The 60,948-nt window shown below is 41.3% G+C and overlaps 1 protein-coding gene across 6 annotated transcripts; it reads left to right on the top strand.

Annotated features, from left to right (window-relative positions):
• The first annotated feature begins 303 nt into the window (after positions 1-303).
• Positions 304-59,893, top strand: ttc33 (tetratricopeptide repeat domain 33). 6 transcript variants are annotated; one of them, XM_052521319.1, is made up of 6 exons: positions 304-462; positions 808-1,011; positions 30,515-30,596; positions 42,198-42,329; positions 52,315-52,611; positions 57,294-59,893. In XM_052521319.1, exons 3-6 carry the CDS (start codon positions 30,555-30,557, stop codon positions 57,567-57,569), a joined length of 747 nt encoding a protein of 248 aa, XP_052377279.1. In that variant the 5' UTR covers positions 304-462; positions 808-1,011; positions 30,515-30,554; the 3' UTR covers positions 57,570-59,893. The 6 variants fall into 6 exon arrangements, with proteins under 6 accessions (XP_052377279.1, XP_052377278.1, XP_035628416.1 ...); XM_052521321.1 differs by lacking the exon at positions 304-462 and adding an exon at positions 41,430-41,573 and having other exon boundaries at positions 944-1,011; XM_052521322.1 differs by lacking the exons at positions 304-462; positions 808-1,011 and adding exons at positions 23,158-23,320; positions 41,430-41,573.
• Positions 59,894-60,948: the final 1,055 nt, after the last annotated feature.

The following is a 60,948-nucleotide window of genomic DNA, read 5'->3' as shown; positions in this document are numbered from 1 at the left end:
TGTGGGTGTAGAGAAATGCTTTGTTGGCGCTAGAAGCAGAGCTGCTATATCTGTTGTCGCCATCTTTCAACCACAAATGCAGGGGTTTAGCTGTTCAACTTCAGTACTTGTCAATGAATCACTGATTGACTTTGAACTCAGAAGTAAGACAACAGGGGCAAAGATGGATGTTCTGGAACATGTTAATGTGGGAAAATTGAAAACATGTGGCAACAACGACTCTTGTTACAATGTAACTACAATCAGCTGTCAGCACATTTTCCTGATAATTACACGTGAGCTGATAAGAGGAAGACTGACCCACACAGATAGCTGGAGACTTTTCAAAATAGTTGTGCTGTTCCTTTCGTGCACCAACAAATTACTTCAAAATATCTGTACTGTCTTTTTAAATATTGTGGTTAAATAAACAGGAGCTTCCGGGTTAAATAGAAAGCAGCACAGCATCGGTAACCGCGTTTTGTGAGTGTTGAAAACTCAATATATCCGGCCACATATTAAACCAAAAGCAATTGATGAAGAATGAATAACAGTTGAGGTTAACGGTTAAACGTTAACTATATGCTAGCCAGTTACTATCTAGCAAACATTAGCTTGCTAGTTAGCTATAGTAACTCACTTTCCACGCTAGCCAATTGAATGTGAACAAACCTGCCTTTTTTGACATTCCAAACATAAGGTTAGAAGTCTCAAGTGTCTGTCAGCAGTAGCGAGCTATTTGCAAGCAGAGAGGTTTCACAATTCTACAGTAACGTTACAGATAATTGACTCATTTCTGTAAAATATGGCTTCGTTCGGCTGGAAAAGGAAAGTGGGCGAGCGGGTGTCCAAGGCAGCGGTGCAGCAGTTTGAAGCCGCAGCGGAGAAGCCGGAGGAAGATGGAGTAGGCAAAGAGGACGAGGTGGACTGGCTTTATGCTATCAAGCGGCGCCGGGAGGTCCTGCTGGAGGACTGCGCTGCCAAAAGCAAGAGACTAAAGGAGGAAGGGGTGGTGCTGGCACAAGAGGGCAGGTGAGGGTGACAGCCTTGTTCATGTTCCTGATGTTCTTACATGTTGGCAGGAGTGCAAACTCAGGCTAGGTAGCTATAAGAGCAAACTTTGTGACAATGTCAAATTGAATACAGTTGTCTGTCACCCTTGGGCTGCATGTCATCCTAACTGTACAACAAAACCTAGGGAGGGACCATATAATAGGACCCAGAGAGGGATGGACAGATTGTGTGTGTGTGTGTGTCCAGGAAACGATCCATGTGGCCCGGCCACTTATTAATCCGTTTTTTTGACACGCAGTATTCCTCAGCATGCAGACCACACACACAGTCACTCAGACTCCACTGATATCCCCTATGGCTGTGTACCATTTTGGAACCGCCACAAAATGCTGCAGAAGTGCCTGTAAGTGACAGACTGGTAAGAATGAATGTGTTCTTAACTGACTTGCCTGGTTAAATAAAGGTAAAATAAAAAAATAAAAATAAAATAAACTGGTGCCAGGGCCTGTGGAAAATGTCTCTCTGCCTTCAAGTTAAGTTGTATTGTCACGTGCAGTGAAATGCTCTTCTTGCAAGCTCTTTCCCAACAATGCAGTAATCAATATCTGTATTACTCTTTAAAAAATTAGGAACAAAAACACATGAGAAATATAAATAAGAAGAACATGATTAAGTAAGCTATATACAGGGTCAGTGCCAATACCATATTTACAATGTGCAAGGATACTAGAGTGGTAGGGCTGTTGCGGTGACCATATTACTGCAACTCCGGCAGCCATTAGTCATGACCACAGTCAAATTCCACAGAGTCACGGTAATCTCCTTTTATGCGCTCTGGACATGTGTGTTGGTAGTACCCATCTCGCTAACAAGCATCAGGACACTAATGGCCTGCTCCTCAGTGCTCTATTGTCCCTCTATCCACTCTGACATCATTGCAAATGCAATCTAAAATCGTATCATGCTTTGAAAACTCAACCATTAGGCTACTTTTTTTTTTTTTTTTACATCACTGTGGTGATCAATTTGAAGAAAGAAGTTAAACAACAGGTTGAAACTGAGTGGGAAACAGTTGTTGTGGATGTTGTTATGAAGCCAAACACAATGAAATGGACAGTGCTTTCTAAGGGGACTATTAATTCAAAGCATTTAAGACATTGCATGTAGAACACCCATACACTTATGCATACAGGTCTAAAGAAACATATGATAATATAATAATAATATATGCCATTTAGCAGACGCTTTTATCCAAAGCGACTTACAGTCATGTGTGCATACATTCTACGTATGGGTGGCCCCGGGAATCGAACCCACTACCCTGGCGTTACAAGCGCCATGCTCTACCAACTGATGATGTTTCATATATGTTTTAATTTGTAAGACATTAAAGTTTATCATTCACAACTAAATTTGCCAAATAATTATAAATCTACCATATAGGACCTGTTTGAAATGATCACTTTTGCGCTCAACATAGCCTCTTCATATATGCGCACTCGCTCCGGAATGGGGGAAAAAAATCCTTTCTATTTCATTCAGCTAAGTTCAATGATATTAATACATAAAATCATGTAATAGAAAATAATGACATGGGACTTATAAGCACATCTTATCAGCTAAATGAACTAGCCTACAGCCTATGGCATGGCACATAGCCAGATAACATACAGTAGCCCGACTCATAGCCTATTCGGTTCTTCTGAAATACTTTTTCTTCATATCATAATGGTTCTTCATAACTGCCTAAAATAAATGATGGATTTATTGTGATGGTGTATATAAAATTGATTGATTTAAGTGGATGTTCCAAATGTCTTCTATGTGTGGAGGCCTGAAGATGCTAAACATGGTTATGTTAATTAATGGTTCCAGGCTGTGTTCCATTCCTACGATTTAGTATTGACATTTTCCACCGGAAACACTCGCTGCTTCTACATTTTAGTGGCTGCAAAAAGTAGAGACCCTGTAGCATGGGCTCAGTTTTGCTGCCGATGGTTGGGGGGAAAAAAACCAATTGGAATCTACGGCTAAGCACTGTCAATGTACTGCTTGAAGCCAATGAGGGTTTTTTCCCAACCATTGGTGGCGGCACAGAGCCCATTTTACGAGGCCTCTGCTTTTTGTATCCACGAGATCAGGGCTCTCCAACCCTGTTCCTGGAGAGCTACCCTCCTGTAGGTTTTCGCTCCAACCCCAGTTGTAACTGACCTGATTCAGCTTATCAAGCAGGTAATTATTAGTCAGGTGCGCTTGATTAGGGTTAAAGTGAAAACTTACAGGACGCTAGTTCTCCAGGAACAGGGTTGTGGAGCCCTTCACTAGATGGAGAAGAAGCGATGGACTAGGCTGCGATGTAGTGATGTACTAGGCTGTCCGCACCATCCTCTATAGAAGCATGCGATCGAGGGTGGTGCAGTTGACATACCAAGCAGTGATGTAGCCAGTCAAGATGCTCTCAATTGTGCAGCTTCAGAACATTGAGGATTTAAGGGCTCATGCCCATAGAGAATGATACAGGCCTCTAGAGGCCAAAAGGCTGGATTAGAATTGGCAGCGCCACTGAGGACTTCCACCATTTTATTGTAGTCAACTGCCTTGATGACAGCTTTGCACACTCTTGGCATTCTCTCAACCAGCTTCAGCTGGAATGCTTTTTCAACCGTCTTGAAGGACTTCCCGCATATGCTGAGCGGTCCTACTCATCCCAAACCATCTCAATTGGGTTGAGGTCGGGTGATTGTGGGGGCCAGGTCATCTGATGCAGCACTCCATCACTCTCCTTATTGTTCAAATAGCCCATACACAGTTTGGAGGTGTGTCGGGTTATTGTCCTGTTGAAAAACAAATGATGGGATGTTGTATTGCTGCAAAATTCTTTAGTAGCCATTCTGGTTAAGTGTGCCTTGAATTCTAAATAAATCATAGACCGTGTCACCAGCAAAGCACCATCACACCACCACCTCCATGCTTCACGGTGGGAACCACACATGCGGAGATTATCTATTCACCTACTCGTCTCACACTCGTCTCTGCGTCTCACACAGACACGGTGGTTGGAACCAAAAATCTCAAATTTGAACTCATCAGACCAAAGGACAGATTTCCACTGGTCTAATGTCCATTGTTTGTGTTTCTTGGCCCAAGCAAGTCTCTTCTTATTGGTGTCCTTTAGTAGTGGGTTCTTTACAGCAATTCGACCATGAAGGCTTGATTCGCGCAGTCTCCTCTGAACAGTTGATGTTGAGATGTGTCTGTTACTTGAACTCTGTGAAGCATTTATTTGGGCTGCAATTTCTGAGGCTGGTAACCGCAGATCAATGTATCCTCTGCAGCAGAGTTAACTCTAGCAGTCCTCATAAGAGCCATTTTCATCATGGCGCGTAATGGTTTTTGCGACTGCACTTGAAGAAACTTTCAAAGTTAGACATTTTCCGTATTGACTGACCATCATGTCTTAAAGTTATGGCTTCAATGTATGGGTTCAATGCCATACAACACTCCTTCCGTGGCCTCCAACTTCTTTTAAATGCCAGTAAAACTAACTGCATGCTCTTCAACCGATCGCTGCCACACCCGCCCGCCCGACTAGCATCACTGTGTCTCACTGAAGTTCGAGATATATCCCTCACTAACTTTAAACATCAGCCGTCAGATCAGCTTACCGATTGCTGCAGCTGTACACAGCCCATCTGTAAATAGCCCATCCAACCAACTACCTACCTCATCCCCGTATTTGTTTTTGTTTTTCTGCTCTTTTGCACACCATATTTCTACTTGTGCAGATGAGGATGTGCATCTATCACTCCAGAGTTAATTGCTAAATTGTAATTACTTCGCCACTATGGCCTTTTTATTTCCTTACCTTCTTACTTCATTTGCACACACTGTATACAGATTTTTCTATTGTTTTATTGACTGTACGTTTGTTTATCCCATGTGTAACTCTGTTGTTTTGTCGCACTGCTTTGCTTTATCTTGGCCAGGTCTCAGTTAGAAATTAGAACTTGTTCTCAACTGGCCTACCTGGTTAAATAAAGGTGAAATAAAAAATGATGGACTGTCCTTTCTCTTTGCTTATTTGAGCTGATCTTGTCATAATATGGACTTGGTCTTTTACCAAATAGGGCCATCTTCCGTATACCACCCCTACCTTGAAATGGATTTATGTTGACTGCCTCATGAAGCTGGTTGAGTGAATGCCAAGAGTGCAAAACTATCATCAAGGCAAAGGGTGCCTACTTTGAAGAATCTCACATTTAAAATATATTTAGATTTGTTTTAACACTTTTTTGGGGTTACTACGTGATTCCAAATGTGTTATTTCATAGTTTTGTGGTCTACACTATTATTCTACAATGTAGAAAATAGTAAAAATAAAGAAAAACCCTTGAATGAGTAGGTGTCCAAACTTTTGACTGGTCCTGTATATTTTGATAGACCAAAGTATCAGCTGTCATACCATAAATAAAAACACCTCCTAATTATACTTTTTCTCTCATAAAGTGCAACTTTCTGGACTTATGTAAACTCCATCAGACACCATAAAAGGCATTTCATTTTTACAATTATTGTCCAACAAGTGTTTAAAGGCCTTGATTAATTCTAGCATCAACACAAGTCTCCAAATGTATTTTGTTTGTTTTGTTTTATAGCACTTGTATGCGCCAGGGATCGTCTAAGACCAGTCACCCAGACAGGTGATGAAACTGAGGAGTATTTCTGTCTGTAATAAAACATCTTTGTGGGGGGAAAACTCATTCTGATTGGCTGGGCCTGGCTCCCCATGGCTGTGCCCCTGCCGATTTATGTGAAATCCATAGATTAGGGCCTAATGAATGAATTTCAATTGATTATCCTTATATGAACTGTAACTCAGTAAAATTGTTAATTGTTACATGTTGTGTTTTATATATTTTTTTCAGTAAAATTTGATCCCCTTGCCTTCTGTTTACATGACAGGATTTTACTCAGAATTAACAGAGAGCAGCAGCTTCTGGAAATAATCAATGCTGGCCTTCTGGAAGTCTATTCTGGAAGTAATCAATTCTAATAAATATACAGTGAGTGTACAAAACAATAGGAACACCTGCTCTTTCCATGACTAAAGCACTATTCTCATGGTACTAGTATTACTATAGAACGTTGATTGATTATTAGGAAAGTTGAAATAACCAAACGGATGATTCATCTGTAGGCTGCGTGCATAGCACGTTGTATTAAGCCTCTATTTGTTCCCATGTCCTTACCCAATCTGGGTGCAGCGCCTGTGAAACTGTAATATCCCTCAACACAGGGATGACTATTCGCATGGGATAAGCATTATCAGAGGACCTTGGAGTTTGCCGACCCTATCCGAATAGGGCTGTACAAAACAATAGGAACACCTGCTCTTTCCATGACTAAAGCACTATTCTCATGGTACTAGTATTACTATAGAACGTTGATTATGCAATTATTACCCCAGCATGTCCGTTTTTCCAGTGGAAGATTCGTACGGGATTTGTTTTACCAAACTGCCCCTGGAATTTAAAAAATGTTTCCTAATTCACAATTGACCGTTATGACGGAAGCCTGGAGGCTCTTCGAGGTGTGAAGATATTTAAAATGTCTAAGGATAGGCTGATATTGACCTGATGACCTTCAGTTTGGAGAAAGTCCAAATAATAGTGTTTATCAATAAGAACCATGAACTGTAACCTATGCGGACATTTAATTACCTGACGGATTTGAAAATTAATAAATTAATTGGCACAATATCATCCACTTCATCTTTCAAAAGAGAAGTATGGCATGAGGAAAGTTGAAATAACCAAACGGATGATTCATCTGTAGGCTGCGTGCATAGCACGTTGTTTTAAGCCTCTATTTGTTCCCATGTCCTTACCCAATCTGGGTGCAGCGCCTGTGAAACTGTAATATCCCTCAAAACACAGGGATGACTATTCGCATGGGATAAGCATTATCAGAGGACCTTGGAGTTTGCCGACCCTATCCGAATAGGGCTGTAGGCTGACCAGATTAATCCAGGTGATATCTATGGTCCTTTAGGATTGCGTTGTCAAATGTGGCCAGAAGAGGGAGCCATTGAATTGGGAAGGCTCTGTATCAGCTAGGCTACTTTGTAGTGCAGCATTTCCCAAACATAGAACCAACTGGTACACTGCTCAAACACCCATGCATATGCCACATGAGGTCTCTTCACAGTCCCCAAATCCAGAACAGACTATGGGAGGCACACAGTACTACATGGAACTCTATTCCACATCAAGTAACTGACGCAAGCAGTAACATTTGATTTGAAAAAACACCTTATGGAACAGCGTGGACTGTGAAGCAACACAAACATTGGCGCACACACGGTAACATACGCACTATACATACACATGGATTTAGTACTGTAGTGGTGGAGTAGGGGCCTGAGGGCACACAGTGTGTTGTGAATCTGTGAATGTATTGTAATGTTTTAAAATTGTATAAACTGCCTTAATTTTGCTGGATCCCAGGAAGAGTAGCTGCTGCTTTGGCAGCAGCTAATAGAGCCAGATATGTATTTATTTTGAATCCCTATCTTTTGAACTGTTTAATCTACACAATAATATATATGGCGGATATATATATATAGTCTTATGTTTCCCTCTACAAGCCACGTATGATTCATTAGAAAAGAGTGGACAAGACTAAATTGGACTGGGGAAAAAATAACTTCACCAATGATGATACCTTTCTGATGCATTTCAATGTTTGATTACTTCTAATGAGCGCCGGGGGAGCTGGAGCTAATGGTGTTATGTCTGTCTGCTGTTGACTGCCCAACGTGGAGCAGAAGATTATCAGCCCTGTTTTCTCTGCTCGGTGGCAGGCAGATGTTGTACTAGTCAGTGCATTATATTTCTCATTTGTTGTGGTTATTCCCTATCAATTCTCAAAAAAGCATATTTGCAGACATTCTGAATATTCCAGTAAAACTATAACAAAGAAAATGATGAAATGACTAGGGGAATATAATGTTCATCATATATGTAGGCTACAGATGAATCTCAACTGTAAAGAATGATGTGAAAAAGTTCCTAGATGAGATAATGAGATGACTCGAGTTTTACTTCCTATTTTTTTCCCAACAGCAGTCTATACTTCCTTCAGATTGAAAGACTGTCAAAAGTACTGTCAGACTGATTTGTAATAGGCTGTCAAGTAAACATTGGAGTAAACTGTTGAACCAGAAGCTATTCTTCCTGGGGTACACACAAAACATAGAACATGACAAAATACAGAACACTAATGGACAAGAACACCAACTCAAATTAACTAAGAACACTACGAGTAAAGAACAAGATTACTAGAGGTGAGTTTCCAAAGGTGACACATCTGTGATTATATTTTTAAAAAGAATAGAAAATAAATAAATAAATAATACTAATCTCAAACATTCAAATGCTTTGTCAAGTAGACACTGATTGCGTGTCTTGTGGGGTATGTCTGGGTTTGTGAGCTGTGTGTTAACTGACGGAACAGACGATTCGGTTCTTTCAGCATGTCCATACTTCTTACAAAGACCAGTAGTGATGCACTCACCAATTAAATGGTTGAGGTAAGCCCTTTTGTCTGTAATCCCTTTGCCCTTTGGGACAGGTGTTTATGAGTGGGATATTAATCCCACCTAGGGACACTTAGCCGATTTTACTGTCAATAGCGGCAATGACGTCTTTTCTGACCCCTTGAATGAAGTAATTTAACGCTAGTAATGCATTATTTGAAACCAGGATATTTGATAAGGTATAAACCAATTAACTATGCCTCTCGAGTGGCGCAGCGCTCTATGGCGCTGCATCAGAGTGTTGAGGTCACAGCCGGCCATGACCAGGAGTCCTATAGGGCGGTGCACAATTGGGCCAGGGGGCTTTCCTTGGCTCATTGCGCTCTAGCGACTCCTTGTGGTGGGCCGGCCGCCTGCAAGCTAACCATGGTCAGTTGACTGGTGTTTCCTCTGACACATTGGTGCAGATGGCTTCCGAGTTAAGCAAGCAAGTGTTAAGAAGCAGCGCGGCTTGGAGGGGTCATGCTTCAGAGGACGCTTGACTCGACCTTCGCCTCTCCCGAGACCGATGGGGTGTTGCAGCAATGAGACAAGATCGCTATTGGATATAACGAAAATGGCAGATAAAAAAAAAAACAATTCTGCTCATTACACTGAGTGTACAAAACATTCGGAACGCCATGATAGACTGACCAGGCCTTATTGATGTCTCCTCTTAAATCCACTTCAATCAAGTGTAGATGAAGAGTAGACAGGTTAAATATTTTTAAGTCTTGAGACATGGATTGTGTTTTTGTGCCAATCAGAGGGTGAATGGGCAAGACAAAGATTTGCGTGTCTTTGCATTTACATTACATTTAAGTCATTTAGCAGACGCTCTTATCCAGAGCGACTTACAAATTTGTGCATTCACCTTATCCAGTTCCACATCCAGTGGAACAGCCACTTTACAATAGTGCATCTAAATCTTTTAAGGGGGGGGGGGAGAGAAGGATTACTTTATCCTATCCTAGGTATTCCTTAAAGAGGTGGGGTTTCAGGTGTCTCTGGAAGGTGGTTATTGACTCCGCTGTCCTGGCGTCGTGAGGGAGTTTGTTCCACCATTGGGGGGCCAGAGCAGCGAACAGTTTTGACTGGGCTGAGCGGGAACTGTACTTCCTCAGTGGTAGGGAGGCGAGCAGGCCAGAGGTGGATGAACGCAGTGCCCTTGTTTGGGTGTAGGGCCTGATCAGAGCCTGGAGGTACTGAGGTGCTGTTCCCCTCACAGCTCCGTAGGCAAGCACCATGGTCTTGTAGCGGATGCGAGCTTCAACTGGAAGCCAGTGGAGAGAGCGGAGGAGCGGGGTGACGTGAGAGAACTTGGGATATAGTAGGTTCCAGGGGCACCGGTTTGAGTGTGTCAAGAACTGCAAAGCTGCCGGGGTTTTCACGCTCAACAGTTTCCCATGTGTATCAAGAATGGTCCACCACCCAAAGGACATCCAGCCAATTTGACAACTGTGGGAAGCATTGTCAATATGGGCCGTCATCCCATGGAACACTTTCAACACCTTGTAGATGCCATGCCCCAACAAGGGCAAAAGGGGATGCAATTCAATATTAGGAAGCTGTTCGTAAATGTTTTGTACACAAAGTGTATTTTGAGTTTTTGAAGGTTGTCAGTAGCCTAATCCATAATATTCAGTTATATATTGAAGACTCTTCATATCAACAATCCAGTCCTGCCCAAGGCCCAGCTACTCAGTCATATTAAACTCTCCAACCCTCCCTTCTCTCTCTCTCGTCTTTCATCAAGACGTTCATTATATTTTTATCCCTACCAGTAGAATGAATATGATCAATCATTCTTTGTCATTAACCACAAGTGTTTAGCTTGAAGGAGCTGACGGTCATGTGTCCCAAATGGCAACATATTCCCTATATAGTGCACCTACTTTTGACCAGGGCCCATAGGGTGCCGTCACCTGCCATGTCAGCGTGATCGTTCGTTTCTCTGTTCCACATTTGTCCTTAGGTGGGATGACGCTATTGAAAAATGCAGCTTTTCCCAAAGTTGTTTGACTGAATTTTAATAAAAAATTGAAAAGATGTTGGTATATGCCATGCTGAGTCAGCGCTATAATCAACCTCCGTCATCTTGTGTTCATCTGGTGAAGGACAGCATGCATAATTACCCTGTATTGTAGTCATGCAGCCATGTGTACGTCATGTTTTTGTGCATTAAAAATGTTTAATGAGGGGCAATTCTAGGGTAACGGTATTATGCTGAGACGTTTTTCACTTTAAAATGTATGCCAAACAAAGATCAATTTTTTCAAAGTTAAAGGCCCAGTGCAGCCATTTTATATCAATATCGAATAATTTCTGGAATTTTGCTAGGACTGTCTGGAAGTGGTCTGAGTGAGGAGGGGGAAAGTAGCTGTTATTGGCAGAGGTTTGGAACCCTCTTTTATTGGCTTATTTAGTAATTTACCGCATGGTGTTGTCACCATGGAAATTCGAAACGCCTGCCCATAATGCAAAGGTCCTGTGTAGATTGTATTTTCAACCAGCAACTATCAGGAAATAGCACATTTCTTTAGTGTGTTTCATCAGCTGTTGTACAATATGATATAAAACACAGGCAGTGTTTCCCCTAAGATGTTTTTCAGCAGTGGTGGCAAAGTTTGCCAGAGGTTTCAAAGCTAATTCCCTGCAATTGTACACATTTTACCATGGCTTATGCCTTTTTCTTATGCTATCTGAGTGACTCAAACATTATCAATTATCAACAAAATCAATGACATTTTTGGAAGTTCAGATTCTCCATGAGTGTCTTGTAGTGATTGATTGTTTGTTCTCAAAAATGATCTTATTGAAAAATATGTTTCTCCATGAACTTTTCTATATACTTTATCTGGTTAATATGTTTCTCCATGAACTTTTCTATATACTTTATCTGGTTTTAGTCATTTACGTTTACACTGAAAACGTTTTCAGTGGCGTCCACAATTTAGCAGTGGCGCAAATGGAGATAGGGGAGACTGAGAGGAAAGAACAGGATTTTGACTGCACTGGGCATTTAACAAACCATACAACTCTATTCAGAATGACTACTTTGAACAATTTTTTAATTGTAATAAAAAAATAAAAATAAACATTTACTGTAAAAACTGCAGATGCTAAGTTTGGTAACATAACCGCCATCGATAAAAGACAGTACTGTGCAGCCGTCTTCATCGACCTCGCCAAGGCTTTCGACTCTGTCAATCACCAAATTCTTATCGGCAGACTCAACAGCCTCGGTTTTTCGGATGACTGCCTTGCCTGGTTCACCAATTACTTTGCAGACAGAGTTCAGTGTGTCAAATCAGAGGGCATGCTGTCCGGTCCTCTGGCAGTCTCTATGGGGGTGCCACAGGGTTCAATTCTCGGGCCGACTCTTTTCTCTGTATATATCAATGATGTTGCTCTTGCTGCGGGCGATTCCCTGATCCACCTCTACGCAGACGACACCATTCTATATACTTTCGGCCCGTCATTGGACACTGTGCTATCAAACCTCCAAACGAGCTTCAATGCCATACAGCACTCCTTCCGTGGCCTCCAACTGCTCTTAAACGCGAGTAAAACCAAATGCATGCTTTTCAACCGATCGCTGCCTGCACCCGCATGCCCGACTAGCATCACCACCCTGGATGGTTCCAACCTTGAATATGTGGACATCTATAAGTACCTAGGTGTCTGGCTAGACTGCAAACTCTCCTTCCAGACTCACATCAAACATCTCCAATCAAAAATCAAATCCAGAGTCGGCTTTCTATTCCGCAACAAAGCCTCCTTCACTCACGCTGCCAAGCTTACCCTAGTAAAACTGACTATCCTACCGATCCTCGACTTCGGCGATGTCATCTACAAAATGGCTTCCAACACTCTACTCAGCAAACTGGATGCAGTCTATCACAGTGCCATCCGTTTTGTCACTAAAGCACCTTATACCACCCACCACTGCGACTTGTATGCTCTAGTCGGCTGGCCCTCACTACATATTCGTCGCCAGACCCACTGGCTCCAGGTCATTTACAAGTCCATGCTAGGTAAAGCTCCGCCTTATCTCAGTTCACTGGTCACGATGGCAACACCCATCCGTAGCACGCGCTCCAGCAGGTGTATCTCACTGATCATCCCTAAAGCCAACACCTCATTTGGACGCCTTTCGTTCCAGTACTCTGCTGCCTGTGACTGGAACGAATTGCAAAAATCGCTGAAGTTGGAGACTTTTATCTCCCTCACCAACTTCAAACATCAGCTATCCGAGCAGCTAACCGATCGCTGCAGCTGTACATAGTCTATAGGTAAATAGCTCACCCTTTTTCACCTACCTCATTCCCATACTGTTTTTATACTGTTTTTATTTATTTACTTTTCTGCTCTTTTGCACACCAATATCTCTACCTGTACATGCCCATCTGATCATTTATCACTCCAGTGTTAATCTGCAAAATTGTATTATTCGCCTACCTCCTCATGCCTTTTGCACACATTGTATATAGACTGCCCATTTTTTTCTACTGTGTTATTGACTTGCTAATTGTTTACTCCATGTGTAACTCTGTGTTGTCTGTTCACACTGCTATGCTTTATCTTGGCCAGGTCGCAGTTGCAAATGAGAACTTGTTCTCAACTAGCCTACCTGGTTAAATAAAGGTGAAATAAATAAAATAAAAAACAGGATTACAGTAAAGCTCCCCTCTGTTGTATGTATTCTGTTACCAAACTTTATCTGCACAGTTCTTCCTGTAATTTTTTTTTGTTTTGTCAAATCCGCATAATCCTGTTACCATGGAATTACTCGTCATTTTATATTGTTTTGATGACATCATGAAGACCAATTTGGCTCACTCACTAGCCATTACTATCACTAAAATTATATAGGGGAAAAGATTCCCAATAATCAGTTGAATCAATGGAGATATGTTCAGCTGAAATATAATTATCAAGCTAAAAGTGGGAGTTTCTCGTGGAACAAACTACGCAGTGATGTGAACATGCATCACACACTCACATAAACACATACATTATGCTAGATATGGAATATCATCATGTCATTATCCTTGTACAGTATGTGACCTTTGCAACTGACCTTTCAGCCAATGAATGCCCAAACCCCAGACATTTGATCCTGTTGCTCACCCTACATTACCAGACTCATGTTGCCAGTGGTGACCAAGTGTAATTAGGTTAGTGAGAGAAGTAACTAGATTCTGCTGAGGAAATTGTCTCTCTGGAACAGTATGGCTGTCCAGGAGGTTTTAGGGCTGTGTGGTGTTCATTAGGGCATGTATGAAACCATTTTTAAAATGTTTTGCAAAGGAAATGGGAATTCATGTTTCTCATTCAACCAGTAAGTCCATGTAGTCCCTCTGTTTTTTCTCACTTTTCTTCTGTTTGGTGCCTAATGAACAGAACCCTGCATACTGCCGGTTGGGGAAGGGATGTTGTTTGCGGTGTTTCCCCTCCTGTAACCACATTGACTCTGATGTCAGCCTGCTTTACTGAGGGTTAGATGCCCCTGATGCCTTTTAAAGTTTGTCATCTGGTTAGACTGGGCAGATTGCTCAGGGTTAGATACCCCTAATGTAATAAAGCATCTTCCCGTTTTCAGTGTTGGGGATGCTACTCTGAAAATACAGTTTGCCAAGCTACCAATTACTTCAGACTGGAAAAAGTTAAGCTACCCTAAAGAAAAATATAGTGTACTTAACTAAAGTTACGCTGAAAACGTAGTTCACCGCATCCAAACTACTTTTGATAAATTATCATATGTACAGTCGTGGCCAAAATTTGAGAGTGACACATTCATTTTCACAAAGTCTGCTGCCTCAGTGTCTTTAGATATTTTTGTCAGATGTTACTATGGAATACTTAAGTATAATTGCAAGCATTTCATAAGTGTCAAAGGCTTTTATTGACAATTACATGAAGTTGACGCGAAGAGTCAATATTTACAGTGTTGACCCTTCTTTTTCAAGACCTCTGCAATACGCCCTGGCATGCTGTCAATTAACTTCTGGTGGCCGCCCGAAGTTTGTCAGAATTTGTGGGTTTTTGTTTGGCCACCCGCCTCTTGAGGATTGACCCGACGTTCTCAATGGGATTAAGGTCTGGGGTGTTTCCTGGCCATGGACCCCCCCCCCCAAAAATATATGTTTTGTTCCCCGAGCCACTTAGTTATCACTTTTGCCTTATGGCAAGGTGCTCCATCATGCTGGAAAATGCATTGTTCGTCACAAAACTGTTCCTGGATGGTCGGGAGAAGTTGCTCTCGGAGGATGTGTTGGTAACATTCTTCATTCTTAGGAAAAATTGTGAGCCCACTGCCTTGGCTGAGAAGCAACCCCACACTGAATGGTCGTTGAATACTTTACTGTTGGCATGACACAGAACTGATGGTAGCGCTCACCTCGTCTCCCACCGGACAAGGTTTTTTCCAGATTCCCCAAACAATCGGAAAGGGGATTCATCAGTGAAAAATTACTTTACCCCAGTCCTCAGCAGTCCAATCCCTGTACCTTTTGCAGAATATCAGTCTGTCCCTGATATTTTTCCTGGAGAGAAGTGGCTTCTTTGCTGCCCTTCTTGACACCAGGCCATCCTCCAAAAGTCTTTGCCTCACTGTGCGTGCAGGTGCACTGTCACCTGCCTGCTGCCATTCCTGAGCAAGCTCTGTACTGGTGGTGCCCCGATCCCGCAGCTGAATCAACTTTAGGAGACGGTCCTGGCGCTTGCTGGACTTTCTTGGGCGCCCTGAATCCTTCTTCACAGCAATTGAACCGCTTTCCTTGATGATGTGATAAATGGTTGATTTAGGTGCGATCTTACTGGCAGCAATATCCTTGCCTGTGAAGCCCTTTTTGTGCAAAGCAATGATGACGGCACGTGTTTCCTTGCAGGTAACCATGGATGGCAGAGGAAGAACAATGATTCCAAGCACCACCCTCCTTTTGAAGCTTCCAGTCTGTTATTCAAACTCAATCAGCATGACAGAGTGATCTCCAGCCTTGTCCTTGTCAACACTCACACCTGTGTTAACGAGAGAATCACTGACATGATTTCAGCTGGTCCTTTTGTGGCAGGGTTGAAATGCAGTGGAAATGTTTTTGGGGGATTCAGTTAATTTGCAGTTTTCTGTTCAATTGCAATTCATCTGATCACTCTTCATAACATTCTGGAGTATATGTAAATTGCCATCATACAAAATGAGGCAGCAGACTTTCAAAATTAATATTTGTGTCATTCTCAACTTTTGGCCACGACTGTACATCTGAAATGTCATAGACTGCAAATTGCAATGACAGATCACTCTGGAGTAATTTGTGAATAGATTGCTTGTGTTTAATAGGATAAATTACACAATGTTTAAAGAGAGAATTAGGCAGATCTGATGCCAAATGTTTTTTGGTCTACTTATTTTCTTTTCATAAAAATAGTGTTGTTCCAGTAGTTATCTACACCACTACATGGCAACAAGTAATTAACTACTGAAAACACTACAAAGATTAGCATTTAGTTCAACTATCAACAAGCTGCTGCAAAATGTAGTTAAATTACTAGGTGAAATGCATGTAGTTGATTACTCTCCAACACTGCCCTTTATTAGCTAGCTACTTGTTTGCGAGGCCTTTTTACAGTTTATCTGTCTAAACTTAGCAAAGAGGGTTTTATTTCTGTCACTTGTTCTTAAAATAAAATAACTATTTTTTTGACACCAGACAGCATTTTTTGTGAGGTTATTCGGCTATTATAATCTGTTGGTCTATCATTCCCACATAGGGTGGGTGGATCTGTGTGGATGGGGGGGAACATCTGGGTGCGTCAGCCAGAAGAATATTTATCTGATTAAAATCCTACACACTTATCCTATGGGCTCAACTTCCTCGTTCACATCTAAATTACTCACTCACACTTACTGATTTGGGGTAAACGTTAATCATGTACATCATGTTCTAACTTTCCAGTTACATTTTTTGCAAAGAACGCCCTTATGTGTCACTGACATCACGGGTTTGTGTTGTTGTTTCCTTGATGCATACAACTGTAGTTGTCTGCGGCAAAGATTTTTACACCTCTCTTCACACTTGTGCCACCCCATTTTTCACCCCTTCCTCTTTCGATCTTGAACAATAGTGTCCTATTGTTCACTTCATGAGAGGTTTGAGCAAGCACTTAGTGATTTCAAGTGTATGGCGGTTGACTTCAGTGTGAACTGCTAAATTCTCATCAACAGCTTCCGATGGCTCATTTGACCCCATCCTCTCCACTGCAAGTCTCCCACAGCGTTGTTGTAAATTAGAATGTGTTCCCTTATCAACTCGTGTGGAAAAATAAAGAAAGATAGCCTAGATAATAAAATTAAAGTAGAAAGATTCACTTCCGGCTCCATGCAATGTCACCAGTGCAGCTAGAGGTGACAACTCTAGATCACTTTTACTCCACACACAGAAATGCATTCAAGGACCTCCCTTTGGTAAATCAGATCATAATTTAGCATTAACCAACCTCTGTCCTCTGGACCCCAAGGGGTGCGCATTTTGGTTTTTGCCTTGACACTACACAGCTGATTTAAATGATCAAAGCTTGATGATTAGTTGATTATTTGAATCAGCTGTGTAGTGCGAAGGCAAAAACCAAAAAGTGCACCCCTTGGGGTCCAGAGGACAGAGTTTGGGAAATCCTGCCATAATTCTATCCTCCTGCTTACATGCAAGAACTCAAACAGGAAGTACCAGTGATGCGGAGGTGGTCCGATGAAGCGGATGCAGGACTGTTTCACTAGTACAGACTGGAATATGTTCTGGGATTCATGGAGTTTCCCACATCAGTCACTGGCTTCACTGATAAGTGCGTTGACGATGTCGGATCCATAGTAATCGTACATACATACCCCAACCAGAAGTCATGGATTACAGGCAACATCCTCACTGAGCTAAAGGCTAGAGCTGCCTCTTTCCAGGAGTGGGCTCTGATGCTCGATGAATGTGGCAAGGCTTGAAAACTATCCCAGATTACAAAGGGAAACCCTGTCATGAGCTGCCCAGCGATGCGAGCGTACCAGACAAACTAAATGCCTTCTATGCTCGCTTTGAGGCAAGCAACACTGAACCACCATGCACGAGCTGTTCTGGACAACTGTGTGGATCTCGCTCTCTGTAGCCGATCTACGAAAATTCTGTAAACAGGTTTACATTTGCAAGGCTGCGGGGCAAGACTGAATACCAGGATGTGTACTCGGAGCATGTGCTGACCAGCTGGCAAGTGTCTGTCTTAACTGACCTTTTCAACCTATTCCTGCCAGGACAACAACCTCGCCCTCAACGTCAGCAAGACAAAGGAGCTGATCATGGACTACAGGAAACGGAAGGGCGAGCATGCCCCCATCCACATCGATGGGACTGTAGTGGAGCGGGTCGAGAGCATCCAGTTCCTCTGTGTCCATATCACTAAGGAATAAACATGGTCCACACATATCCACACTGTTGTGAAGAGGGCACTGCCTCTTCCCCCTCAAAAGGATGAAAATATTTGGCATGGGCTATCAGATACTCAAAGTTTGACAGCTGCACCATTGAGAGCATCTTGACTGGCTGCATCACCCCTTGGTGCGGCAACTGAGTTGTGTGTACGGCCCAGTACATCACTGGGTCTACCATCCAGAACCTCTATACCAGGCAGTGTCAAAGGAAGGCCCAAAAATTGTCAGACTCCAGACATCCGAGCAATAGACTGTTCTCTCTGCTGCCGCATGGCAAGCGGTACCAGCGCACCAAGTTTGGAACCAACAGGAGCCTGAACAGCTTCTAGCCCCAAGCCATAAGACTGCTAAATAGCTAATCAAATGGCTACCTGCATTGACCCTTTCTTGCGCAAACTTTCTTGCGCTGACTCGATGCACTGACTCTATGCGCACACACACACTGGACTCTACCCACACGCTCACACATACTTACACTGACACCCCAACACACACTCACACACATGCATACTGACGCCACACACATTCTCAGTCACCACATACACTGCTGGCTGCTACTGCTCAGTCTTATCTATTCTGTTGCCTAGTCACTTTACCCCTACCTATATGTACATAGCTAACTCAATTACCACATGATTATTGCATCTGTCAAATATGACGTTTCCACAAACTGGCCTAGTTTGATTTAGCTTATTGTTTTTTTTCTTCTACAGATGACGAAACAAGTTGGTGGTCTAAGGTAGTTGGATAGCAGGTCAATGTCCGTGTTTGTCATACTTGTCCATAACCTGAATGACTCAGGGCAGTCCTATGGTTAAAGATGTTAGATAATGCTTTGTGTTCTTTGTGTGGATGCATGCTTATGGTATTAAAGTGTAACTGACAGCATTTTAGCAACATTAAATCTTATTAGAATTATGTTCATATACACCCCTAGTGCGAGGACATAGATATGGTCCTTTTTTTAAAATTCTTAGAACGTTTGGGATTTACATATAGTAAAGTGTTTGAAAATAATATAGCAATATAGAGTGGGGAAAAAGGCTGTGTTTTGACAATTATTAGACACTGCAGTAAATAAAACTCAATAAAAATATCGGTGTCATCCAGGAGTCTATGGAGATCGGTGTGCCAAAGCCAATCAGAGCTTCAGTAGGCCTTTATGCAAATAAGCCATTTGCCACCTGAATGGATTTCGGCAAATATGTAAATACCATGGGAGTCCTCTTACATTTGGGAACTTCACAGTCCTATTGATCAAGTGATGATCAAATAACTAATGCTAGCCAGAGCAAGATGAGCTAAAATCTAATGAGGGAACGTTAGATGAACCCTCTTTTTCAGCTAGTTGGCCATCAAAATTTTACTGGTAAATGATGGGGAATTGTAGCTTGTCCCAACCAAACACCCAAGCTAACTGGCTACTTCCAGACACAAATGAGAGAACACCTCACTCTGACCATTTTATTTGCCCTAGCAGAGCTCGTTAGGCATGTTATCTAGAGCATTCGTGACTAACTTACTGTTATCGCCTACGTTTAACTGACACTGGTCATATGCAATGGGTGTTGCGCATTCATAAATTAATCAGTTATTCTGTGTCTCTGGCACACTCTGACGAGTGCTCTGAAATCGAAGTGTTCAGCCAGAGTTACTTTTCGAACGAATGAGATATGCTAACTAGAAAAGTCGTTAAAGTTCAGCATAGCTAGCTAGCAAAACAATTCACATTTCTTACTAGCTAACCAAATAACACCTGTATCTATAGCTGTGTATAGCCACTGAAAAATGATATTAGGTTAAAAAGTCAGTCACTCACCCACTCCTCCAATGGCATGACATCCTCCTAGCTAGCTTGCTAGCTGCTATCTAGCTAAAATTAGGCTCTGTGTTTTTAGCTTGCTAGGAGGATGTCATGCCATTGGAGGAGTGGGTGAGTGACTGACTTTTTCCCAAGACTGATTTGTGATCATAGTTTGATTGTATTGACATTCTCAGTCTTGGTTACATTTGTCTGTTTTTGTCCAATATATTGAGACATTGAAACTGAAATAGTGCATCCGAATGGAGGCAGCAGACAATGTACCAGGCCAGCTGTGATTTACAACTTGACAGCAATGTTTTTTTTCGACTACCAAGAAATGTATTGCTGAATTATATGAATCATGCATTGAACTGCATCCATCTATACTGTCAACAATGCCTTAGTGTACGTCATGGAATGTTGAATAAAATGGAACCTATTTTCAAACCTCTTTATAAAGTTAGTTTGGTAGCTTAAACTGGGAATTTGATATTTGACTCATATTATGATTGTATATTTGTTTCATATCTGCAAAGCAGTTAAAATGCTGTCAGTTCCACTTTAACTGAATCACTTCTCAGCCGATATTAACGTATGTGAGAGAAGGTCGTTGAGGTGAGACCGGGAGAGCCTATCACCTTGCAAGACATTATGGTGTGTTCTTAGTCAGCAGGACACAAACGCTACTAAAGCTCTTAAACTGAGACATTAAGGTTGGCTTTTACATTATACACTCCGATACCAATTATTAAACCGTAATAGATCAAGTTACTTTTCACTTTTATAAAAACGTTTTTGTTGCATGCTGAGTGAAGCTGGTAAGCAACCCCGTTGCTCTCAGACAAGACACAGAAAGACAGACCGATGTCCTTACTCCTTAAGAAGGCCAGGCAGACTGCAGTCTGCGTGTACATCCACTGGACCTTCTGTGAAGTGATAGCTACCTCCCAGGTTTATTTCAGTCCTGTGTACTACTTCTGGGTATGTTTGGTGCTGGCTGTGTCTAGAGTAAAGAAGGGACTCAGGTGCTGCCTGCTTGGTTTCATATATACTTTCTACGCAGGTGCAACAGATAACCTAGAAACACAAATCTATGAGTCAAATACAGAATAGACTTGAATACTGGTGGGAAAACGGGCAGATGCTAGTCATCATAAATTTCCATGAACCATTTCCTATCTGAGTCAGTCACATAGTTGAATGACAGATCACATCAACTACACCAGACAATAGATATAGCTGAGGTGACTCATCTTGAACCATAGATTACCACTGATATTGTATGGCATTTAATAAGCTCACATTTTTCAGGAGAATGGATGTCATATCCTCCTCCGATGAGGGACAATCGCACAGGGCGGATCTGATTTCATAACTTTAATTGGTTTTCTTTATCAACCCTACACTGTTCATACAGTGTGAGCATACGTTTGCGTTCCACAATGAAGGTTAATCAAACGGCAGGCTATCTGTGGGCATTGGTGTTGTATTACAGCATCAGTCTATTGGCGGATCTATGTCTGTCGAGTGGGTCATTCTGCCTGCCTGCCAGACAGACATCAGAGGTCTTGTCTAGAGCTAAATGAACTCCTAGTTGTATCAAGGGAAATGCTTCTCATGATGTTGCGGCCCATCCGCATCTAAACACTTTAACACAACAATGAGTCAGATTTTATGCCGTTTGCCACAGCTCAACAGAGGTGGGACCAAGTCCCTATTATTCAAGTCACAAGCAAGTCTCAAGTCACAAGGTCTGAGTCTCAAGTCGAGCCCCATGTAGAATGGGCCAAGACTAGAGTCAAGTCCAAGTCGTGCAGTCTTAGAGCAAGCTAAAAATCTATAAAAAATCTCTACATGCAACGACTTTTTCAACTACAAATCTTTGTCTTTTTATTGAAGCTACCAGACACTTCTTCATTATTTTGTCTACAACATTTTTATTAGCCTATGTAATTGTAAAACAAGGACCTTGTAGCTGTGGTAAGGGCATGAAATCAGCTGAAGGCAAGGCAGGTTGACATGCTCATAGTGTATATTTATTTACAGGTCTTGGTGATCCAATGGTGAAAGTGCCCTAATCATGCAAAATACACCAAGTAGATTTACCACATATACAAGGGCAATGGCCCAAAAGAAATGGCATCTGTATCAGGCTCAATAGCACAAATGAAATCTGAACGGACACCGGTAGAGGGCTTGACTGTATACCCTCTCCCTGAGAAACCAAATTGAAACTGTCTTACAGGAGCTCAAACTGGTAGGCCTAACGTAAACTCACCCCATTCCGCACAAATGTGCACAACCGCAACATTCAAACGAGGCTACAAAGAAAACTAATGGGTCTGTAGCGACTGTGTTGACTTCAAAATCGGGGGTGTGAACTACGTTTCTATTCAAGCGTTGATCGACATGGTAATGGCTCTATAGTATTGGAGAAAAGTTGGAAAAAACGGACCCTCCGTTACATCGGGACGTGTCGTAACGTACAGCACTCATAAAGCAACTATTTCTGTCTTACAATCTCTCTCCACCAGGTGTAGCATGACTCTCATCCTTTAAAAACAAGAAATGGACAGTGACGGGGGTAAGGGGGGGGATACCTAGTCCTTTTTTGCTTCATTGCATGCCATCATTCTCAAAGCCGCTGTTTACTTCTAAGATCACTTTAGCACCGCCCTAAAAACCCGATACAAATTCGACTCAACTTTCAAATAGGTATGTAATGACACATTATATAAACTCTTTATAGTGTTTTATTTACATTTTAGAGGTGATAAGTTGGACAGATCGAGTGAAAATAAGCAATTTTCCCACACGACATCTCTCCTTCTCACTATCACGCATTAGTTTCGCTTCCCCACCCACCATTTTTAAAAAGAACCGACGAGGCTCATTGCCTGCTTGAATTATGCATAAACGGGCAGCGTTTAGGTCATGTAATTGATTTTGTTGGAAAGGGGAGAAATTGTGCTTTACAATGGTATTGACATTACAGTTGATCTGGAAGTATTTTGATTTTGGGGCTCTAAAATAAGGGCAGTTGTTTGGACCAAGGCGATGTACTAGTTTACGTTACATAATATAAGCATTTGCCCCCCAGGACCATGCAATTACCCAATTGGAAATAAACAATAAACTGGTTCTACAATGTAAAAGGCAATTTCCACATCCAATGGTACATTTGTCTTAATCAGACTTAATGGTTATTATTAATGATATTTCAACACCATGCATACATGGAACAATCATTTTATCGTATTCAACGTTCCTCTGACTCCAAAGCCCGGGGCGCAGGACACAGCCTATTTCTATGGGCACAACAAAATGACAGACATAGGACACAGACACATGGAACTCTGACATAAACCGTGAAACACGAACAAAGGAAAACATACCTTGAATAACAAACAGAACTTCGACCAAGAGTATTGCGAACGGCCATTGCACTGTAAACATCGCGCCTACTCAGGGCCGGGTAAGAAATCGTTGGCTATAAATTGAAAATGTATCGTAGGCCTATCGAACATGAAACAGATGTCTACGTGTTGTAATGAACGGTACAGGGATTGAATGATGAAACGCTAGTAATTATTGTAGTATTAGATGTAATATATATTTACCACATAGGGCCTATGCATTTTAAATGTGTGAAAGCAACAGCAAACGTTTCAACAAGAGAGGAAAAAAACACTCCACTGGTGGGAGTTTGGAGAGCAGCGCCTGTGGTGCGTCTTTGCCACAGTAATAATTCATTTTAACAACAAATTCTAAGTGCAAGCTTCATAAGTACATGATCTATGTCAAGCAAGTGTTACATACCAAAAGACCAGTTGGCCTATGATAGTAATTGTTGCCCCATTGCTGGTGAGCTTGCGAAGTAAACAGTTAATATTCATGAGCATATTTATTTGAGCCAATCCTCTCTCCCTACAACTTTTGTTTGCGCTGCACTGGATCCTATTCCTCTACAGCAGATTATAAATATGTTCGCTAGCTCACCCGACCTGTGTTTATTTGACAGTTTGCTGGTCCCAATTAGGGTGCTGAGTTTGTGGAGTGAAACAATCTGTTGCAGTTTTTTTTATTTTTTGCAAGGGTGATGCTGCGGGCTACGGTCTCTGGCTGCGTGTAGCATAATCCACTTAAACTCTGCCACAAAATGAGTGACACAACCTGGCAAGATAATTTCACGTCCCCAGACTCAAGTCAAAGTTGAGTCCTGAGTTTTAATGCTCCAAGTGAATTCTGAAGTCACTTTATTTTCCATTCTCAAGTCATCAAATGTGTGACTCGATTCCACAACTCTGAATCTCAATATAGCTCAGCCTGTTCACACTAGTGGGGTATCAAACCGGTGAGGCACATGGAGAGATCAACGCAACAAAACTGAGGGGTGGTTCTATTCTTTGTGCCCTTTTATTTTATCTTTTATATTTTTTTATATTGCAGATATATTTTGGGTTCTGTGAATTTAATTGTTTGCATAATTTCTAATCCACTTTATATAAAAACAATCAGCACTGACCCCTCCCCTGATTGGAGGAAATTAACGGACAACAATACTTCTATTGCTATTTTCACTCACATGTATGGTATGTGTAGTTAAATAAATGTACATATTCCTATTTTCCATTTTCTGCAAGTGCTGGGTTTTTACCCACAGCGGCCAATCCAGCATTCATTCTGATCTTAATTCCAACCCTTCGATGTCCACAGGTTAACAAATCTTTGCCAGTATAATACCATTTTGCTATTTCCTTTTGCAATACATCCCTCCATTTTACTGTGATGTCTTACAAGGGTCTTGAATTTCCCTATTTGTAACATTTCTACCAGTATTTCCCTAAAAATAAATACTTTACCCAAGAGGGTAATGATATTTCCCATTGACTGATGATCGTGGTTTTTCCAGGTGCCCTAACAGTACAGTTTACAGTTTGAACACGGATATTAAAACAACCATTCATGGACCTGACTCCAAAAACGAGTCACTGATGGACAGGGTCAGAAAATATGCTCTATTGATTCTGTTTTTCTTCATGGCAGAGTCTGCCCCATATATTGAGGATTCTTTTTGTAGCAAGTATTTTATATAATACTGTAGCTTAGCTTGTCAATTGTTTTATATACAGTGCATTCGGAAAGTATTCAGACCCCTCAAATTGTTTCCACATTTTGTTACGGCCTTATTCTAAAATTGATTGAATTATTTTTTTCTCTCCTCAATATACAAACAATACCACATTATGACCAAGCAAAAACAGTAGTTTTTTTTGACAATCCACTGAAAATGTGCGGTTTTAATCTGCAAAACCCACTCTTAAACACAGGATGAGCCTCTGTTAGTAGCCTGCTGGGGAAACAGTTTGGAGTTAGATATAATTTCGGTATAATTGAGGTTTTAACAGAGTTGTAATGCCTTAATGGTAGGGAGCATAAATGTAACTACATGTAAAGTGCGAATTTGCATTAGTATACGTATAAAATGTCCCGATGCAAAGTTACACCTCACTTTTCTATTTTTCGAGTTATTACATAAGCCAATCAGAATGCCGAAGTAATGTCAGAATTTTTTTTCCCCAGGGAGTGATGTAATAATGGAGGACCTGGCAAGGCAGCATATTTACTATAAAGTAAACTCCCAACAGAAATAAGTTCAAATTTAACTAAATCATTTACATTTTCAGCAAACTTACAAGCAAATACTTCATGAATTTGTTACAAATCAACTTAGCCCTACCAGCCTGCTAACATTAACATTATGTTAGCGCTATATGAGTCAGCTAATTGCTTTCATCACCTAGCTTACAGCTACATTAAAGTATACCAAAGTTTTGGAAATACAGTGCCTTGCGAAAGTATTCGGCCCCCTTGAACTTTGCGACCTTTTGCCACATTTCAGGCTTCAAACATAAAGCTATAAAACTGTATTTTTTTGTGAAGAATCAACAACAAGTGGGACACAATCATGAAGTGGAATGACATTTATTGGATATTTCAAACTTTTTTAACAAATCAAAAACTGAAAAATTGGGCGTGCAAAATTATTCAGCCCCTTTACTTTCAGTGCAGCAAACTCTCTCCAGAAGTTCATTGAGGATCTCTGAATGATCCAATGTTGACCTAAATGACTAATGATGATAAATACAATCCACCTGTGTAATCAAGTCTCCGTATAAATGCACCTGCACTGTGTCTCAGAGATCCGTTAAAAGCGCAGAGAGCATCATGAAGAGCAAGGAACACACCAGGCAGGTGGTCCTGTAGCTCAGTTGGTAGAGCATGGCGCTTGTAACGCCAGGGTAGTGGGTTCGATCCCCGGGACCACCCATACGTAGAATGTATGCACACATGACTGTAAGTCGCTTTGGATAAAAGCGTCTGCTAAATGGCATATATTATATTATTATTATAGGCAGGTCCGAGATACTGTTGTGAAGAAGTTTAAAGCCGGATTTGGATACAAAAAGATTTCGCAAGCTTTAAACATCCCAAGGAGCACTGTGCAAGCGACAATATTGAAATGGAAGGAGTATCAGACCACTGCAAATCTACCAAGACCTGGCCGTCCCTCTAAACTTTCAGATCATACAAGGAGAAGACTGATCAGAGATGCAGCCATGAGGCCCATGATCACTCTGGATGAACTGCAGAGATCTACAGCTGAGGTGGGACACTCTGTCCATAGGACAACAATCAGTCGTATATTGCACAAATCTGGCCTTTATGGAAGAGTGGCAAGAAGAAAGCCATTTCTTAAAGATATCCATATAAAGTGTTGTTTAAAGTTTGCCACAAGCCACCTGGGAGACACACCAAACATGTGGAAGAAGGTGCTCTGGTCAGATGAAACCAAAAATGAACTTTTTGGGAACAATGCAAAACGTTATGTTTGGCGTAAAAGCAACACAGCTCATCACCCTGAACACACCATCCCCACTGTCAAACATGGTGGTGGCAGCATCATGGTTTGGGCCTGCTTTTCTTCAGAAGGGACAGGGAAGATGGTTAAAATTGATGGGAAGATGGATGGAGCCAAATACAGGACCATTCTGGAAGAAAACCTGATGGAGTCTGCAAAAGACCTGAGACTGGGACGGAGATTTGTCTTTCAACAAGACAATGATCCAAAACATAAAGCAAAATCTACAATGGAATGGTTCAAAAATAAACATATCCAGGTGTTAGAATGGCCAAGTCAAAGTCCAGACCTGAATCCAATTGAGAATCTGTGGAAAGAACTGAAAACTGCTGTTCACAAATGCTCTCCATCCAACCTCACTGAGCTCGAGCTGTTTTACAAGGAGGAATGGGAAAAAATGTCAGTCTCTCGATGTGCAAAACTGATAGAGACATACCCCAAGCGGCTTACAGCTGTAATCGCAGCAAAAGGTGGCGCTACATTAAGGGGGCTGAATAATTTTGCACGACCAATTTTTCCGTTTTTGATTTGTTAAAAAAGTTTGAAATATCCGAATAATGTTGTTCCACTTCATGATTGTGTCCCACTTGTTGTTGATTCTTCACAAAAAAATACAGTTTTATATCTATGTTTGAAGCCTGAAATGTGGCAAAAGGTCGCAAAGTTCAAGGGGGCCGAATACTTTCGCAAGGCACTGTACATAACGCCATCTAACCAGTTGTCAAAGAATGTTAGCTACATGCAGCTAACGTTAGCTATTTAGCCAACTAGCTATTAGCCTAGCCAAACACCAGGGTTATGGTTGGCAAGCTACAGCCCAACTATTGTGGACCAGCTTGAAAACAACTAACACAACTTAAACTCAACCACAGATCAAAGCAAAGAGAGAGCAGAGATTTACAGATTAATGGCTGGGGCCCATCCGATAGTAAAACCTTTAAAAGCATGCAGGCTAAGTTGGCAACCAAAGCCAGGGGGAGGCAGGTGCTTCACTGGCTGATGGAGAGTCAGAGAAGTCCCAAATGGGTAGATTCCAGATGTCTGTCAGCTAACGCATAAGCACTAAGGCAAGGCGGGAAAAGTTACAAAACATCAGTAGCTGACTTCACAGAGCACATGCAAAGAAGTTGTCAAACAAAAAGGTGAACAGACGTGGTACTACAAAATAATGGCATGCAGGTATGACTTTCTTTCAGTTTGAGCCCATGGGAAGAAGGCACCGGAGTCTGCCGTGATCACAGGTTCCCACTAAATAACAGAGCTACAATGTCTGTGAAGAGCATGCTGCATGGCCGCATGAGACCGATCTGGTTCTTGTTGACATCACAATTCCTGTGATTGGTTCATTGTAGTTCACCACAGCCAACACTTGATCTGGAATGTGATTACATGCGAGCATGCCTAGTTACATTTACATTTAAGTCATTTAGCAGACGCTCTTATCCAGAGCGACTTACAAATTGGTGCATTCACCTTATGACATCCAGTGGAACAGCCACTTTACAATAGTGCATCTAAATCTTTTAAGGGGGGGGGGATGAGAAGGATTACTTTATCCTATCCTAGGTATTCCTTAAAGAGGTGGGGTTTCAGGTGTCTCCGGAAGGTGGTGATTGACTCCGCTGTCCTGGCATCGTGAGGGAGTTTGTTCCACCATTGGGGGGCCAGAGCAGCGAACAGTTTTGACTGGGCTGAGCGGGAACTGTACTTCCTCAGTGGTAGGGAGGCGAGCAGGCCAGAGGTGGATGAACACAGTGCCCTTGTTTGGGTGTAGGGCCTGATCAGAGCCTGGAGGTACTGAGGTGCCGTTCCCTCACAGCTCCGTAGGCAAGCACCATGGTCTTGTAGCGGATGCGAGCTTCAACTGGAAGCCAGTGGAGAGAGCGGAGGAGCGGGGTGACGTGAGAGAACTTGGGAAGGTTGAACACCAGACGGGCTGCGGCGTTCTGGATGAGTTGTAGGGGTTTAATGGCACAGGCAGGGAGCCCAGCCAACAGCGAGTTGCAGTAATCCAGACGGGAGATGACAAGTGCCTGGATTAGGACCTGCGCCGCTTCCTGTGTGAGGCAGGGTCGTACGTAGTTGCTACCGTTAGCCAGCTTGAGCTAGCTATCGAGCTAGCATATGAACTCTGTAGCACAGAGTAGATCCTCCATATGACGTTGAGAATTAGTGCGTTGTAATAACCAAAATACATAACCGTTTGTACCTATAGATAACCAGATCGTGAATACAACTAAGTCTTTGATGACACCATGTTGTTACATTGGTGAGTAAAAATGTATGCTTTCTATCCTTTAAAGGGATACTTTGGGATTTTTGCAATGAGGCCCTTTAACTACTTCCCCAGAGTCAGATGAACTTGTGGATACCATTTTTATGTCTCTTTGTCCAGCATGAAGGAAGTTAAGAGGTATTTTAGCAAGCCAATGCTAACTGGCGTTAGCGCAATGACTGGAAGTCTATGGATATCTGCTATCATGGTAGTTAAAGGGCCTCTGCCAAAATCGCAAAGTATCCCTTTAATATGTTTTAACCCTCAAGGCATGTTCATTATATAAATATCCCATTGAACTTTATCTGGTTTGTCATTCCAAAGGAATTCTCGCATTACTTGAGAAAGGATTTTCCTGTAGTCGGTAGAGCCATGAATAAATATGTAAACTAGAGAATTAATCAGGTTAATTTTCCCTTAGATGGACAGGTGTTTCCGTCTCCACGGTTTCAAGATCATATCTATTTTGCAAAGTATTTTTCAAAGTTTTCTATCAAAGTTAGTAGTCGGAAGATTGCTAAACTTTTCCGAGATATGTGCAAGCACATCAACTTTGCCATCCGCCCATTTAATCGGGAGATCACATCACAATTTAAAGTTTATCTTTTAGAAACGCAATGCGTAATTTAGTACAGTTTTAGTACAGTTAGTTTGTTCTTTTCCTGGTACTCCCTGGTCTTCTGTAAGCTTGGTATAGCCAAAGTAGTCGCATATTGCCAGATTGCAGGGATGGGCAAGAGATGTTGGCCCGCAGATCAATTTAAATTATTTTTGTAAATCAGTCGGGGTTTGAACTTACTGTTGAGAGTGAAAATAGAACAATACAGAAGGTGCAATTTAGACATTTGGTCGTCAGTCACTCACTCAGATATCATATTAACATGGCATATGTCATGGCAAAATGTGTAGAATTGCAGGGAATTAGTAGAATTGCATGAGATTAGCTTTCAAACAGTAAAAAAATCCACCCCATGGCAAATGGATAGAATTGCAGGAAATTCATTTCTTCGTTTCTGCCTCATGGCATTTTTTTTATTTAAATTTCATGACATTTCTTATAAAGTTTCGAAATCTTCTCTCCACCCATGGCAAAATGTGTAGAATTGCAGCAAAACTTGCTTTAAGACTAGGTTTGGCTCTGACTGCATGTGGGGTATGGATGTTTGTAGGCAGACCCCCAAGCCACTGTGGCCCGCAAGGTGGGGGAGACCCTCAACCAAGTCTCATTTAGGGCCCCCTAAAGGCTAGGGCCGGCCCTGGGTACTGATATAATGCATTTATTTAAGAATTAAGTAGTTTAACTGAACAAATAAATTGATTGAACAAATCAGTTAACTGTATGTCTTGGACTGTGGGTAGGGTACGCATTTCCTTGATCCACTGCGATCCCTCATGATGAATTCAGATTTTTTTTGTTGCCCATCCCTGGTGTATAGTATGTAACCTTGATTTTGTGTTTGTGTTCGTCTCAGGCACTGGGAGGCCGTTAAGAGGTGGGATGAAGCCATCCAGATGACTCCAGAAAACCCTCTACTGTACGAGATGAAGTCCCAGGTGCATTACAGTACTACAGCTCTCAGCTACTTATCCTCCTCTCCTCCTATTGTCTCTCTCTAGTTCGCCAATTCTCCAGCTATAAGACGACAGCCAGCCAAATAGGGCCAGATACAGCCAGATAAGAACTTCCTCGGTTTGTCTTTGCTACAAACAGAACATTTTGTTTGTATGAACCTTTTTTTCTCCCTTTCTTGTTCTCTGTGCTGGTACAATACAATCACAGTGTGTCGAATTTACCTCCAGATACAATTTGACTGTCAGAGGTACGTTTCTCCTGGAAGCTCCCTTTAGGCCACGGATGGGCAATTGACGGCCCGCTACAGTACCAGTGAAATGGTTGGACACACCTACTCATTCAAGGGTTTTTCTTTATTTTTAATATTTTCTATATGACAACTTTGCATACTCTTGGCATTCTCTGAACCAGCTTCATGAGATAGTCGCCTGGAATGCATTTCAATTAACAGGTATGCCTTGTTAAAAGTATATTTGTGGAATCTTTTCCTTAATGCGTTTGAGCCAATCAGTTGTGTTGTGACAAGGTAGGGGTGGTATACAGAAGATAGCCCTGTTTGGTAAAAGACCAAGTCGCTATTATGGCAAGAACAACTCAAATAAGCAAAGATAAACAACAGTCCATCATTACTTTAAGACATGGTCAGTCAATATGGAACATTTCAAGAACTTTGAAAGTTTCCTCAAGTGCAGTCGCAAAAAAAATCAAGGTCTTTAATGAAACTTATGAGGACCGCCACAGGAAAGGACGCCTCAGTTACCTCTGCTGCAGAGGATGGAGTTAACTGCACCTCAGATTGCAGCCCAAATAAATGTTTCAGAGTTAAAGATAGACACATCTCAACATCAACTGTTCAGAGGAGACTGCGTGAATCAGGCCTTCATGGTTCAAATTGCTGCAAAGATACCACTACTAAAGGACACCAATGAGAAGAAGACTTGCTTGGTCCAAGAAACACGAGCAATGGACATTAGACCGGTGGAAATTCCAAATTTGAGTTCCAATCGCCTTGTCTTTGAGACGCAGAGTAAGTGAACGGATGATCTCTGCATATGTGGTTCCCACCGTGAAGCATGGAGGAGGTGGTGTGATGGTATGGGGGTGCTTTGCCGGTGACACTGTCTGTGATTTCTTTAGGTTTCAAGGCACAATTAACCAGCATAGCTACCACAGCATTCTGCAGCGATACGCCACCTCATTTGGTTTGCGCATAGTAGGACTATAATTTGTTTTTCAACAGGACAATGACCCAACACACCTCCAGGCTATGTAAGGGCTATTTGACCAAGAAGGAGAGTGATGGACTGCTACATCAGATGACCTAGCTTCCACAATCACCTGACCTCAACCCAATTGAGATAGATTGGGATGAGTTGGACCGCAGAGTGAAGGAAAAGCATTCAACAAGTGCTATGTGGGAACTCCTTCAAGACTGTTGGAAAATAATTCCACATGAAGCTGGTTGAGAGAATGCCAAGAGTGTGCAAAGCTTTCATCAAGGCAAAGGGTTGCTACTTTGATGATTTGTTTGACACTTTTTTGGTTTCTACATGATTCCATATGTGTTATTTCATAGTTTTGATGTCTTCACTATTATTCTACAATGTAGAAAATAGTAAAAATAAAGAAAAACCTTTGAATGAGTAGTTGTCCAAACCTTTGACTGGTACTGACTTTTTATGTATATATATATATATATATACACGTGTGTGTGTGTACGTACACACACACAGTGGGGCAAAAAAATATTTAGTCAGCCACCAATTGTGCAAGTTCTCCCACTTAAAAAGATGAGAGGCCTGTAATTTTCATCATAGGTACACTTCAGCTATGATAGACAAAATGAGGGGGGAAATCCAGGAAATCACATTGTAGGATTTTTAATGAATTTATTTGCAAATTATGGTGGAAAATAAGTATTTGGTCAATAACAAAAGTTTATTTCAATACTTCGTTATATACTCTTTGTTGGCACTGACAGAGGTCAAACCTTTTCTGTAAGTCTTCACAAGGTTTTCACACACTGTTTGTTGCTGGTATTTTGGCCCATTCCATTACAGGCTTCTCATCTTTTTAAGTGGGAGAACTTGCACAATTGGTGGCAGACTAAATACGTTGGTGTGTGTGTGTGTGTGTGTGTGTGTGTGTGTGTGTGTGTGTGTGTTATTAGTGCCTTCGGAAAGTTGTCAGACCACTTGACTTTTTCCACATTTTGTTACGTTACAGACTTATTCTAAAATGGATTCAATAAATATAAATCCTCAGCAATCTACACACAATACCCCATAAAGACAAAGCGAAAACATGTTTTTAGAAAATACAGAAATACCATATTTACATAAGTATTCATTGCCTTTGCTATGAGCCTCGAAATTGAGCTCAGGTGCATTCTGTTTCCATTGATCGTCCTTGATGTTTCTACAACTTGCCGTGCACCTGTGGTACATTCAATTGATTGGACATGATTTGGAAAGTCACTGATGGATTCTGTTAAACTGTAGTTTGTTTTTATCCTTTTTAGCGAGTGATTATTGTGAGAATTAATGGAGTTTAGGCCATGAAACTGTGTGTATACTAATTTATAAAGATGGACCTAATCAGAAAAGAGGAAATTGCCTAGGATCAGAGAGCAAGCAGGGTCAGGCCCAGAAGATGCATAGCTAAACAAAGAGAGGGCCATGGACATTCCACAGGGGAAAGGAGGAAATCTCATTGGGTTCATAAAATGTATAGCTTGGGAGGTGACGCCTACAAAGGAAGAGTTTCAAATGTGTTGTGAACTTTCTAAATGTATGCACTCAGCTGATGTCATCCTGGTCTCAATTCCTTATTGCAAAGGAGTTGCAATAGAGTTCTTTCTTTGAACAGCACACACCCATCTAAATGAGGTCCCACAGTTAACCATGCTAAGGAATTGTCCTTAGAGCTCTGAGACAGGATTGTGTCGAGGCAGAGATCTGGGGACGGGTACCAAAACAGTGCTGCAGCATTCTAGCTCCCCAAGAACACAGTGCCCTTCATCATTCTTAAATGGAAGATGTTTGGAACCACCAAGGCTCATCCTAGAGCTGGCCACCCTGCCAAACTGAACAATCTGGGGATAAGGGCCTTGGTCAATGAGGTTACCAAGAAACTGATGGTCACTCTGACAGAGCTCCAGAGTTCCTTTGCGGAGATGGGAGAACCGTCCAGAAAGACAATCATCTCTGCAGCAATCAGGCCTTTACAGTAGAGTGGCCAGACGGAAGCCACTCCTCAGTAAAAGGCACATGACAGCCCGCTTGGAGTTTGCCAAAAGGCACCTAAAGGACTCTCAGACCATGAGAAACTAGATTAAACTCTTTGGCCTGAATGCCAAGCGTCACGTCTGGAGGAAACCTGGCACCATCCCTACGGTGAAGCATGGTGGTGGCAGCATCATGCTGTGGGGATGTTTTTCTGTGGCAGGGACTGGGAGACTAGTCAGGATCGAGGGAAAGGTGAACGGCGCAAAGTACAGAGAGATCCTTGATGAAAGTCTACTCCAGACTGCTCAAGACTTCAGACTGAGGCGAAGTTTCACCTTCAAACAGGACAACGACCCTAAGCTTGCAGGACAAGTCTCTGAATGTCCTTGAGTGACCCAGCCAATGCCCTGACTTTAACCCGATCAAACATCTCTGGAGACACCTGAAAATAGCTGTGCAGCAACGCTCCTCATCCAACCCTACAGAGCTTGAGGATCTGCAGAGAAGAATGGGAGAAACTCTCCAAATTCAGGTGTGCCAAGCTTGTAGCGTCATAGCCAAGAAGACTCAATGCTATAATCGCTGCCAAAGTTGCTTCAACGAAGTACTGAGTAAAGGGTTTGAGTCATTATTAGGAAACATTTCTGTGTGTAGATTGGTGAGGGGGGACAAAAACAATTTAATAAATGTTACAATAAGGCTGTACCGTAACAATGTGGAAAAAGTCGAGGGGTCTGAATACTTTCTGAAGGCACTGTATATATATATTTTGGGGGGACTCCGTCGGGGTCTTAGAATAGTAGAATACACACGTTGCAATTTCGAAATGTGGCTGTGCATCAGCAGTTTTTCTCACGTCAGTCACTGACATTCACTCAATTAGCCCATGTCAGCATAAAAATATGTTGTTTGTTAAATTAGTTGAGCCAGCTATCCAATTACTGACCGGAGGGCCCCCGTTGAATTTGTTAGTCACTCACTCGGATATCATTTTAAAAACTGCAAACAATTCTCTCCACTCTATGGCGAAATGTGTATAATTTCAGGAAATTAACTGTTAAACTGCTAATCTTTCTCTACACCTCATGGCAATTTTTGTTGAATTTCATGATATATGTTAAAAATGACAATCTTCTCTCTGCCCATGGCAAAATATGTAGAATTGCAGGGAATTACCTCTAAAACAAAATTTCACTTAGTGCCCCCAAAAGTCTAGGGCCGGCTCTGACTACATGTGTGGGTATGGATGTGGGTACGCAGACCCCCAATCCACTGCGGCCCCTCATAATGAGTTCTGATTTTGTTTTTGTCCCCCACCCCCATCAGTTTCCCATCCATGCTTTAGGCTGTCAGGAGATCATTTAGTTCTAGGACCATTTGTGTACTTGAGCTTTGCCATGAAAGAGAAAAACAGCCATTGGACACGGAACGGTCTTTCATAATGACCTGCTGTTAAGAGAAAAACTACGCAGCTTGAGATTTGAAAGTGAATCTCTTTATATGAGGACAGTAAGTGGAGGATACAATTTCAATTCAAATGGTTTTTGACCATTTCACTTCTGTCCCTCTCTCCCCTCTCTCCTAGGTGTCATTGAGAGTAGAGATTAGGCTAGCTAGCCAACAGAGGTGTGTGTGTGTGTGTGTGTGTGTGTGTGTGTGTGTGTGTGTGTGTGTGTGTGTTTCAGCAATAATTTTGCTGGTCCTTTCAGAGAAGACAACATTTCCTGTTTCTTGCTGTGTCGGGGGGGGGTGTAATCATAAAGCAGAGAAGCTATCTAAACCCGTGATGTAGTCACACCACATGTACCCTGACATACTCTGACAGTATCTGTAACACAATTAACTTTCTCCTTATAGCCTTCACCTTTCCAATTTTCAAACATTCTCCCTCCACGCTTTTAATGGCTGACATTATTAACCATGATTCTGAAATCTGAGTAGAAATTCATTACGTGACCTATGTGGCAAATAATGAAAGCTTCCGTTATTACATTCTTTAGGGGAAATGTAATATCATGTTCTTTTACTCATGAAGTGTGCGGTTTTAAATGTTGTTTAACTTGGTCCTCATGTCCTCGACGGTATTCTTGGTTACTACAGATTAGTCATGCTTTAGAAGGGATACATTAACAGGGTCACATACACACACAAGTCTACTTGTATGCTGTGTAGCGGAGGAGACATATCCCTCCCTCATTAAGTTATATTCTGATGGGTTTCATTACACATGAATAGTCTGACTGGTCGGTGGAATAAAAATATATGTCCCCATTAGTCCAGTCTCTGTCTTTTGGACGTTCTGCACTTGCTGCAAGACCAGCTATAAGGCTGTCTCAGAGGTGAGATGCCTCTCTCAGAGCCAGAAGACTGGGATGGAGACAACTCTAACATTTGCCATTCACTTCCTCTCATCACGTTCTTCCCTTTAACTCACTCAGTTTCTCTGTGATGCTCACAGTCCTCTCTGTCTGTTTGTCCATCCGTCACGCTCGCATGGTCCTTTTGTGTGTTCGTCACTGTGTTCCTTTTAAAGTTTTGATTGGTTGGCATGAGATCGATCTCATTGCAGCCATGGCGTCACTTCACTGATGTCTTTCTGTTTGGCTGCATGAGAGCATGAATGGTGAGGACAAACTTTTATTGTCCATTGAATATAATGTTTGCCTTAGAAAAACAGTCAAAAACATAAATCACAGAACGAACAAAATTTGAACCCAAGAGATTAGAGTTTTGTTACTAAGACTCATCCGCCATTTGTTATTTCCTCACTTTCTAATCTAATATACAACATATATTTTAATTTTTTATTTCTTAGACAATCACTTATGGAGTCACTATTCTCTTCCTGGGCACGTCCTCTCTGGGCCCGCCCTTTCTACCTCAGTACATTACAGCACTAGTAGCTCCTGTGGTCTGCAGTCCAGAGACAGATGGAGTCATTAGCGGTGTATCACTGGAGGTCGCTGTGTATTATGGCCAGTACTCTAACCCTCATTTGTCATGTAATAACAGGTCGTTTACCAGGATCCTGCTGTAGCTCGCCTGCCATTGCTGAAATTAATACATAACATAGACGTAGGACTGCACTATAATGTCAGGACCAATGTTTTCCAGAGGGGTGATTCCTCACTAAACCAGGACAAAAAAATAGCATGATTTTTACGAAATGTAATCCTTAAAATATTATTTTTGGAGAAAGGGTTGTTAGCATATATTTGATATTTTGATCTTAAAGCATAATTGAGACATGTATTGAAGTTGGAATATTTTTGACTTTTTGGCCTTATATTGTTTAATTGTGTTTGTTTGTTTAATATTGTTTAATTAATTGTAGTGTCATGACGCTTTTTTGTTGTTGGACGTAAAAGACTAAAACACCAGGAAATCAGCTCCAAGTCCATTTTTATTTTGGAAATCTGTATCAAAGTATTCCACGCATAATAGAGCTGTACACTCATTGGCCAGTTTATTGGGTACACCCATCTGGTACCGGGGCGGACTGCCATTTGCCTCCAGAACAGCCTGAATTATTTGGGTAATGGAAACGTTGCTCAATTAGTACCAGGGGGCCTAACATGTGCCAAGAAAATATTCCCCACACCAGGCAGGATGGGGCCATGGACTCATGCTGCTTACTCCAAATCGTGACTGTGTCAACAGGAACTGGGATTTGTCAGATCAGGCAATGTTTTTTTCCACTCCTCAATTGTCCAGTGTTGGTGATCCAGCCTGGTCTCATATTTTTATTTAATTTTTTATTTAACCTTTTATTTAACTAGGCAAGTCAGCTAAGAACAAATTGTTATTTACAATGACTGCCTAGGAACAGTGGGTTAACTGCTTTGTTCAGGGGCAGAACGACAGATTTTTACCTTGTCAGCTCAGGGATTCGTTCTAGCAACCTTTTGGTTACTGGCCCAATGCTCTAACTACTAGGCTTGCCTACCGCCCCTCGTAGACTCTACATAACATAGTAAATGTAAATCCGGGACATTCAAATTATTATGATTTGTTACTTTTGGTATGATTACATGAGGCAGATGGTTACTTAAGGCAAAACTAAAGGAGGGTGGTTTGACGGGTGGGCATATAATGCAAACCACTAGCATCCCGCAAAGGTTGCGTGTTCAAATCTCATCAACAGCATGGTCATTACACCTTGTGCTAGGGACAATAAAATGCCATTCTAAATGTGCAGCTTTGTCACACAACGCAATGCCACAGATGTCTCAAGTTTTGAGGGAGTGTGCAATTGGTATGCTGACTGCATGAATGCCCACCAGAGCTCTTGCCAGAGAATTTAATGTTAATTTCTCTCCCATAAGCTGCCTCCAACATCGTTTTAGAGATTTTGGCTGTATGTCTAACCGGCCTCCCAACCACAGGCCATTGTGCGTGGGTACAGGTTAGTCGAGGTCATTTGTACATGAAGGTAGGGGTAAAGTGTCTATGCATAGATAATAAAGATCGAGTAGCAGCAGTGTAAAAACAAATGGGGGTCAATGTAAATAGTCCTATTTGGCTATTTGATTAATTTAGCATGATAATGCACGGCCCCATATCGCAGGGACCTGTACACAATCCCTGGAAGCTGAAAATGTCCCAGTTCTTCCATGGCCTGCATACTCACCAGACATGTCACCCATTGAGCATGTTTGGGATGCTCTGGATCAACATGTACGACAGCATGTTCCAGTTCCCACCAATATCCAGCAACTTCACACAGCCATTGAAGAGGAGTGGGACAACATTCCACAGGCCACGAGCCTGATCAACTCTATGCGAAGGAGATGTCGTACTGCATGAGGCAAATGGTGGTCACACCAGATACTGACTGGTTTTCTGATCCACGCCCATACTTTTTTTTTTTTTTAAGATATGTGACAAGGACTGTGGAGGTCACAAAATTTCATCAAGCAAATAACTGCCGGTGTCATGGTAATTGACATAAACACATTTAGCATCTCGTGGCTTCCCTACAAGCCACTGATGCAGACCTTTTGGAACATCTACATTTGAAAAAGTCAAATAAATCCATGCAATATAACGTACACCTTCACAATAAATCCATGATTTATTTTAGACAGGTCTAAAGAAACATGAAATTAAGAAAATGTAGTCTATTTTAGAAGAACAGAATAGCATACTCTGAGTTGTCCTCATCTGGCTGTGCCATATGGCTGTGGGCTACACTAGTTCATTTAGCAGACAAGGTTTGCTTAGAATTCTGTGACCTTTTACATTATTTTATAGTATGAAGAATAAAATTGAACAAAGCTGAATAAAATAGAAAGGATATGTTCTCAAAACGATTTGAGGGACATATTCTGTGTTAAGCAGTTATCAAAGAAATGGGTACTCCTATATGCTTAGTTCTACAAACGATGGGCTATATGTTTTGATTTTTAATACATTGAAAGGTTCCATGATGTGACTAATGATTATTTGAAAATAGCTCTGCTTTGTTTTTCTTCACAGGCTGTACACACTTCATCAGTCTCTCGTTCAAAATTTGACTAGCACTTGATAATGCCTTGAATTTCCCAGCAGCATCACCTTTTGTGTGGCCGTAATCCTCCCTAAACAAAATCCATGCCTTTTGCGGTCAGTGGCCATTGTGCCCTTGGCTGAATATAATAATGATAATTCCCTTCTCCTATAGTGCTGCTTGCTCCGAAGCACCTCTCACTCACATGGCTCTCCATCACGTGATTGGTCTTTCTCACAGGCTACAAGTGAAGACAGACACATCTGGGACGCAACTGCAAAAGTCCTTATCCAATTCCGAGTTGCGTATTTAAGATATCGGAAGAACTGTCCACAATTACTTTTCGTCAGCCAACAAGATGGGTAGGCCTACCGAACAGCAAAAGCTTTTTATTTTTTATTTGACCTTTATTTAACTAGGCAAGTCAGTTAAGAACAAATTCTTATTTTCAATGACGGCCTAGGAACAGTGGATTAATAGCCTATGTCCATCTACTATCCCCGATACTTAAAAAGTTGACCTATTCTGTGCGAGAAATAAATATTCCAAACATAGTCTGGGACAGTTGTGGGATGCGATAGGCCTCAAGTTAATACATCCACTAGCATAAAAACACTTGTTTTATGCAATGAGGCCGATATAACAGATCAGAAAGTTTAGCTTAAAATTTTGATAAACTATGAAGCTATTTCTTCACATTATAAGCGCAGTAGGCTATAAGCGTTAATATTCCATTAGTGGGAAAACAACATTATCAAAAGTGATCGCAAATGTCACAATTTATTACAAAGGTGCATTTTATTGTGAATATTATTTTCCCCAAACTTGAAACTCAAAGCATTTCTTATGTATTCCAGTTAGCCTCTACATCCCTTATAAAGCGTATTAATGTGCTTAATTTTAAGAAGTTATATGTCCACTTTCGTTATGACACAAAACATATAGGCCTACAGTGCGTTCAATTCAGCCTTTTCAACTTTTTCCACATTTTGTTATGTTACAGCCTTATTTAAAAGTTAGGGTAGGGTAGCCTAGTGGTTAGAGCGTTGGACTAGTAACCGGAAGGTTGCGAGTTCAAACCCCCGCGCTGACAAGGTACAAATCTGTCGTTCTGCCCCTGAACAGGCAGTTAACCCACTGTTCCCAGGCAGTCATTGAAAATAAGAATTTGTTCTTAACTGACTTGCCTGGTTAAATAAAGGTAAAATAAAATAAAATATGCAATTAAATAGTGAATGGAGAAATCCATAGATGATGGCCTAATGAATTCATTTCAATTGACTGATTTCCTTATTTTTTTACGACTTTTAAGCCACTACTACTTAGCGTGTTATCGAACCCTTCCCCTAATCTTAACCCTTTAAATGGATACAATGGGATTTTGGCAGTGAGGCCTTTTATCTACTTCCCTGGAGTCAGATGAACATGTTTTTATGTCCGGTATGTAGGAAGTTTGAGGTAGTTTCTCGAGCCAATGCTAACTAGCATTAGCAATCATGACTGGAAGCCTATGGGTATCTTCTAGTAAATACCTCTGCCAATATCCCAAAGTATTCCTTTAACCTAACTCCTAACCTTAATCCGAACCTAACCCTTAGCCTAGCTAACGTTAGCCAGCTAGCTAACGTTAGCCACAACAAATAGGAATGAATACAATTTTGCACATTGGAAACATATTGTACGTTTTGCGAATTTGCAACATATTGTACATTTTTAGAAAATTCGTAACATATGATACGAATTGTAATTCATAACTTGTCATGCAAAATGGATGATGGACATCTACAAAATATTGCATACCATACAAAAAGTAACATATACTAAATGGAGTGTCCTGGATTTACGTAAAGAATAATACAAAATTCTGAGACCAGGCTGGGTGATCATGTGCCCACTGAAGCCGCAAACTTACTTGTTTTTAGCTGATAGGAGTGGAACCAGGTGTGGTCGTCTGCTGCAATAGCCCATCCGTGACAAGGACTGATGAGTTGTTCCGTTCTGCATACCACTGTTATACTGCACCGTTATTTGTCTGTTAGTTTGCACGATTCTTGCAATTATCTTTCGACTTCTCAACAACGAGCCGTTCTCGCCCACAGGACTGTCGCTGACTGGAGGTTTTACTTTTGTCGCACCATTCTCGCTAAAACCCTAGACACTGTGCACGGAAAGCCCAAGAAGCTGGCCATTTCTGAGATACTGGAACCTGTGTGCCGGGCAGCAACGATCATACCATGCTCAAGGTCACTCGTTTTGCCCATTCTAACATTCAATTGAACAGTAACTGAATGCCTCGATGCCTGTCTGCCTGCTTTATATAGCAAGCCAAAGCCTTTTGACTCACTGTCTGTTGGAGAGAACCATTTTCGTGAACAGGGTGATGTACCTGATTAACTGGCAACTCAGTATATGTGATCGTATACAGATGTAAGCAAGGTTAGAAATGATTTATGTTTTGGTCAAATGTTATATATGTTTGGGCTTCTTGTGACTGCTGAACTGACCAACAGACCTCGAATATCTCTGTCACTGAGAGTGGAGGTGTGCGTCTCACTGTCTGAAAATGCATTTTATTTTTCTAAAAATAAAACAATCCACCTTCACAATCCTGACTGAGATATTACTCTGAGCTCTTGTTTAACTTTTCAGCGTTCCCTGATGAATCATGTCATGGTAGTTATTACAATTTTATGGAAAAAAATTATAGAATGGTGCATTATTGAACAGGGAACATATGACTCTTAAATATGATTTTTTTAAATCTCACAACCCCAAGAGAACACACATACATACATACACACACTATGTTATTTTCATATTGGTGCAGCATATTGTTTGACCATTGCATTCTGAACCTTGACTTGCAGGTGCTGACCGTCCTGGAAGAGGTGTTCCCGGCGGTGCAGGCAGCAGAGATGGCTGTGAAGCTCCGCCCCCTGTGGTGGGAGGGCTGGCAGACACTGGGCCGCGCCCAGCTTAGTCTGGGAGAGGTGGACCTGGTCAGTATTACTGTACATTTGTCATACTATTGTGCCAGCCTAGTCCTTTTGAGCAACTATGGAGGATGTGTAACCAGGCCAGCTTGGTTTTCCCGGGTAGCCTGGCATTCAAGTTGTTTTATGCACAACTAGGTAGCCTAACTTGAGATCCAGGCGCATAAAAACCAAGATATTAGTCCATAATGCACTTCTCCCTTTGACATCAATGCACGGTTTAAGTGAACAACTCTAATGCATCTCATGTTAGGTTTCAGTCCACTGCAGAGAAGTGGCCCTAGCTTGTCTATCATCCCCACATACACTAAATGTGCCAGTCATTACACTGAGCTCCTATTTATAACTGTTCTCTGTGTAATAAAGTGGCTCTTCTTTAAAAGCACATCCAAGTGCCCGGGGCATGGAAGATTACTTAAAGTTCCCAACAGTGCTCACCTGAACCTCTCTGTACAGTGGGTATCATAAGTATTCACACCCCTGAGTTAATACATGTTAGAATCACCTTTGCCAGTGATTACAGCTGTGAGTCTTCATGGGTAAATCTCTAAGAGCCTTGCACACCTGGATTATGCAATATTTGCCCGTTTTGTTCATTTCAAAATTATTCAAGCTCTGTCAAGGTGTTGGCAATAATGGCAAGACAAGCAATTTTCTTGGCCACTCAGGAACATTAACTGTCTTCTTGGTAATCAATTCCAATGTTGATTTGGCCTTGTGTTGTAGGTTATTGTCCTGCTGAAAGGTAAAGTGTAAAGCAGACTGAAGTAGGTTTTCCTGTAGGATTTTGCCTGTGCTTAGTTCCAGACCATTTATTTGTATCCCGAATAACTCCAGAGTCTTTGCTAATGTCGAGCATAACCATACCATGAAGCAACCACCACCATGCTTGAAAATAAGGAGGCAGTTACTCAGTGATGTGTTGTTGGATTTCCCCCAAATATATGGCTTTGCATTTAGGCCAAACGGTTTGTTCCTTTTGCAGTGTTACTTTAGTGGAATATTTTTTTATTCTGTGTATTTTTATTTTCACTCTGTCAATTGTGGAGTCACTACAATGTTGATCCAGGCTCTGTTTTCTCCCATCACAGCCATTTAATTCTTTAGCTGTTTTAAAATCACCAATGGCCTCGTGGTGACATCCCTAAGCAGTTTCCCTCCTGTCTTGCAGCTCATTTTAGAAGGACGACTGTATCTTTGATGTGTCTAGTTGGTTTAATACATCATCCCCAGCATAATTATTAACTTGACCATGCTTAAAGAGATATTAAATGTCTGATTTGTTACCCATCTACCAATCATTGCCCTTCTTTGAGGCTTTCAACAAGCTACCTCTTCTTTTTTTTTTTGTTGAATATGTGCTTGAAATTCAGTACTTGACTGACGTTGTGTGTATGGGGGCCAGAGAAAGGGGTAGTTAGTTATTCAAAAATCATCTCAATCCCTATTATAATTTATTATGTAATTTGTTAAACCAAATTTGACTCTAGAATTAAGACGCTTTCCTAAAAAAAGGAAGTGAATACTAATGCAAAGAGGATATTGAATTTTCGTTTTAATTTCACCTTATGGAGAGTTGTGTAGATCAATAAAAAAAAAACACAACTAAATATTTTTTAATCCCACTTTGTAACACAACAAAATGTAAACAAAATCTAAAGGGGGTGAATGATTTCCACTCAGTGGCGACCTGTCATTCAGGGCAGGTGGGGCACCTTTTTAGCTTCAACAAATATATGTATATATGTATATATGTGTATATATGTATATATATGTATATATATGTGTATATATATATGTATATATATGTATATATATGTATATATATATATGTATATATATGTATATATATGTATATATATATATATAGTACCAGTCAAAAGTTTGGACAACCCTATTCAAGGGTTTTTATTTTATTTTTACTATTTTCTACATTAGATTAATTGTGAAGACCTCAAAACTATGAAATAACACACATGGAATCATGTAGTAACCAAAAAAAGTGTTAAACAATTCAAATATATTTTATATTTGAGATTCTTCAAAGTAGCCACCCTTTGCCTTGATGACAGCTTTGTACACTCTTGGCATTCTCACAACCAACTTCACATGGAATGCTTTTCCAACAGTCTTTAAGCAGTTGTTGGCTGCTTTTCCTTCTCTGTTCCTTCTTCTTGGTCAAATAGCCATTACACAGTCTGGAGGTGTGTGAGGTCATTGTCCTGTTGAAAAACAAATGATAGTCCCACTAAGTGCAAACCAGATGGGATGGCATATCGCTGCAAAATTCTGTGGTAGCCATGCTGGTTAAGTGTGCCTTGAATTCTAAATTTATCACTGACAGTGTCACCAGCAAAGCACCCACAACATCACACCTCTTCCTCCATGCTTCACTGTGAAAACAACACTTGTCTCACAAAGACATGGCAGTTGAAGCCATAAATGTCATATTTAGACTCATCAGACCAAAGGACAGATTCCCACCAGTCTAATGTTTCTTGGACCAAGCAAGTTTCTTCTTATTGGTGTCCTTTCGTTGGGGTTTCTTTGCATCAATTCGACCATGAAGGCCTAATTCACGCAGTCTCCTATGAACAGTTGATGTTGAGATGTGTCTGTTACTTGAACTCTGAAGCATTTATTTGGGCAGCTATTTCTGAAGCTGGTAAATCTCGCAAACTTATCCTCTGCAGCAGATGTAACTCTGGGTCTTCCTTACCTGTCTTTAAAAAAAAAATGTTTTTAACATTGATGTGGCTGACTTGCTTAATCAAATGTAGTTTCTACTGACAATTGAGTTGTGGTCCGAAGTCTAGGTTTACGGGTCTCTTTTCCAAGCTTAAAAGGATGAAGATTGGCCAATGTTTAATCTGTCAATCCAGCATAACTTCTGCTGCGCTCAAACCAACTGTAAACTCGGAACTGGGAAATCTGACTTCAAGACAACTGGGAACTCGGGAGAAAAAAAACCTCTGTCTGGGAAAATACGTTTTGAACGGTCATCCAACTCTGAATTGTAAGTCGGGAACTCTGGCCGCCTTCTAGAGTTCCGACCTGAAGATCACTGACGTCATCATGATTCGACGTAGTTTTTTTACCCGATTTCCCAGTTGTCTTGAAAGCACCATAAATCCAGAGAATGCCAGACTTTGATGACAAAGTTTGATGACAAAATTTGCCCATGAAGTACCGCCGTGCCACCTTCCTGTTCAAGTGAGCACATCACCACAAGGTGAGTTAAAAAATGTATTGTATGCTGCTGCATAAATTATGTAAGATGCCTGAGAGATGTACACTGTAGCTAAGAAAGTTATACTAAGTGTATGTTGTGTAGTAAGCTGTTTGTATCCTATGTGCCTCACCCAAATAATGTGGTCCCTTTCCCCTATTAATTTCACCTACTGTTCTGACTTGGTGGTGCACATGTAGCTTATAGCCTGTTTTAGAGAAATGTAATCAGAATATTTTAAATGCTTCATTGTCTGCTTATATGCCCCCTGTATTTATCACACGGTTCTAACTTGGTGTACAGGGAGAATACTGTAAGAACGGCCCATTTTCTAAATTCTGTCGCTGTACATTTCAAAAGTGCTGAACAAATAGTTATATTGACTACATCTGTCCTACCTTGCTCATTAATGTCTCAATCGGAATTACGGATTGCCTCATGCCGTAGTTTGTACATCTCAATTGTCTGTAGAAACATTTGTTTTAAGCAAGTCAGCCATATCAGCTATGTGTTTGTAAAAGGAAAAACATTAGGCTGAATGAACCATTTTGCTGCCAGACAAAGCTCCGCTGATAGCCAGGTGTAGCAGTGGTAAGGTGTTGGTACTGCTGTTGTGACTCTGCTGTTGGTACAGCTTTATGTAGGCCCTAACAGTTTGTGGGCACCATTTGTCACCATTTATAGTGTAATTAATCTATAGTTTAGTGTTGTGTAGGGGCTTTTCTGGAATGCATCTTAAAGATATGCTGTTTGCCCCGTCAAGATGTGTATGCTAAAATTGCCACTCTGTATGAAACCTGGCTGGATCACAGTTAGACTACTCCTCTGCTGTTTAGAGAGGAGAGAAAAAAAAACACCTTGCTGAACTCAAGAAACCCTATGGCTAATGGCCCTGTGTACATTTCTCCATCTCTAATGTCCCAGGGCAACAGAACTGTCAGAAGTGTTCCCAAAACAACAATGGGAAGTGTTGAAAATTGCCTGAGCTGAAGCTCGCCAAATATATACACACTTCCAATACATATAATGGATAGGTATTAGGAGGAGAGGAGAAAGTGCCTGTCTATTTTAAGAGGGGCTTGTTCAGTCGAGTTTCAGGACATTGTGTGCATCGACATGTTTGAGTAGTGCCATGTTTGCACATGGACTGGCGCAGTGATCTCCGGCATCACATATTCAAGTCTCCTGTTTGTTTTTTCATGTTTGCTTTTCTCTCTCTTTTCGATCTACCTTTCAGTTTTCTCTTAGTCTGTTTCCCGCAGTTTGTTTCCCGCAGTTTTTTTCTGGCATTTATCTTTCTCTCTCTTTACCTAGTGCCCGGAATTTACTCTTAATGGCATGTGTGCTATAATTAGGTGTCTAACGGTTCACTAAACTAGCAGTGGCGACATACTCTCTCTAAACTGTTGGGAAACCAACATATTCCCAAACTGGAGATTTAAACAATGATGGAGAATCCTCTTGGTTTATGGACCCCACCACTCACCATCGTACAGAACATGTTCCTGGCTGCGCCTCAACAAGAACATGTTTGAAATGTGGCAATTGTTTATTTCAGCTCAGATTTACTCAAGTCATACAATACAGCATAGGCATAGCCTAGTGTTTTAAATTGTTATTTTATGTATTCATTCGGGTTCACCGAACCTAGACCCCCCCCCCCCCCTCGTTCATACTGAACGGTTCAGTATGAACACATCTACTGTTGCACTCCTAACTCTAATAATGCTATTATAGTGCTATAATAATAAGTCATCCAATTTTTAGATGGAGGTTATAACAAAAACAGGCCCTTAGAACAAAGGACGGTTATGCCATTTAGTTGGGGAATTATTGTTGTAATAAACTAAGGAGAACAGGGAACCTAATTCCACCCTTTGACGAAACTATGCTTTTGAAAGAGTTGTGCGAATACAAACCATTTATCATATGAGTCTTGACTTGCCTGAGTTAATTTGTCAAAACTCTGGTTCTTCTTGGCCGTTTCACTTGACTTAGCCTTTATGGTATTTTTGTTTGCATACCTGTGCCAGTTGGGGAAACCAAACCAGTCTCTTTCAGGAATGTTGGCCTAAAAAGAGCTGAGGTTTCCTTTATTAGAGAGTGGCAGAAAATTGCAAGTCCCATCCATTTAACACACAGATACAGATCATAAAAGTCAGGGTGTGGTTGTGGAGCCCTGTAATAAGTGGCTTGTAAAATCACTTCACCACTTTGAATCACGTCATGGTCTTGTTTGGACCCTCAGGAATATATGAGGGAAAATGATCTCTGCTCTTTTTTAAAAACATATTTTTTTTGACCCCTTTTTACTTTTCATTAAATGCTTCCCTGTTTGACGCGTGACACATCCTTGGCCTGGGGCCTGAGTCTATGTTGGCCAGGCACTGGCAAAGGTCTTCTTTCCCATGGATGGAACGTGATCCTGGGGCTCAGTGTGAGTAGCATGCTGCCTTCATCATGGAGCCCAGGACAGGTACTGGGGAAGTGCTTAGCTTTCTTCTCTGCTCTGAAGTAGTAGCGAGAAAGGGAGCAGGAGAGTGAGACAGCCAGAGAGAGAGAGAGTAGGAGAGAGCAGAAGAGAAAGGGAGAGTGCATGAGCGAGTGGCTTCACAACATATGGGAACAGGAATCTATAACTAGTGCCAAGAGTTTTCCCTAGTGGAAATACCCATGGGACAGTTACCTAATGATCAAATTAAATAAAGTTGTGTATATATCTTGTCTCATTAATCTACTTCTGTGAAGAGCTTTTAGGTGGTGGCCAGTCCCGTCTTGGAACTCATCACCATAGCAAAAAGTTTGTTGTTAATGAGTTTGGTCAGAGATAGCTAGAAGGGATTCAGCAATGCATGTTTTTTTTTTCTCCCCAATTTCGTGGTATCCAATTGTTAGTAGTTACTATCTTGTCTCATCGCTATAACTCCCGTACGGGCTCGGGAGAGACGAAGGTCGAAAGCCATGCGTCTTCCGAAACACAACCTAACCAAGCTGCACTGCTTCTTAAGAACTTCTTAGGGCTGCAATCCCGTTAAAGGGATCGATATGACAACAGCCAGTGAAAGTGCAGGGCGCCAAATTCAAAACAACAGATCTCATAATTAAAATTCCTCAAACATATATTTTATACCGTTTTAAAGGTAATCTTGTTGTTAATCCCACCACAGTGTCCGATTTCAATTAGGCTTTACAGCGAAAGCACCACAAATGATTATGTTAGTTTACATTGGCGTGTTACGTTCACTAGTTCCAAAAACCTCCTATGATATTGCAGAGAGCCACATCATTACAGAAATACCCTGTATTATAAATGTCGATGAAAATTAGTGTTAGACATGGAAATATAGATATACCTCTCCTTAATGCAACCGCTGTGTCAGATTTCTAAAAAAAACTTTACGGAAAAAGCAAACCATGCAATATTCTGAGACGGCCCTCAGAAAACAAATACAATTTTCCGCCATGTTGGAGTCAACAGAAATCAGATATTACATTATAAATATTCCCTTACCTTTGATGATCTTCATCAGAATGCACTCCCAGCGATCGCAGTTCCACAATGAATGCTTGATTTGTTCGATAATGTCCATTATTTATGTCCAAGTAGCTACTTTTGTTAGGGCTTAGGTAAACAAATCCAAACACTCATGCAGGTCCTGCATAACTTTGGACAAAAACCTTTTTTTTTTTAAAGTTATATTACAGGTCTTAAACATTTCAAGACCTGTATTTCAAGACTAAGTATAGAATCAATCTTCAGGATGTTTTTATCATAAATCTTCAATAAAGTCCCAACCGGAGAATTCCTTTGTTGTGTAGAGGAGCAATGGAACGCAGGTCGATATCATGTGAAATGAGCGTGACCAGAAAATAGCTCTCTGCCAGTAACCTGACTCATTCAGCTCTTATTGAGCCCCACAACACAGTTAGAAGCCTCATTCAAGTTTCTAAAGACGGTTGACATCAACTTCATCCATGTCCCACTGTGAATTCAATAGGGCCTGGGTTGAAAATCGACCAACCTCAGATTTCTCACTTCCTGTTTGGATTTCTTCTCAGGTTTTTGCCTGCCATATGAGTTCTGTTATACTCACAGACATCATTCAAACAGTTTTAGAAATTTCAGTGTTTTCTATCCAATAATAATATGCATATATTAGCAACTGGGAATGAGGAGCAGGCCGTTAACTCTGGGCACCTTTCATCCAAGCTACTCAATACTGCTCCTGCAGCCATAAGAAGTTTGCGCGCATCCAAACTGGAAGCCAGCCACACCAATGTGTCGGAGGAAACACCGTGCACCTAGCGACCTGGTTAGCGTGCACTGCCCGGTCCGCCACAGGAGTCGCTAGTACGAGATGAGACAAGGATATCCCTACCGGCCAAACCCTCTCTAACCCGGACGACGCTAGGCCAATTGTGCGTCGCCCCATGGACCTCCCGGTCGCGGCCTGCTTCAACAGAGCCTGGGCTCGAACCCAGAGTCTCTGGTGGCACAGCTAAAAGTCAATCTACCACTAAGTGATGATATCTATGAGTTTGAAAATTACAGCTGATTGTGAATGAAATGAGTTGAATAGCCTACCATTAGAAATGCATTGCAGGGGCCTCCCGGGTGGCACCTTAGACCACTGAGCCACCCGGGAGGCCCCTGCAATGCATTTCTAATGGTAGGCCAAAATCTCTATACTGAAACTAATGTGAAGGGGAGAAGTTTTGTTCTTGACGTAGCTGACATGCTGATAGACGACAGCTACATTGTTGACATACTCGTGCTTCGTCGCATCATCAAATTAGAGGAAATGATTATGCATATACTTGTACGTCAGACTTGCATACGGATCCTTTTGAACGTATCTATTAACAGTTCCGTCTTCATAAATCATGTGATTCCTTTGACTTTTAGTTGTACACCATTTTTGACAGGATGTGGAACAACGGTTATTTACTGTATACCGTCTGGTAGAGTGATCTTTGATTGCAATATGAACCAGCAATGTATGTCTTTCCCTATAGTAGTGGAGCTGCCTCTCAGCAGGCATTGTGAATTAACAACACCCAATACTCCTTTAACTCTTAAATCAGTTGAATAAATAGGTATTCGATTTCAAAGCATAGCCCTGAATCTTTCCCTGCCAGTAGTATAAAAATACATACCTTTTATATTGTAAAAAGTTTGTTAGAGACCTTCCCTTAACAAAATCTCCTTGATTCCTATTTCAAGACACCTGCACCCCATTCCCAGTGAAAGGGACAGATGACCATTCGCTAGCAATGTACATAGAAACAGGACCCCTAGTGACAACCAAAGCAGTTGTTTGTTTTTTTACTCATTAAGATTTTTCAATTATCACGTCAATGCTTGACACTAGAGTCGACCGATATTACGATCGTATCGTCTATCGGCGATGTTAGACAGCCATTGTCGACTGTGACGACGTCATAATGTGACAGACGGTGGTTTAGCTTAATTGAACAGTCATGTCTTGCGACGTCTCGCAGGGACACAAGTGCTTGTTTTTGTTTTTAAATGGACTATTTTTTACCTTTTATTTAAGTAGGCAAGTCAGTTAAGAACAAATTCTTATTTTCAATGACTGCCTAGGAACAGTGGGTTAACTGCCTGTTCAGGGGCAGAACGACAGATTTGTACCTTGTCAGCTCGGGGGTTTGAACTTGCAACCTTCCGGTTACTAGTCCAACGCTCTAACCACTAGGCTACCCTGCCGCCCCTATAATGTTTTGTAATATTTTATTTTATTTTTATTTAAAAAATAATAATAATTAACGGATACTATCTTGTCTAGCTGTTTTAAAAAAAAACACGGCCTATATTCCCTTCTCTCTCCATAATGGGAGAGAACAAACATTTGGCCTATCAAGTGTAGGCCTATAGAAAAATCGCATGACAAGTTTGATCAAGATTAAGCTTATTAAGAAAGACATGATCCATGCGGGTTGAGAAAATCCCTCTATGCGAGGTTGAAGTGCAGTGGGAAATTACCTATCCTCCGCTAGGCCAATCATAAAAGCTTTAAGACAAGTTAAAGTTATTAACCGTAGTTTTTTTTCGCAAATAATCTAGCCTACGAAGGTGTTGTCGTTGTGGCTTTCAAAAATATTAAGAATGAAGGTCTATATTCTAAGTTTAGGCATAGGTTTTTCTCAATCACTTTATGAGAGAGAGAACAAGCAATATTTATTTTTCTATTATTTTGAGGCAAATTAAGCATTTATTATCCAGTTCTGAAGACGGTAGGCTACTTTTATCCAACCCATGAAGTAGGCCCATATCCTAGCTCACGAAGACAGAGCGTTTCTCATCAGACAGTCACTGCTCCATCATGTGCGCACCACACAGACCGACACAGGCACACAAAAAAAACTGTTCTGCTCCTCCACCAGAAAGGAATATTCTAAATGTTTTGCCGTTGCCTGCACTTAGCCTCGGCCCAGGCTGAATCATCATGATTCATCCGCGCTATAGCCCAATTGTCCTTTTAGCAATTTTGTATTACTTATTTTGGAGGGTGGCCAATAAGGTCGATAGCATCGTATATCATGATGTTTTATGGGTACATAGTCACGATAAGACAAAGGTTGGCATCGCCCAACCCTACTTGAAACCTCTTTGCTTTCAAAGCCATTCATCTTCCCCATGAAATGTTTCTTTCATTACCAGTCATTTGTGTTGTTAATTTTAAGTCAACAAAAGTATGTTTACAGAAAGGAAAATACCACAAGTCTTCGTCCTATCCACAGGCGGTGAGGTCTTTCCAGGTGGGGCTCCACCTGTGTCCGTCAGAGCGCCCCCTCTGGTTGGAGGACCTTGCGTGGGCACGGAGGCTGCAGCAACAAAGACTGGCGGCACGGGACCGGACCCAGCGGGAGGAGGCGGCTCAGCGGGAGGTCCTGAGCGCTCCAGAGCTCCAACAGGACTATGACTTTGAGTCCGATGAGGTGGTGGCGGCCTGTGCTGCCATGGCCGAGAGACAGCGACGCTATGAGGATCTGAAGAGGACGGCGGTGGTGGTAGACGCTGAGGGGAACGCAAGGGAGGTAACCGCGGAGGAGGAGGGGTCAGGGGACACACTCTCATCACAGTATCAGTTGGTCAAAGCACGGGGGCTATGAGATGTTTCCAAGAACTTAAAAGGGCTGAAATGTGTCTCGTGAAATTGGTATTTTTGTTTGTTTTTGTTGAGTTTTCCATCTTTAGTCTTATACATGTCGTTATTATGTTTTGTTGTAGTATACAAGAGACTGTGGGTGATGGCAGTAGATTTAATCAAGTCAATTATGCTTGTTTTTGTGTATTATGTATACAGTCAGGTCCAACATGATTGGCACCCTTGATAAAGATTAGCAAAATACACTGGATATTTTTTTTTAAGACTGACCTGGCAGAAGCAACCGGGTTTTTGTCTAAAATGTCCTGGGGCCTCATTTATCAACCATGTGTAAATTTCTCCGAAAATTCTGGCGTATGTGGGAGATGCTAGAATTTGCATGCACATCAAATTAGTGGTATTTATCAATCTATCCCTGGAACATATGCACATGTTTTCATTGATAAATCAGAGCGATGCAATATTTGTGTGCCTGTGAGCAAGCGTTTACAACCCCCGCCTGTAAAACGCTCCCTCCATTCACCTTTTATTGTCACAAAAACAAGCACATTTGCTCTGCGATTTGGAGATGTTGGAACCTGGCCATGCTAGTTTCTAAAAGAAAGTGCAATGGGAAATGTGATCACATTTCCTAAGAGGTGTGGGAAGAATGTTTTAATCTTTTGCAGTGACTTTTTCAAACCCCCCCAAAAACGCATGAAGCCTGTAGCGAGTGCCAAACACTCGCTGCGCATTCTGTAAGATGAATTGTCCTATCGAACAATGTAAAGTAAATGCTACAGCCAACAGGCAAAGGACACATTGTTGTTCAATATTTTGATTATCAATACGGGATTGTCTCCAGCCTTGGTATCGGCTCTGAGAATAAATAGTAGGAATGTAACGATTCACCGATTTTAGGCATCCGTTCCCGGTTCAAATGTTTAAGATATAAGTGCATCTGTTTGAGGAACCCCAAACCTAATATTTTGTGGCAACTGCTCTTCTCCTTCAGTGTCGAACTAAGCATGTAATTGTGTCGACAGTAATTGATCTAAAAGTCATTGTGCATGCGGAACAACCTCGGGCAATATAAATAGCCTAGTCAAACAGCGCGAGGTAGCGTCTTTTCCTATCTGGAACATCTGTGCGTCACCTTCTTCATCCAACTGTTTGTAAAATGACTTGTGCAATATTAGGCTTTATTCGTTTTTTTTTATGAAATGCGCTGTTGAAATTGTGTTTTACCGAAATAAAAGTAGCCTAAGCTACTGCTGGAAACAACTCCTCTGGCTGTACATAATTTCTTTACAACCTATTTTGATTAGGACTATGTTATAGTTAAAGCTGCAATATGTAGAGTGCCTTCAGAAAGTATTCATACCCCTTGAGTTATTCCACCTTTTGTTTCCTGCCTGAATTAAAAAATGGATGCAATATTTTTTTCACGCCCATCTGCACACAATACTCAATCATGACAAAGTGAAAACATGTTTTTAGACATCTAATTTACATAAGCATTCACACCCCTAGGTCAATACTTTGTAGAAACACCTTTGGCGGCGATTACAGCTTTGTGTCGTCCTGGGTATGTCTGTATCAGCATTGCACATCTGGATTTCGGGATTTTCTCCCATTCTTCCTTGCAGATTTTCTTAATATCTGTTGATTAAGCTGGGGAGCAGTGATGGAGAGCAATCTTCAAGTCTTTCCATGGATTTTCAATGCGATTCAAGTCTGGGCTTTGGCTGGGCTACTCGGACTTTCACATTCTTGTTCTGAACCCCATCCAGCTTTGCTTTGGCTGCATTGTTGGGGTCATTGGCCTGTTTGGACATAAATCTTCACCCCAGTCTAAGGTCATTTGAAGCTGGTTCTCATCAAGGATTTGCCTTTATTTGGCTCCATTCATTGTTCCATCTATCCTTATAAGTCTCCCAGTCCCTGCTGCTGAAAAGCATCCCCATAGCATGATGCTGCCACCACCACACTTCACGGTAGGGATGGTGTTAGACGGTTGATGAGCTGTGCCTGGTTTTCACCAGACGTAGCGCTTTGCATTCAGGCCAAAGAGTAACATTTTGGTCTCATCAGACCACAGAATATTTTAAGTCTTTCACTTGCCTTTAAACAAACTCCAAGCGTGCTGTCATGTGTCTTTTTCTCAGGAGTGGCTTCTGTCTGGCCACTCGCCCATAAAGTCCAGATTGGTGAAGTGCTGTAGAGACTTGTCCTTCTGGCAGGTTCTCCCATCTCAGCCAAAGAACTCAGTTGTTCTATCAGAGTGATGTTTGGGTTCTTGGTCACCTCCCTGACCAAGGTCCTTCTTGCCCGGTTGCTCAGTTTGGTTCGACGGCCAGCTCTAGGGAGTCTGGGTAGTTCCATATTTTTCCCAATGATGGAGACCACTGTGCCCTTTGACACTTTCAACACTCGAGAAATTGTTTTATACCCTTCCCAAGAAACATGCCTCATCACAATTCTCTGAGATCTACAGACTTCATGGTATAGTTTCTGCTCTGACATTCACTGTCAACTGTGTGACCTTATATAGACAGGTGTGTTTCTTTCTAAATCATGTCCAAACAATTTGGTCACAGGTGACAACTCAAGAATGATCCAAGGAGATTGGATGTACCTGAGCTCAATTTGGAGTGGCATAGCAAAGGGGTGTGAATACTTATGTTAATTAGCTATTTCTGTATTTCGTTTTCAATACATTTGCAAAAATGTGTAAAAACACGTTCACTTTGTCATTATGAGGTATTGTGTGTAGATGGGTAAATAAAAACTAATCCATTTTGAATTCAGGCTGTAACAATAAAATAGGGAATAAGTCAAGCGGTATGAACACTTTCTGAAGGCATTGTACATGCTGATCGGGTCTTACTTAAGATTTGATTTAGATTTTTCAGGTTCACCATCAGCAATAGTTTTGATAGTTTTGCTTGAAACAATCAGTAGGGAAAGTGGGGTAAGTTGAGAAAAAAAGTTACATTCAGCATCACTCCGTCAAGAGAAATATGGTATTATTTCTAACAAAGATATCTACATATATTTCAGGATGTTGTGTATCCCTGGAAATAATCAGAATTCTGGTAAATGTTAGTTTTGAAGACCATAGCTTGTCTCTTGGCACAACTTACTCTGTAGTGAAAGAACTATTAACACTTCCTTTTAAACCATGTCTATCTTTTGTTCCCAACCACTTCATGTGGTTTCTTCCTTCACACACTCCATTAAATGTATCTCTACCTAAATATTTGGTCAAATTATACACTTTGGGGGGGGGGGGATGCAGCTCCAACAGAATGGAAATGAATGTCTGTGCAGCAAATGTTAGTGCATTGAATTTAATAGCATCGAACCAAATCGCACCGAATCGTTTCAAACTGAAAGGGTTCGTTCCTGTATCGTATCAGAGCCCATGTATCTAGATTCGTGTCGAATCATCTTGAAAGGGAAAGATGCACATCCCTATTAAATTGGCTATGACATTGCACTCCTATTCCACAGCAATACTGTAGCCTATCCATACTTTCAAATCATCTAAATGGGCTACCAGTCTATTTACTTTCGAGTATGGTTGGGTGAGCAATGGATAAATGGTAGCCTAATATTTGTTGTGTAGCGGGAATAAACCAGTTGTCAGAAAAGGAGAGACATGTCCTGCAATATGATTATGATTTAGGCCTAGTAAAGGTCAAATAAACATATTAGGCGATATGCTGCTATGCGATCTCCTTGCCAACAGCAAATGCATGAGTTGTTTATTAACCTACCTTTTTATTATAAGTCCTGTGCATCAAACACCTCCATTTCCCCCCCAAAATAAGTGTTTGCTTCCAATACAGTTGATCAACTAGAAGTTGTCCGTACGCATGGTCTGAGAGTGTGCGATGTCTCCACGCAAATATCACCTCAAGTTGAACATTATTTACAAACTTTAATGATGCAGTTGGCCTTAACAAGGGCCCCAGGACCAGTGGAAACAAAATAGCCCCATACAATGAAAGATCCACCACCATATTTTACAGTAAGTATTGGGTTCTGCACAGGTGTCTTTCTTTTGTCCGCCAAACCATCACTGGGTTGTGTGGCCAAGGAGCTAATTTTTCATGTCATCCAACAAATGTTTGCTAAAGGCACTGACACTTGGATTGGATCAGGTGCCATGTGTAACAGGGTTGGTTATGTTTCCACTTGCCTCTAAAAAAATGTGTATTTAATGTTCAAGCACTCTTATTGGTTGGTTGATTTCCGATGACAATGAGGCATGTTGTTATTGGCCCCGCTTGCAGATAGGGGGAGATCGCGAACGTCAGGTCTCCCCAGTATGAAAATGTGATGCAAGGGGTAGGCCACGTTCTGAATAATGTATTCTACAATGTGTACAAGTTTGCTGTACATTTCTGATTTATTTATGTGTAGTTATGGTAGTATTATTGAGGGGCTTTCTGGGGTGTGCTTTGGTGTATGATTGCTGTAAATAAGTGTGTTAGCTAGCATACACTGATGTAATGCTCACATAAGCTCACTGCTAACAGTTTTCTGCGACAGATTTGATCATTGACAGCCATCAACATCATTAAGCCCTGCACAACTAACGTGCTGTTTCCTATTTAATCACAGATAATAAATAACGTTCAACTGGGACCACTGGCTGCGGTGATTTCTTTGAACCAAACACAACGCAGGAGAGTACGATTAACATCTGTTCCATATGGTCAGGTGAAAGAAATCGTCATTTTGGAATGGACATCTCCGTCTCCGGACTTGCACCCGATTGAAAACCTGAGGGTGCAGATGAAGTCCATAAGTGTAGGTGAAGGATATAAAAGATTCGGAAAGATTCTGTATGGAGGAATTGGTCTTAGATCCCTCCCAATGTGTTCTCCAATCCTATAAAACATTTTTGAAAAACGCTTGTTGCGTTATCCACGCAAGGTGATGTATTGGAAATGACTGAGCAATTGTCTTAGTATAAAATAATACGTTACAAATTGTTTTGAGCCTACAATATAGCTCAGTATTTGTATGATTTCTTTTCTAGTCTTTTTTTTTGCTCATCTTTATAAACGGTGCCAATTCGACCTGAATGTATGTTCCCTGTTTAAGCTTCGTTGTTTATATCAATGCTCTCTTATTACTCCTATGCCATTTAAAAGACTGGTTTGGAGTGTAGCCCCAATACATTTTTTTTTCTCTCATTATACACTTGAGAGCTCAACGGTCACTCAAGTTAGTTAATCCTCCTGAAAAGAGCATCCTGTTGTGTTTGGAATATGTCTGTCCATCCCATTAACTCAAATACATTCCGGGTCAGTTTCCCAGACGGATTAGACATAATCCTGGACTAAAAATCGATTGAATGATGATTATCCATTGAGCTTGCTTTTAAGTCCACTACTAGGCTAACCCTGTATCCGGAAAACTGCCCCTTAGTCTTTTTTTTTTTTAATATCTCAAGTTATGAGAAGTTTCAGAACGTCTTTGTCAGATGACTGGGAAATGATCTCCTTTGAAAACTCCTCACTTGAGTCAATTGTGTCAGTTGAGCTGTTATTAAAAAATAAACCCTCGGAGAAACAAAGCCCACAGAGAAATAATATTTCCAGGTTGGGATTTGTGTGTCATGTGAGCCTCCGTAGGAGATTGGTGAGCTGCTAAAACAATCCAACTTTGCCCGGAATGCCAGCAGCAGGCTGGCGCTGAAAACTCTGCGCCGTCAGCCTAGACTGGCCATGCTGAAAAGCCTAGCAGCTTGAACAGTCATTTGAATTTGAATGGCATCTTCTAAGAGCAAGATTGTTTTCATGGGACACTCATAAAAGGGTTTTGTATGACTGAAACGGGCTATCAGATTGTTGTTAATGCAGACAGGCAGTGAAAGAGGAGACCGGTTTCTGAGAGAATGAATGTGTGCTCCTTGGATTTATTGAATTCATATTGTTGGATTCTAGCTTGAAATGTACTTATTCATGTTGCCGTACCATAACTTAGTGATAACTTTACATCTATATGTCTGGGGTCAAGGAAGGGTAAAGAGTAACTTGGCGCGTGGAAAGTTACTGAGTGATATGGAAAGTTACTCAGTGAGAAAAGGGAAGTACGGAAAAGTAATATTCTGTTCAAATATAGTGTTGAATATGAATGTTGCTAAGGGGGGAGGTAAAGGGAAACGGTCTGGTATCAGTTCTTGAAAAGGCAGACCAGCTGCGGAGGAACCGGGACCATGAGGGCTGTGGAACTCAACTCCAGGTTAAGTCAACAGATGAAGAGCGAAGACCATGCTGGGATTACAGTCCTATCTCACACACACACACACACACACACACTTCCACGCCAATGAGGGTCCTGGACTGAGGCAGGGCCATGACAATACCAGTAAGAGGAACCTACTGTGTATCTGCCTAACGCCAAAGAAGGATTGGTAATCTTAGACATGCAAGGAGGTGACTCCACCTAGTTGTGAGGTGTAAAGATGTGCTTGTGTGACTTGTATATTGTCTTTGCAGATGTATGACCCAATGTGGTGATTTAAACTTGGTTTGAGCTTTTTCTAGTCATGAGTTTTTACTGTTTGTTCCGAACCTAACAATATGAAATAATATTTAGACAATTTCGTAATCTATGTCACTTGTAATGGATGCAGATATATATTTAATAGTAAAGGCCAATTTATGCTTGATCTGAAAATGTGGTCGGCGGCTTCGTATGGAGTGTGACGCCATTGCGGAGCATGCAGAGGCCTAATGACGCTCCGTTAAATTCTTCGTATGGCTCTGCATTGACATGGTAGACAGTAGGTGGGGGCGGTACGACCCGTATGAATACAAACTTACTTCATCATTGCTCTGCTCCGCTGGTATGAGAGCCCTGACGTCTGCATCACACAATAAATGCTGTACGCCCACTTGGCTTTAAAGACTCTTAACCTTTCAGAAAAAGGGGACCATGAATGTGTTGGTAACGGTCATTAATTTCATAGAACTGAGCTCATCCTCTGGTCATGTCTGGGATCATTGGGTGGAGCTGTGAACACACAGTGGGAAAGGTAACTGTTTTGACCATGACAGTGCTCATAGCCTATTTAGTGCGAATTGTAATCATGTTTCTGTAACTGACCCAGCTGACGTTGTGTACTAATACTTTGTTTGTGTAAATAATGAGAATGTATCCATCTTACCTGTAAAGTGTACATTTAAAATAAATCAATTGATTACAAGTAATATTGCAAATGTAATTGGCCTTTCTTTTTTTGTGCCATATGCTAGATTAGGACACTGTATACACGGTCTATTGTATTCACTCGCACAGCGTAAGTCGATAAAGTAAAACTTGGTTGGCTACAAATGTTTTTTCACTCGTGGATGTACAGTACAGAAGCCTGACATGGTTCAAAGAGTAATATGTTTACATGTTTTTCATTAGAAAGGAGCTGTAGTAGAATTGATGTAGTAGAGCCAAAATTGCCTCCAAAACATCTCGGACAAAGCCGTTTTCTTCCGAATAAAACATCAAAGCACACGCAGCCAACCTGAACCGCCAGTCTTTACAACTGACTACCTGTTCAAGGCCTCTCAACAAATACATTCTGGAAGGATGTGATTGATATTGAACAATGATCTGTCACCTCCATCAATGTATTCCTGTAATCTATTACCCCTGCCCTCAATGATCTGTCACTCCATCAGATGAATCCTGTAACCAGTACTGATGTTTAGTTGTAGCGCCATCAAGTAGGCTGGCCTGATCAATAACCTATTTGTTCAGAAGCCTTAATCAGGTAGTTCGGTCAATAGTAAAGACTGGTTCAGTTTGGCCGCATGTGTTTTGCCATGTTTTCCTGTGACCTGTCTACGACCTTCCTCATCGAGCTCTGTGGGTGTTTCCCTACTTCTCATGGCCATAACAGCTTCATGCAATGTTTGTCTATTGATAATAACGTCAGTCAAAGTTATCATGAGGTCAGGTGGTCAGTAAAAGGCTGGTCCAGGTTGATTGTGCTTTGCTGAGACCCCTTTCTGTGTTTACAAACATTGCAGCATGAGGGTAAGTTGGTGGCAGAACAAGGAAAATCATCTATTTACAAATTGCTTTTTTATTTTTTTTATTTAACTAGGCAAGTCAGTTAAGAACAAATTCTTATTTTCAATGACTGCCTACCAGAAGGCAAAAGGCCTCCTGCAGGGACAGGGGCCTGGGATAAAATAAAAATAAAAATGTAAATGCAATATAATATAGGACAAAACACACATCAGAACGAGAACACAACACTGCATAA

This window comes from Oncorhynchus keta, chromosome 6 (genome assembly GCF_023373465.1).
Source record: "Oncorhynchus keta strain PuntledgeMale-10-30-2019 chromosome 6, Oket_V2, whole genome shotgun sequence".
Lineage (NCBI taxonomy): Eukaryota > Metazoa > Chordata > Actinopteri > Salmoniformes > Salmonidae > Oncorhynchus > Oncorhynchus keta.
This window is presented reverse-complemented; position numbering and strand designations above follow the sequence as displayed.

Excerpts from the sequence above, each read along its gene's own strand:
- ttc33 (XM_052521318.1), top strand. The coding sequence starts at position 785 with ATGGCTTCGTTCGGCTGGAAAAGGAAAGTGGGCGAGCGGGTGTCCAAG. Across the intron at positions 42,330-52,314 it reads GTCTGGGAGAGGTGGACCTG|GCGGTGAGGTCTTTCCAGGT; the intron begins GTCAGTATTACT and ends TCCTATCCACAG. Across the intron at positions 52,612-57,293 it reads CTGAGGGGAACGCAAGGGAG|ATAATAAATAACGTTCAACT; the intron begins GTAACCGCGGAG and ends ATTTAATCACAG.